The sequence below is a fragment of the Schistocerca americana genome, chromosome 6, assembly GCF_021461395.2.
Source record: "Schistocerca americana isolate TAMUIC-IGC-003095 chromosome 6, iqSchAmer2.1, whole genome shotgun sequence".
In the NCBI taxonomy this organism is placed as follows: Eukaryota; Metazoa; Arthropoda; class Insecta; order Orthoptera; family Acrididae; genus Schistocerca; species Schistocerca americana.
Window position 1 is genome coordinate 62,169,770 of NC_060124.1, and position 72,089 is coordinate 62,241,858.

Sequence of the window (72,089 nt, forward strand, 5' to 3'; positions counted from 1 at the left end):
GCAGAATTCCAGCAACAATTTTCCTTCTCTATTTCGGTTCCCCCAGCCCTCTGGTCCCATTATCTCCTCGAATCCTTTCCTGTCTGTGCCAACATGTGCATTGAGGTCCCCTATTATAATCTGATTACCTCCATTTAGCTGCTTTTGCATGTCATCTTCAAATTCCTCCTTCTCCTTTTTTGTACACCCCACCTGTGGGGCATATGCTTGGATGATTTCAATGCTTTTTCCTTTCACTCGTACTCTGGCTTTTATCATTCGATCATTGATACCTTCCACCTCCTCCTGCAGACCCTCTCTGACCACTATTGCCACTCCATTTCTTCCCCTCTCATTCCCTATCCAGTACAGTTTACATCCTTTACTTAGTGGTTTTTCACCAACTCCTCTCCACCTAGTCTCAGCAAGTCCCAAGATGTCCAATTTCCTCCTTTCCATCATTTCTACAATTTCTTCTAACTTCCCAGTTAGAGTCCTTACGTTTAAGGTGCCCAGTCGTAAACCATCTCGTAATCCTTTTCCATTGCTTCAGTAGTAGACTATGTACTAGTGGATAGGCAGATGATGAGCAGCCTCACAGATGTTAAGGTCATTCCATCTGAGGCCTTAGACAGTGACCATCGGCTGTTGGTAGCCACCCTGAGAGAGAAAAAAGATAGGCGGGCAACAGATATACAGGAGAAAAGGTTGAAGACATGGATGCTGAAAGAGGATGAACGGAGGACCCAGTACCAGACACTGATCAGGAAGAAGCTGCCAAAGGAAGATCAGAAAACAGTGGAAGAAGAATGGGGGGATTTTAAGAGGGCCCTAGTTGAGGCAGCTGAGACTGTGTGCGGAAGAACTAGCACAAAGAGGAGAAGTAAGGAAACCCCATGGTGGAACAACATATGTAAAGAAAGAACAAAGCCTTCAGAGAATGGTTCCAGACCCGAACAGAGGAAGCTAGGGTAAAATATAAGGAAAGCAAGAAAGCGGCACAGACCATAGTAAGGGCGGAGAAGAAGAAGTGGATGGAAAAATGGACAAGAATGTTAGAAGAGGACAGTGAAGGGAACAAAAAAGTACTTTACACCATGGTAAGAAATAAGAGGAACGACAGAAGCAAGTGCCTGAGGATCATGGATAATAATGGAAGAGTTGTGGAGGAAATGCATGAGCTCAAAAAGATTTGGAAGGAGTACTTTGAAGATCTGTTGAATGCCGCCAAGCGGGTAACTAATAGTGATGGAGAGCCTAAGGCAGCAGACGATGATAATAGTGGGGAAATTGATGATCTAACTTGGAATGAAGTGGAAGAAGCCATAAAGAGGATGAAAGGGGGCAAGGCACCAGGCTGGGACGAAGTAACAGTGGATATGATACGAGCAGCAGGAGAAGTAGGAACCCAGTGGCTATACAAAGTGCTGAGGGTGGTGTGGAAGGAGAACAGAATTCCTGAGGATTGGAAGAAGGGAATTATAGTCCCGATCTTCAAGAAAGGGGATAAAAGGAGATGTGAGAACTACAGAGGAATCACCCTGCTATGCCACTGTGGAAAAATCTATGAAAAGATCCTGGAGAAGAGAATAAGAAGCAGTATTGAAAGTAGACTGCAAGAGGAGCAGTACGGTTTCAGACCGGGAAGATCAACAACGGACCTCATATTTGCGGTAAGGCAACTGCAGGAAAGGCACTATGAGTACGGGAAGGACTTAATCATGGCCTTTTTAGATATTGAGAAGGCGTATGACAGTATCTGTAGGGACAAGCTCTGGGATGTGCTGAACGCAAAAGGGATAGATGAAGAGACAACATGAAAAGTCAGAAAAATGTATGAGGGAAGTGAGAGTTGTGTGAAAGTGGGGAGGGAACGTACTGCATGGTTCAAGCTGGAAAATGGGCTGCGACAAGGAAGTGCACTTTCGCCTTTATTGTTTATTATTGTTATGGATGAAATCCTACAGCAAGTGTCAGATGCAATTGGAGATCATAAAATGAAAGCAGTGCTTTTTGCCGATGACCTGATGTTATGGGGAAATTGCGAGAAGGAGGTGCAAGAGCAGTTAGATGCATGGGAGGCAACGGGAGCACAATATGGAATGCATTTCTCTGCAAAGAAAAGTGAAATAATTGTCACTACAAGGAAGACGAATAGGCCAAATGTGGATATAACTTGTGGAGGGGAAAAACTACAAGTGGTAGAGAACTTCAAGTACCTGGGAAGCGTGATTGAAAGTAAGGGGGGAAACGCAATGGAAATAAATGAAAGGTGCAGAAAAGCAGGGCAGTTCTACAAATGCATTAGGGGGCTTATTTGGAGCAAGGAGGTGCCACAGAAATCCAAGGGAATTATATACCGAACCTACTTTGTCCCCATATTGGCATACGGAAGTGAGACATGGGTAATGCACAAAAGCGACAAAAGTAGAATACAGGCTAGTGAAATGAAGTTCCAGAGGAGCAGGTTGGGTGTAACAAGACGAGACAGATTGCGAAATGTGTATGTGAGGGAAAGACTAAAGGAGGAACCAGTACAGGACAGGATAGAAAAATCAAGACTGCAGTGGTATGGACACATGAAGAGAATGGATGAGGGAAGAATTCCAAAGAGGATGTTTGATCTGCAACTGGAGGGGAAGAGGCCCAGAGGAAGACTAAGAGATAGATGGGTGAAGGGAGTGAAGGAATGTGTGACGAGAAGAGGAGAGAACTGGACGAAGGTGGAAGAGGGGGAATGGTGGAAAGACAGAACACGATGGAGAGGCTTCTGTTCCCGACAGACCCAGCCAGTGGCTGGAAACTGTCCAAGATGATGATGATGATGAACAAGATACTCAAAAAGCTTTTTTTTTTTTCATACCATCAACTGGGGTTACTTTGGGCCAGTTTTTCATGTTTTCACTTGCAATTAATAAAAAATATAATAAATGGATTTTCAACATCAAAATTGAATTTTAACTAATTAACAAAGTATAAAGAAGTAAACTGTATCAAATTTTTTAAATAAATTCTTTGTTTATTTTTTCACTATTTTTTAAATGTTGGAACAAAGTAGCTCCTGCTCAGGCCCACTTTCGTCCACTCACTTACTTTAACGCAAACTGAACACAAATCATATGTTAGACTATTGTAACACCTTGCACAACAATCAGGTAATGAAATGACAATACAAAGTATAAAAAAAAAATTACTTATTTAAATGCCTATGAAGAGAACAGAATTTTAGATTTGATTTCTAAAACATGAAAAACCTTTATTTTTGTTCTACACATTTTTTTAATGCTAATTTCTTATACGAATTCAAAATCAACCATCTCAGGAACATGAAAGTGTCCTTGGGAGGGTTGAATTTTTTATTCATGCCAGTCCACTCATAAACAAGAATATCCTTTTTGTCGGGCCGCTTCCAGGACTTTTTGGTCTTGCTCATACAGTCTACTTTAGGGCCTAACTCTCCCCCATTAGGCAGTTTTGTTATCAAACCTGAATAGTGCTTTCCTTCATACACACATCAAAATAAGTTTTACATCACCTCGGTTCCGAGAGTTCCGGAACCTGTACAGAAAATTGTAATAGAGATCAACATAAACTTATTGCTCATAAAAACCATATTGTACCACCATACAGTGAGACCAGATTGCTGTACACACTGGTAGCTCTAATACTGAGCAGCAAGTCCTCTTGCATTGACGCATGCCTGTATTCAACGTGGCATACTATCCATAAGTTCATCAAGGCACTGTTGGTCTAGATTGTCCCACTCTTCAACAGTGATTCGGTGTAGATCCTTCAGGGAGGGTGGTGGGTCACAGTGTCGATAAACAGCCCTTTTCAATCTATCCCAGGCATTTTTGATAGGGTTCATGTCTGGAGAACATGCTGGCCACTCTACTCGAGCGATGTCGTTATCCTGAGGGAAGTCATTCACAAGATGTGCACGGGGGCACGAATTGTCGTCTGTGAAGATGAATGCATCACCAATATGCAGTCGATATGGTTGCACTATCAGTCAGACGATGGCATTCATGTACTGTACAGCCGTTATCACGCCTTTCATGACTACCAGCGGTGCATGTCGGCCCCAAATTATGCCACTCCAAAACAGCAGGGAACCTCCACCTTGCTGCACTTGCTGGACAGTGTGTCTAAGGCGTTCAGCCTGACCAGGTGACTCCAAACATGTCTTTGACAATTGTCTGGTTGAAGAGAGTGTGATGCCAATCCTGAAAGGTCCATTCGGCATGTTGTTGGGCCCATCTGCACCACTCTGCCTGGTGTAGTGGTTGCAAAGGTGGACCTTGTCATTGACATCGGGAGTGAAGATGCGCATCATGCAGCCTATTGCGCACAGTTTGAGTCATAACACAACGTCCTGTGGCTGCACAAAAAGGATTATTCAACATGGTGATGTTGCTGTCAGGGTTCCTCTGAGCCATAAGCTGTAGGTAGAGGTCATCCACTGCAGTAGTAAACATCACTCCGAGAAGCCTGGACACTTCCTTTGTTGAGAGCCCTTCCTGGCACAAAGTAACAATGCAGACATGATCAAACTGTGGTATTGACTGCCTAGGCGTTGTTGAACTACAGACAACATGAGCCTTGTACCTCCTTACTGGTGAAATGACTTGAACTGATCAGCTGTCAGAGCCCCTCCGTCTAATAGGCACTGCCATGCATGGTTGTTTACTCATTGGGTGGTTTTAGTGACATCTCTTAACAGAGGGACTGTGTCTGTGATGTAATATCCACAGTCAACGTCTATCTTCAGGAGATCTGGGAACCAGGATGATGCAAAACGTCTTTTCATGTATGTATTTGACAATAACAAAGTCACCTTCTTTCAAGTTACGTTTTAATGATTCTAGGTCCAGTGCCAGTGATGTTTCCTTGATAGGCTTGATGGTATCAACTTCTTCATTGAAATCTTCAGATTCACTTCCAGTTAAAGGTGTGAGCCATCATCAGAAGCACTGTCATCGTGAAGACTGAAAGAACTAGAGTTATCTTATTCGCTTGCTAGTTCTGGCTTTCTATGCTGGGCCCCTTTTTTTGGTTTAGGTGTGAAGTTGATGCGCCATCAAAGTACATTTCATTTTCGCTTGACTCATCAAACAACTTTGAACAAAAACTTTTTCCACCTGGAACATCCAACTTCTTATGTTTCTGAGTTGGCCTAGTACTTTTTCTCACAGCCTTCCTTTTTTCTGCAAGGTGTTGCATGAAACTTTCTCCAGTTAGACTTTTCAGAGGGTTGTTTAAGTTACTTTGTTGAGGCAAGCGTTCCAGTACTCTGGTTCTGTCAAAAGGTATGATACCTGGTTTTTTTAAAAAAAAAAAAAAAAAAAAAAAAAAAAAAAAAAAAAAAAAAAAGCAGATATCACATTTTCCTTCTTCCCTACATACAACGAACCAGCTGTTTGAGCAGTTTAGGAAATTGATCCTTGGGCAAGGCTGTCATTGACATGCTTTTTTTTTTCTCCATGAAGTCAATATCTTACACCACTCCCTTTTCATATGGCCATAGTCAGCGATGTTCAACGGTTGGGTGACATGTATCGAGTTCAGTGATAGACACACAAACTTTACATCATTATCCTCATAAGCTTTTACAATTTCTAGGTTGATATGGGCACTTAAGATGTCCCCAATCATAACCTTGACACCAAGCAGCCTTTTCAACTGAAGAATTAAGGTGGTCATAAACCAATCTTCGAATGTCCCCAAATCAAACCACTCACTTTCTGTTCTGTTGTACCTGCATCCCACAGGATCACCTTCAGTCTGTGTAGACCATAAATGCTTAGACTTATACGCCATGTAGGGTGGTAACATCTCTCCACGGCCATTTCCACAAAACATTAAAGAAGTACAAGACTTTGTTGACTACATTATGCATTCAACATACTTCTGCCCCCTTTTACAAATGGTCTCAATTGCTCCAGGGTTATGTTGCAGGTTTGTCTCGTCATAATTCCATACGTTCTCATCTGGAACATTATTGAGAACAGTTTGTATGTTGCCAAAATAATCATGGACTACCGTTTCTTCAATAACCACCCTTACTCATTTAATGTTGCTAGCTGTACGCATCGTTAACTTAGGGTGATGTTTTCTAAATGGAGCTGCCCAATCAGAACATGGAAAGTTGTTTTTAAAACTCTTTAAAGTATGCCCCTGTTTGTCAAGATAGTATTTTATGGAGCATCTTAAATAAAGATCAGTGGTAGGAAATCCAAATGTAGCTTACTTGTCAATATGAACCTCATAGGCTTGATCTTCTTCTTGACTGACAACTGTAGGATGGCCATGTTCCTTTGCACGTAGGCCTACCGATACCAGTAACCCATAGGTTTTAAGCTTATTTATTATTGTGCTTCTAGGTGCATTGTGATACTGTCTTGCACTTCGTTGTGTTCTTACTCCACTTCGTATATCCCTCAAACAAACTTCCAAGGTGTCAGCATTATAATCAATGTACTTCCTTGAACCTGGCTTTCTCTTGCAGGTTCTTGTAATTCTGCGATCAGCAACAGGAACAAAAACAACAAAACTAATATTGCACAACAGTAACGTATACAACAATGTTAGTAAAAATATTTTTGTTTCAATTTCGAAACAAAAAATGTATTTGTGAATTGATGGGGCTGCTTTAGTCCAAATTAGGCCTGATACAAACTTAGGTGACATTTACAACAAGTTAAACATGTACTGTTTAAAAAAAAAAGAATAAGGAAAAACAATTATCACACATACCTAACAGATTACAGAAGATGATATTTAGACACTTACCTTATTTTTATCTTGTTACCGAATTTGTCCACAATGAAAAGTTTGGAGGTAAACAAATCACACATCAAAACAAAGGCTTACAAAAATTCCAGTGTTGCCAATGGTGAAAATTTTAAATTGCCCAAAACTATTAAAATACTCTCAAGTAGGTTATAAAATAGATTTTAAAACAAAAAATACCAATATATCTCGTTTTGTTTGTTAAGCACAAAAGTTTAAAACTTCTTTTTGGTGTTGGACCAAAGTAGCTCCCCAAGGACCAAAGAAGCCCCAGTGGACGGTACCTTTTCATAGGTATTACTATACCCCTCTTGATTTTCAAGGCATATGTGAATGTGGTATTCAAATTGTTCCCACACTGTAGTGGCCTCCGACTGGTCCTTTGGTGCAGAGCAGAGTGGAGGGTCTGAATCAGAGGCTCAGGCAGTTCTGTGACAGTATACGCTGCAGATTCCTTGACTTTCGCCATTGGGTGGTGGGTTTCTGGGTTCCACTTAATAGGTCAGGAGTCCACTACACACAGGAGGCAGCTGCACGCGTAGCAGGGGCTGTGTGGAAGGGACTGGGTGGTTTTTTAGGTTAGAGGGTGTCAGGGAACCGCAAAAGGGGCGTCCGTCCAAAAGTGGGCAGGTAAAACACAGTAAGGTCTGTGTGGAAGGGACTGAGCAGTTTTTTAGGTTAGAGGGTGTCAGGGAACCACAGAAGGGGCGTCCGTCCAAAAGTGGGCAGGTAAAATACAGTAAGGTAGTTGTAAAAACAATTGGTAGGTAGTTGTAAATTGTCATAGCTGTATTGGGAAAGAACCAGAGCTCCAAGCCCTAATAGAAAGCACTGAAGCTCAAATAGTTGTAGGTACAGAGAGCTGACTAAAGCCGGAAATAAGTTCAGCCAAAATTTTTTCAAACGATCTAACAGTGTTCGAAAAGGATAGATTAAATACAGTTGGTGGTGGAGTATTTATTGCAGTCAGAGGTAGTTTGGCTTGTAGCGAAACTGAAGAAGATAGTTCGTGTGAAATAGTATGGGTAGAGGTTATACCCCATAATCGGACTAAACTATTAATTGGATCATTTTACCAACCCCCAGACTCAGAAGATATAGTTGCTGAACAGTCAAAGAAAACTTGAGTCTCATTTCAAATAAGTAACTCGCTCATACAATTATAGTCAGTGGAGACTTCAATCTACCCTCGATATGCTGGAAAAATTATGCGTTTAAAGCCAGCTGCAGGCATAAAATGTCATCTGAAATTGTACTGAATGCTTTCTCAGAAAATTATTTTGAACAGTTAGTTCATGAGCCCACTCGAAGTGTAAATAGTTGCGAAAGCATACTTGACCTTTTAGCAGTAAATAATCCTGGACAAATAGTGAGTATTGTGACGAATACAGGGATTAGCGACCACAAGGCAGTTGCTGCTAGGCTGAATACTGTAACACCTACAACCAGCAAAAAGAAACACAAAGTATATGTATTTTAAAAAAGCTGATAAAAATGCTCTTAACACCTTTTTAAGAGACAGTCTTCACCCATTCAAGTGTAGAAGAGTTGTGGAATGTTTTCAAAGAGATAGTATCAACAGCAGTTGAGAGATACATACCACATAAATTAATAAGTGGTGGTACTGATCCCCCATGATACACAAAAGGGGTCAGATTGTTGCAGAAGCAACGAAAAAAGCATGCCAAATTTAAAAGAACACAAAATCCCCAAGATTGGCAAAGTTTTACAGAAGTACGAAATATAGCGCATACTTCAATGCGAGATGTGTTTAATAATTTCCACAATGAAATTCTGTCTCCAAATCTGGCAAAGAACCCAAAGAGACTCTTGTCATACATAAAGCACACCAGTGGCAAGATGCAATCAATACCTTCACTGCGCGATAACAACAGTGGAGTCACTGATAACAGTGCCACTAAAGCAGAGTAATTAAACACGGTTTTCCGAAACTCCTTCACCAAGGAAGACAAAGTAAATATTCCTGAATTCCAATTGAGAACAAGTGCCAAGATGAGAAACATAGAAGTAGATATCCTCGGTGTAACAAAGCAGCTTAAATCACTTAATAAAGGCAAGGCCACCGGTCCAGATTGTATACCAGTCAGATTCCTCTCAGAGTATGCTGATAAAATAGCTCCATATTTAGCAATTAAATACAACCACTCACTCACCTAAAGATCCGTACCTAAAAATTGGAAAATTGCTCAAGCCACACCAATACCCAAAAAAGTGAAGTAGGATTAATCCGCTGAATTACAGGCCTATATCACTAACGTCGATTTGCAGTAGGGTTTTAGAACGTATACTGTATTCCAACATTATGAAGTACCTCGAAGAAAACGATTTATTGACACATAGTCAGCACAGATTTAGAAAATATCGTTCTTGTGAAACACAAGTAGCTCTTTATACTCAGGAAGTAATAAATGTTATCGACAGGGGATGTCAAATTGATTCCATATTTTTAGATTTCCAGAAGGCTTTCGACACTGTTGTATTGTATTGTATTGTATTGTATTTATTGGTCCAGTAAATCTTACATGTACAGTACAGCACATCAGATATTGGACAGGTCAAAGTATATCTTATAATTAAAACACTTTAGAAACTAGAAAATTATGTTCACAAAATTTTACAGCACTTCATATACTGGGCAAGTCAATGTGTAAGTTATAATTAAACCACATTAGAAACTTGAAGTTTACAACTGAATACATGTATAAGCCAATATTAACGATTAAAGTATTTGCATGATCCTCACTTAAGCTCTAAGGATTTTTGAGGAACTCTTCTACACTATGAACTGACATGTACATTCACAGAATTTTGCTTCATATACTGGGCAAGTCGCTATACAACTTATACTTGAACCCCATTATAAACTTGAGAATTACATCTGAATGTATTTATAGGCCAATATTAATGGTTACAGTATTTGCATAATCATCACTTAGACTCTCGAGGATTTTGGAGGAACTCTTCCACACTATAAAAGCAATGTGTCAACAGATATTCTTTTAATGCTGCTTTAAAATTTTTTACATCTGTCATTACTTTAATTTCTCTTGGCAATTTATTGTAGATAATTTTTCCATGGTGTAATGTTCCTTTTTGGCACAAACTGGTTTTTGTATGGAGTACATGAAAGTCAGTTTTCTGTCTTGTATTATGATGATGAACATTTTCATTTTTGGGGAGGATACTAGGATTTGTTATTGTATATTTCTTTAGAAACATTGCACTTTCAAATAGGAAAATACACGGAAGGGGAAGAATCCCCATCCTTTTAAATAATGGTCTACATGGTTTGTTCCTTTTTATTCCAGCCATGATTCTCACTATTCTTTTTTGCATCCTGAAGAGTTTTAGGCAGGATGGCGAGTTACCCCAAAAAGTGATCCCATATTTTAGGACAGAATGTATATTAGAATAGTAAACTGTCATTAGACAGTCCTTATGACAGCAGTTTTCTAGCACTCTCATTAAATAACACATGGTACTTAGCTTCTTTAATATGTTGTCAATGTGAGTTTCCCGTCTAAGATTATCCTGTAGCCAGACCCCCAGAAATTTTGTATTAGGCACACTTGCAATATCCGTGTCTGACATCTGAATTTTTATATCCTCTTCAATGTTTCTCTTGATATTATGAAAATTTAATGCTACTGTTTTGCTTTTATTTATTATTAGTTTGTTTTGGTTGAACCAGTTTACAACATTTGTTAATGCTTCAGACAGTCTTGTCTGTAGTATCTCTGCAGTCTTCCCGCTGACTAATATGCTTGTGTCATCTGCAAACTGGATAGTGCTATGGTACTGGTTGGCTGATGTTAGGTCATTTATATATATCAAAAATAGGATAGGGCCCAGTACCGAGCCCTGCGGTACTCCATATTTTACTGCTTTATAATCAGAATAGTGTCTTGTTGATTTATTTTCTTTGTGAAAATGTATTTCTACTACTTGCTTGCGGTCAGTAAGATATGATCTAAGCCAGCTGTTAGGCATACCTCTGATACCAATTCTTTCAAACTTCTGCAGCAATAGAGTGTGGTCTATGATGTCAAAAGCCTTAGACAGATCAAGGCATATGCCAGTTACTTTTTGTCCACTATCAATTTTTTCGAGTACTTCACCCAGAAATTCATATATTGCTGTTTCTGTTGATCTGCCTTTCCGGAAGCCATGTTGGGTTGTGGATAATATTTTGCACTTTTCTAGAAAATCTAGCAACCTCTTATGAAAAAATTTTTCTAGTATTTTAGAAAATGTAGATAGCAAGGCAATAGGTCTATAATTGGCTATGTCTTCTTTCTTACCCTTTTTGAACAGTGGTTTTAGTTTCACTGTCTTTAAGCAGGAAGGAAAGACTCCATTTGTTAATGAACTGTTGAAAATGTGGGCTAATGGTATTGCAATGAGGTCCCCCACATTTTTAATGACATAATCTGGAATCTCATCCACACCTGTTGAAAATTTTGTTTTTAACTCTCTTATTGATAGTATAATTTCCTTAGGGTTGGTTGGAGTAAGAAATAGAGAGTTGCAGTTTCTATTTTGATTGGATGGTGTTGTAGCAGGATTTTTATTTGAAGATTTTATGTCAGATAGTAATTTTTCACTAATATTTGCAAAGTATGTATTAAAAGCATTGGCTACTTCTTCTGGATTTGTAATTTTTTTGCCATCTTGGATTACCTGGAGATTTACATTTTGGGAGGTCTCGTTTCCTACTTGTTCTCTGACTATCTTCCACATGGCTTTCATTTTGTTCCTGGCCATTTTTATATGGTGATCATTTGTTGTTTTTTTAGATTCTTTTATGACTTTGTGAAGCACTCTCTTATAATTCTTGAAATGCACCAGAAATTCTTCTGTAACATTTTGTGTTTTTGAGATTTCATAAAGTCTCCTCTTTTCAGCACATGATATTTTAATGCCTTTCGTCAGCCATGTAACATTTCTTTTTTTAGTTTTTAATGTTTGGTTTTAAACTGGAAAAGAAATATTGAAATAATGGGAGAATATTTCCATGAACATGTCAAACTTTTTACATGTGTCCTCATAGTTGTCTATATCATTCCATGTTTCTTTTTTCAGTAAGTGCCTTAAGTGTTCTAGGTTGTGCTTGCTAAAATTTCTACCTTTTCTTGTCATTTGTTGTTCAGTATTTCCTGCAGTGTCTACTGGGAATTCAATAAACTGTGCATAATGATCGCTGAAACCTGTATTCATATTTCCAGATTTGTATAAATATTTATCTGTATTTATTAGTATCTGATCTATAGCACTGCTTGACGATTTGGTGACTCTGGTGGGGGATTTGATAGTTGTATGTATGTTGTAGGTTTTTAATAAGGCCTCAAGGTTTAATCTGTCTTTTGAGTTCTTATTGAAATCTATATTAAAATCACCACATATGATGGTTGTTTTACTAACTATTTTTATACTGTTAAGTGCCTTCTCAAGATTTTCAATGAAAGTAGTTACGTTTCCATCTGGGCTTCTATATATGCAAATAACAATTATATTTAAATTTGTCAGTTCTGTAGCAGAAATTTCGAAGTTTTGCTCTTCCCCTAGCTGGTTAGTGAACTTTAAATTTTCGTGTTTGACGTCCTCTCTAACATATATGCATGTTCCTCCATGCATGGAGGTTTTCCTACAAAAAAAAGATGAAAGGGTAAAGCCCTCTATCCTTGTGTGATGTAACATATTTTCGGATAACCAGTGCTCACTAACACATATAACAGACACTTCTTTTAGCTCATCTTCTAACAATATTTCTATCTCACTAACTTTATTTGATAAGGATTGTACATTTTGGTGCAGGAGCATAAATTTCGACGATGACTTATTTACTAGGTTGTTTTGGCCTACCTTATGTTCGACAGCTGCACATGACATATCATTTTTAACACTTTTACAATTGAAGTTTTCTTTCCAGAGCGATGTTTTAGAAGATGAAATCAACATTTCTCTGGAACCACTTGCCATAAAAAAACGTTGTGGTTCTTTCCTGTTTCGTGTTGGGCGAGTTGACTTGTAGTGTGATGGCGTTTCTGCTGTACCTCACAAGCGTCTTCTAACTAAACTGTTTGCCTACGGAGTTTTGCCTCAGTAGTGCGACTGGATTCATGATTTCCTGTCAGAAAGGTCACAGTTCATAGTAATAGACAGAAAGGCATCGAGTAAAACAGAAGTAATATCCGGCGTTCCCCAAGGAAGTGTTATAGGCCCTCTGTTGTTCCTGATCTATATTAATGACTTAGGAAACAATCTGAGTAGCCGTCTTAGATTGTTTGCAGATGATGCTGTCATTTACCGTGTTGCAAAGTCATCAGATGATCAAAACGACTTGCAAAATGACTTAGATAAGATATCTGTATGGTGCGAAAAGTGGCAATTGACCCTGAATAAAGAAAAGTGTGAAGTTATTCACATGAGTACTAAAAGAAATCAGCTAAATTTCAATCACGCGACAAGTCACACAAACCTGAGGGCTGTAAATTCAACTAAATACTTAGGGATTACAATTACAAATAACCTAAATTGGAACGATCACACAGATAATATTGTGGGTAGAGCAAACCAAAGACTGATATTCATTGGCAGAACACTTATAAGGTGCAACAGGTCTACTAAGAAGACTGCTTACACCACGCTTGTCCGCCCTATCCTGGAGTATTGCTGTGCGGTTTGGGATCCGCATCAGGTGGGACTAACGGATGACATCGAAAAAGTACAAAGAAGGGCAGCTAGTTTCGTATTATCACGAAATAGGGGAGATAGTGTCACAGACATGACACGTGGATTGGAGTGGCAATCATTAAAACAAAGGTATTTTTTGTTGCGATGGGATCTTCTCATGATATTTCAGTCACCAGCTTTCTCCTCTGATTGTGAAAACTTTGTGTTGCCACCCACCTACATAGGGAGAAATGATCATCACAATAAAATAGGAGAAATCAGGGCTCACACAGAAAAATTTAAGTGCTCGTTTTTCCCGTGTGCCGTTCGAGAGTGGAACGGTAGAGAGAGAGCTTGAAGGTGTTTCATTGAACCCTCTGCCAGGCACTTTATTGTGAATAGCAAAGTAATGTAGATGTGCAGCTTTCACAGCTTCTGTTATGCAATGTCTCAGTTCATTCATTGTTGTTGGTGATGGGGGCACATAAACAGAGCCTATCCTAAACCCCCACAAGAAATAATCAGATGCAATCAGGTCCGGTGATGTTGGAGGCCAGTAACGTAAGGCTGAATAATTTGGTCCAGTGCAACCAATTCATTGTTCAGTAATCCTTTAATTTAAAAATTCCTGCACTTCCAGAAGCCAGTGCCCCATCCTGTTGATAAATGAAGTTGTTTCAATTAGTCTCCAACTGTGGGAAAGGAAAGCTCTCATGCATACTGACATGCACTGCACAAAACGTTGAACACAAAACACTTTCTATTGTCCGAATACCATTCTTACTAGAACTGAAGTGGGCACACACTGCTGCTGCCTAGCAGGAACCATGTAAATCTCGAGTGTTTGCCCTTTCCAACAGTACGTTGTTCATTCACATATCTCAAATAATTTAATATTTATGATTTTTTAAATCAGATGATTCTTCTTGATACACCCTGTATAATGATATAAGTGGAATATCAAAGTGCCTATCACATTATATAGATATGATAAAACAAGCAAAAAAGTAGCTCACGGTATAGGTATAAAATATATGTGCTCACTAGCACAAGGAAGGATATCAGTAATGTGAAATATACTAACAACTGGTACAGGATTACAGTGTTCAATTGATATAATATCAAACGAAGGGAACATATAATACTGTAACAGAAGTATGTAGTACAACACATGTAACATGGTGCTGGAGTTCAAAGTTTGGTGTAATAAGCATATAGTATCATACCAGCAATTACTTAATGAGTTGTTGTTGTTGTGGTCTTCAGTCCTGAGATTGGTTTGATGCAGCTCTCCATGCTACTCTATCCTGTGCAAGCTTATTCATCTTCCAGCACCTACTGCAGCCTACATCCTTCTGAATCTGCTTAGTGTATTCATCTCTTGGTCTCCCTCTACGATTTTTACCCTCCACGCTGCCCTCCAATACTAAATTGGTGATCCCTTGATGTCTCACATGTCCTACCAACCGATCCCTTCTTCTAGTCAAGTTGTGCCTCTTCTCCCCAATTCTATTCAATACCTCCTCATTAGTTATGTGATCTACCCATCTAACCTTCAGCATTCTTCTATAGCATCACATTTCGAAAGCTTCTATTCTCTTCTTGTCTAAACTATTTATCGTCCATGTTTCACTTCCATACATGGCTACACTCCATACAAATACTTTCAGAAACGACTTCCTGGCATTTAAATCTATACTCAAAGTTAACAAATTTTTCTTCTTCAGAAACGCTTTCCTTGTGAATGCCAGTCTACATTTTATATCCTCTCCACTTCGACCATCATCAGTTATTTTGCTCCCCAAATAGCAAAACTCATTTACTACTTTAAGTGACTCATTTCCTAATCTAATTCCCTCAGCATCACCCGACATAATTCGACTACATTCCATTATCCTCATTTTGCTTATGTTGATGTTCATCTTATACCCTCCTTTCAAGACACTGTCCATTCCGTTCAACTGCTCTTCCAAGTCCTTTGCCGCCTCTGACAGAGTTACAATGTCATCTGCGAACCTCGAAGTTTTTATTTCCTCTCCATCGATTTTAATACGTACTCCGAAGTTTTCTTTTGTTTCCTTTATTGCCTGCTCAATATACAGATAGAATAACATTGAGGATAGGCCACAACCCTGTCTCACTCCCTTCGCGACCACTACTTCCCTTTCATGCCCCTCGACTCTTATAACTGCCATCTGGTTTCTGTACAAATTGCAAATAGCCTTTCGCTCCCTGTATTTTACCCCTGCCACCTTCAGAATTTGAACGAGAGGTTTCCAATCAACATTGTCAAAAGCCTTCTCCAAGTCTACAAATGCTAGAAACATAGGTTTGCCTTTCCTTAATCTTTCTTCTAAGGTAAGTCGTAGGGTCAGTATCGCCTCACGTGTTCCAACATTTCTACGGAATCCAAACTGATCTTCCCCGAGGTCGGCTTCTATCAGTTTTTTCATTCGTCTGTAAAGAATTCGCGTTAGTATTATGCAGCTGTGACTTATTAAACTGATAGTTCGGTAATTTTCACATCTGTCAACACCTGCTTTCTTTGGGATTGGAATAATTATATTCTTCTTGAAGTCTGAGGGTATTTCACCTGTCTCATACATCTTGCTCACAAGATGGTAGAGTTTTGTCAGGACTGGCTCTCCCAAGGCTGTCAGTAGTTCTAATGGAATGTTGTCCATTCCGGGGGCCTTGTTTCCACTCAGGTCTTTCAGTGCTCTGTCAAACTCTTCACACAGTATCATATCTCCCATTTAATCTTCATCTACATCCTCTTCCATTTCCATAATATTGTCCTCAAGTGCATCGCCCTTGTATAAACCCTCTATATATACTCCTTCCACCTTTCTGCTTTCCCTTCTTTGTTTAGAACTGGGTTTCCATCAAAGCTCTTGATATTCATGCAAGTGGTTCTCCTTTCTCCAAAGGTCTCTTTAATTTTCCTGTAGGCAGTATCTATCTTACCCCTAGTGAGATAAGCCTCTACAACTTTACATTTGTCCTCTACCCATCCCTGCATTAGCCATTTTGCACTGTATGTCGATATCATTTTTGAGACAATTGTATTCCTTTTTGACTTAATGAGTTAGTGTATACAAATAATTTGCAGTATAGTGATATATGCAGGATACCAAAGTAACTTTTATTATATTATATACACATAGTACAACACAATCATAAAAGATCATCACAGTTTGAAGTGTAGATATCAATTATCACAAGGAAGGACAGCAGTAATGTGGAATATACTAACATCCACAGCATTACCGTGTTCAATTGGTGTAATACTTGAAAAGGGGGATACGTAATATAATTTCAAATGTATGTAATGTGACAGAAGGTGTCACTGCTAGTGTAAGATGGAGCTCTAAGTCTATGTTTGCTGTAATATGCATATGTTATTTATATTAAAAACAAGGAAGAATATCAATAATGTGAAGTATACTGATAACATGTACAATATTACAGTGTTCAATTGACTTAAAATTAAAAAAAAAAAAACATGCAGCCTCATAACAGGTGATCCATCATACAACACAAGGTCTAGCGGCCAACATAACATGGTGTTTGTGGTATAGGTTTTAATACAAGAAGCTTGTAGTACGAGAACAGACCATAAGTAATAAGTAGTGTACATAAATAAGTTATTTTGTTGTAGCTATAAATTCGTAGATTTTCTAGACTCTAATTTTTTACCTTTAGGAACATTAGGTAAAACTTTTGTGTTACAGTGAATATCTGTAATTCTATGTTTCCTGGCTCAGAGGAGCCTGCCATAAATGGTTGTATTCTTCATTCTTGTGTGCTCCTTGAATCTTGTAAAAAATGAATAACCCATCTGTACCACATAAAAACCACTGCACTCACCACAATTTAATTCGCAAACACCTGTTTTTGTTGTCATTCCGCTTTAGGTTTAGACTTTGGCATATTAGACGTATTAAAAGCAAGAATTACGTCTGATTTCTGAAAATGTCATTCACTCTTTTCAGACGCTTTCCCTCTGTAAGTCATGGATATGTGTTTTAATTTTGGTTTCAGGTTTTTATTCTGATTTGAAGAAATTTTTATTTAGCTTCATTTTCAGTTTTACATGTGTCTTCTCCTAACTCCTGGGAACAGCCATTTACAACAGTATTCTATGTAGTCAATTCCTGCTCTATACCGTACTTTTAACATCCAGCTGTAACTAAAATATTCTATACATCATTGTATTAAAATATGAAATCTTGCAGCACACTGGATGACAAGACGATGCTTAAATAATCATGTTAGTATTTGTGGGAGCCCTAAAAACACTAAAAGCATGCTCACCATTTTGCTTTTTAGGGCTATATCCAAGTAATTTATGGCATTGTCTTTCTATACTTTTTTTAACATCCAATTGTAACTTTAATATCCTATACAGCATTGTATTAAAACATGGAATCTCGTATTTATTTATTTAGTCCTTCAAATCCTATATGTATAGAATATATACAGGGATATTGGACATGGTTAGGTATTTACTAGATAGAGTACAGTTTGTGTTGCAATCCTAAGGACTAGATATTGAAGTAATTTAGCAAAGATTCATACATATAACAAACATTACAGGCAACATACAAAGTAGAATACTAATAATGCTTTTATATATTACAGGCAACATACAAAGTAGAATACTAATAATGCTTTTATATATTCTGTCAGACTGTAAAAGCAATGATCAATTAAATATGCCTTTACTTCAGCCTTAAAACTACAGAGTTTACCTATTGATTTAATATGGTTAGGTAGATTATTGAAAATCTTTATCCCAGTATGTAGTGTGCCTTTTTGGCACAGTGATGTTCTCACCTGTTTCATATGAAGGTCAGATTTTTGCCTTGTATTGTGTGCATGTATATCTTCATTTTTTAATAAGATATCTGGGTGTCTATCGATATATTGTTTGATGAAAACTGATGTTTCGTAGATAAAAATGCAAGGAAGAGGAAGAACTGACAGTTTTTTGAATATGGGTCTGCACGATTTGGTATTGTTTACCCCTTCAATAATTCTTAGTATTCTATTTTGCATCCTGAAAAGTTTAATATTTGTTGTTGTATTGCCCCAAAAGATTATACCATATTTAATTACCGAATGCACATAGGAGTAGTATACATTTAACAGGCTGGCTTTGCTGCAACAAGTTCTTAAGATCCGTATCATGTAACAGGTTTTGCTTAGTTTTCTTTGCAAATATTCAATGTGTACCTCCTATTCTGTGTTGTTCTGGAGCCAGAGTCCCAGAAATTTAGTGCTGTCAACACTTTCAAGAACTCTGTCCCTAAGTTCTATTTCTATGTTTGGGTGCTGTCTTCCTTTTACTTTATAGAAGTTCAGTGCTACTGTCTTTTCTTTGTTTATAATTAGCTTGTTGTAGCTGAACCACTGTTCTAAACTGTTCGTTGTTTGGATAGCGAAGTCTTTAAGTATTTCTTCTGTTTTATCACTGCAAATTGAAGGGTAGTTTGGCAATACTTGTTGTACATAAGATCATTGACACAGAGGAGAAACAGAATGGGCCCTAATACTGATCCTTGAGGGACGCCATATTTCACATTTTCATATCCTGAATAGTAGTAGCTGATTTTGTTATGGTCAGTATATTGTACTTCAACCACGTGTTTGTGACCACATAGGTATGCCCTGAGCCACTCATTGGATATACCTCTAATTCCTAATTGGTCAAGCTTCTGCAGTAGGGCATTATGGTCAATGACGTCAAAAGCTTTGATAAATCAAGACATATGCCTGTCACAAACACACTTGCATCCAGTTTAGTATAGATTTCATTAAGAAATTCAAATATTGCACTTTCAGTTGAATAGCCTTTCCTGAAGCCATGTTGTAGAGAGAGAATTTTATTTTTATTTAGGAAATCAGACAATCTCTTATAAAAAAAAAATTTTTCTAAAATTTTTGAAAATATAGACAGTATATAATTTGAAACACATTCTGGATTTCCATTTTTGAACAGTGGTTTCAGTTTTGTTGTTTTTAAGCATGAAGGGAAGGTTCCTGATGCCAGTGAGTTGTTGCACAAGTGTGTCAAGGGTTCAGCTAAGGCAAGACAGCATTTTTTAATAATTGCATCTGGTGTTCCATCAATTCCACATGAGTACCCTGTTTTCAAGGTTTTTATAACTGATAAAATTTCTTCAGTATTTGTGGGTGAAAGGAACAAAGATGTAGACATATTTCTCACACTATTGCATGATAGAGGTGATATTTTGTAGTGTTCTTCCAGTCCACTCACCAACTGTTCACTTATGTTTGCAAAATATTTGTTGAAGTTCCCTGCAATTTCTGTTGGGCAAGAAATCATTTGTCCTTCACAAGTTCATATTTTTATATTGTTTAGTTTCACTTGTTGTTTGATTTTTTATAACTTCCCATATAGCTTTAGATTTGTTTTTTGAATTTTCAATGTACTTGTCATTTGCCATTGTTTTAGCTTTCCTTACAACATTTTTGAGGATCCTCTTGTAATTCTTCAGGTACAAATGAAATTCGGGAGGCATGTTCTGTGTCTTTGCTATATCGTGTAATCTTCTTTTCTCTGCACAAGAGATTCTAATACCTGTTGTAATCCATTTGTTCTTTTTGAAGTTAGGTTGACGTTTTTGTTTTTTTAATGGAAATGCAGTTTCAAAGTATGACATGAAGATTTCCATGAATTTTTCAAACTTTTTGTTAGTATTTTCACAAGTATACACTTCGTACCAAGTTTCTTCACTTAGTCTCTGTACAAAAAGGTTTATTTGTATGTTAGTGAAATTCCTTGCTTCTTTTATAAGTTCCTCTTTCTCTGTTGTTTCACTTGGGGTGTGCAAAGCAATAAACTGTGCATAGTGATCACTGAAGCCAGTATTAAGATTTCCGGCACAGAAATTGTGATTTACATTTGTGTTTATTAATATCTGATCAAATGTTGAGCTAGTTGTTGGTGTAACTCTTGTAGGAGAGCCTATGGTGGCTTTTATGTTATATGTTTCCAGTAGGGTCATCAAGCTTTGCTGGTCTTTTGAGATTTCTTGAAAATCAATATTAAAATCTCCACATATGATCACTGTTTTGTTGAAGTTTTTTATAGTATTTAAAGCTGCTTCTAGTTGATGACAGAAATCATTTAAGTTCCCATCAGGGCTCCTATATACACAGATGATTATTAATTTTAATGCAGAGTTCAACTGCGGATACTTCAAAAACTTTCTCTTCAGCTAACAGTTCCATGGGTTTTATGTTATAATAATCAATGCCACTTTTAACAAATATACATGACCCTCCATGACTGGATGTAATTCCAGAAAATGATGATGAAAGATTGAAGTCTACAAGTTTGGTGACTGACATTGCATCTTTAGGCAGCCAGTGTTCAGTTATACACATTACAGAAGTGTTTTTTAGCTCATCAGTACATAAAATTTCAACTTCACTTAATTTGTTTAGCAGTGATTGGACATTTTGATGAATCAGCATGAAATTAAAGGATTTGTTAGGCTTTGGCATATTGTTAGACTTTGGCATATTTAACTGATCACTTACCTTTACCTTGTCAATAAAAAATCGTTGGGCATTTTGTATATGGTAACTGATTAAAGGTTTTGGTAGCAGCATTATTTAGTCTTTGCAGAGTCAATTTTAATGAAGAGTTGTGACGAAGCAGGTTGACACCCACCCCCCTATTTAAATTTCCACAAATATTCTTTTCAAAATTCCAGTATTACGTTCATACATTACGCACAAGTTGTGCATATAATCAGAATGGTAAAAACAAATTCTCCTCACAAAAGTTTATTATTCAGATATTGAGTTTGTTATCCTGGTTGCAATGAGCTACATAAATATGTCAGAAATGGTGGAAATCAAAAGTTATTGCAGTTATCTAGCAATATGGAAAATCTTATAAGTTAATAGGTAATTTTGGAATGAAAGACCACATCCAAATTAAACAGCTATTTTTCGTCTTTTCTCTCGACATGCTTTTAATCACCTGATTTTTATTATTACAATGACATCTATATCAATTAGTGCAAGGGTCCTTAATTAAGAATTACCAAATTTTAGCATACCTGATGGATGCCATGGTCATAAACCTGTGATTCCCATTGCATAGGCATAAATTAGTACTGCATACTTTATAGATGTTGCTCATGAGCAATAATATACAAACGAAATATGACAACAAAATAATGGCCAATAAAAGATTAATCTTCTGACCTACAGAATTTGCAAATTATTATAAATCAACAAAGTTCAGTGATATCCTGGAGTGAGTGTTGTTTATAAGGCTTGTGCCATTTTCAGTCAGACTGCACTCTTGGTCATTCTGTTCCATCTGCTCTTAAGTCTTCATCTGATGTAACTTCAGACTAGCTGGTCTGTTTTTTTTATCATTATTATTAGTATTAACCCACCCTCAGGAATCACTTGTGTTGACTCTCCATTTGTTTAATTCAAGACGAGTGAACATGTTTTATAGCTATGAACAATGGACATCAAATTGTGTTTTGGTTCACGGAGTAATATTTGCAGCTACAGTAACCATTCTATTTAATTGCGTGTGAAGCAATGTGGATCACTTCATCTACACTGTATGAAATTTTACTTTTTGAAGAAATAAGAATTATTACATTCCACTTACATCCGTACGAAGTACCTGTGTGTAAACATTAGAGAGACTGCAAAAAGACCTGGTAGAAAAAAGATTGGTAGCATCTTGAAGACACAATTAAAGATTCATAAACTTCCAATAGTAAACTTAAAAAGAAGCTTCTGGCTATCCATTTTAAGGGTAAATCCTACAGCAGAAAGTTTCAGGTGGTGATCCTGCAATACTGCGTAGCTACTAAGATTTCTTCCACAACAGGTAGGTTTCATTATATGACAAGTGTCTTTCTTCTGGTTTTATAATATACAAATAGATACTGAAAATAAAGCAAATTCCTTACAAAATTTGGTCTAAACAATCCAATACAGTTATGGAGATGTAATCGTGTCCATAAGTATTAACTTTTTTAAGACTGTGAAGATTACAGCTTCATTTTATCCATTGTGTTTTCAAACACATCAAATGTTAGTAAAGATGTTTCATATGTAACATTTGAATGCACTACTATGTAAACTGTTCTGTCTTAGTTTATAATATATGGTCTTGTACTTGAATTTAAGTAAACATATAACACACAATATCTAAAAAATGCTCTTGTGGGCAAGCACTTGCTTCCAACAACCCCATGGGTACTGCCATTGTCAACTTTTCATTGTGGACACAGTTATATGTGCATAACTATACTGGATTGTTTAGAACAAATTCCATAAGGAATTGTATGCTTTCCTTTGAAAACCCATTGCCTCTTAAATTACCTAAAATACGATTGTGGATGAACACACCGTATTATTCAAATTGCACACTTTTGTACAAATGAAACTTTCTTCCCATATGTTGAATTACTCCAAATATAGTTCCACAGACTATTATTGACTGAAAAGGAGTGTAGTATATAAACCTACGATTTTGTTTTTGTGCAAGACTTGAGGCTAGAGAATGTTTTCTTTCAATTTAAAATTCCATCACAGCGTAAACTCAACATCACTGAAGATTCTTTTTTATTTATTTATTCTTCACAATGTAATAAACTAATCATTGCTTTTTTACCCTTTGATATGGAAGATTGATTTTTTCCTGAACCAAGCCTAAATATTCAACATTGATCTGCAAAACATGATGTTCAAATAGATATCAGTACTTGTACATATTTTTTAAATTAAAAAATTAAACTTTGTTCTCGTGTGAATGGCAAATTCACTGCTACCTGACAAATTCTTATGCACACATGACATAATTACACAATAGGAAATGGACCTGCATTAGGAGAACCCATGTACAACAACAAACACTTCTGAGCTCTGCGAATGACCCACAATCAAACACCAAACAATGCAACAATTCGATACACTTCCTCACCTTTCCTCATGCGTCTCTACAATCATTTCCAAAGCAGTATCCCAAGAGAAAGTTGCAACAAAATTACTCAGTACACATCTTTCCATTACGAGACAGTTCAATTTTCCCCAGTCTCAGAATCCCTCAACTATTCCAGTAAATTCAATTTCTCTGGTATGTTCCAATTTTCTAGAAGTCCTCACTACATTTCAATTCCTATAAAGCTGTGTAAACATTTCCAGGTGGACAGGAAACATAGGAACTAGATAAAGAATGCATGGAATACAACAGTAGACAGATTTAGAAAATGTTATTCCTTTATTAGCATTTGTTTTTATTCATACATTACCTTTTTTTTTATATAAATAGAAAACACTGGAAATACTTCAACCCTCATTATCCTGTTTTCTCGACAAAGGAAATAATCGATATACTAACAACCATCATATACTAAACATCAAGTAATAAAGGATTAAAAATATTGCTATGACACTGCTGACACTTGCCAGTTATTAACAATTCATTGGATTTATGGAGCAATGGGTTTCCCATAATGGAGAAATATGTTTCCCACAGTGCCAATACACAACAAATTACTGTTGTGCAGTGTGATCAATTGAAACATGAAATAATTGCAGACATGAAACAGAGTTGTGGTTATAATACTGAAGGGCTGATAAGAATTTAACACAAAAGGTTTCACAAGATGTTCTAATTTAAGCAAGAAGTATCTAAAATGAGGAAGAAACTGCAGACTGGATTTCAACCAGAGCACTGGTATATAATCTTTATTTCACTTATGCAAAGACTGACTTTGATTACAATAGTTTTATTAATAAGTAAGCACAAATTCCATTGAAGACATTCAGTTTAATGTATTATCCATACAGAAATTCAAGATACTGCACTGTCTCACAAAGTAGTATAGAAACAGAACTATCATTACCATATCTGATGCAACCAACCAATGTTATAAAAAAACTATGATTCTGTGCTATAATGGTGTTCATACTCTGCACTGAATATTAACAAATGGTAAAGACACCAAAGCAATTAGTTATGTACTTAATATGTGACTTATTTACACAACTCATCAAATGTTCAATGAGAAGAATTTCATAAACTAAACCAAATTCACGTTTGAGCGAGGCATATTATGAATCCATCCTGGTGTTTAACTTCAGATACTCGAGAAAGACACCCTCTCTCAAAATAAATAAATAAAATAAAAAGAATTTAGTAGTCGAGAGTTAAAGTTAATTTTCATTACATGTGAATCAAAAGATAAGACATGAATACAAATTTCCACTTTGGTGCGCTGATAACCCCAGTGTTGAGTGCCCATACGTCTCTCTCTCTCACACACACACACACACACACACACACACACACACACACACACACAGCTTAAGTAACTTATATAAGCCAAAATGAGAACTCTGATGGAAGTGTTTCTCTATTTGGAAGGTGGAACCGACAGAGGAATAATAAAAAGGAAAATGCAAACATTAACAGCCACCTGCAGGAATTTTTAATGGGACACTCACACTAGGAACTGCAATGAAAGGTTCACAAGCAACACTAGTAAGTTTATGGCATGGAGGAATGCAACTTTTCAACCACATTAGAGCAATAAGTCCTGTATCAATAATTATAGACCAATTTCACTTGTGCCTATTCTCTCAAAAATAATAGAACATTGCATACTGCAGCAAATATGCGTACACCTATCAGACAATAATATATTAAATGATTCTCAGTATGGATTCGGGTCAAACTTATCAACAGTCAAAGCAGTTGAAAACCTTATCTCTTTTGTACTAAGCGCATTTGAGTCAGAATTATCTGCTGAAGCCATTCTAATTGACTTGAGTAAGGCTTTCGACTCAGTTAACCACAAATTATTATTAGATAAACTGTGTTGCTATGGAATCAAACACTTGGAACTCTCACTAATTGAATCATACCTCCCCAATAGAAAACAAATAGTAAAGCATAATGACCAACAGTCACAGACTTTAAGTATAAAACGAGGTGTTCCTCACGGCTCAGTGCTTGGCCCTCTACTATTTATATTGTTTGTAAATGACTTTCCGAATAACTTACCCGGTAAATCTATCCTCTATGCTGATGACACAACATTAGCTAATTCTGGAAAGGATATAAACATATTGAAAGAGGAAAGTGAAGAGTGTCTCAAAATATCTAATATCTGGTTTAAAGCTAATGACTTATCTATGAACCATGAAAAGACTGTCAAGATAATCTTCAGTTTATCAAACAGTAACATGGAGTTATCATCTGTTAAGCTACTAGGAATACACATTGACTCAAAATTAACTTGGGACACACATACAGATTATGTATGTCGAAAGCTATCACGAGTTATCTACCTACTAGCCAAACTACACACATGTGTTACACAAGATTTATTGCTTCAGTCATACTATGCCTTCTTTCATTGCCATCTACAATATGGCATTCTTTTATGGGGTAACTCTCCAGGAGCCAAAAAAATTTTCACTTGGCAGAAGAAAGCAATTAGACGTTTTTACGGAATCACTGACAACAAGACCTCACGTAGACCTTATTTTAAAGACTTAAAAATTCTCACAGTCCCATCTCTTTACATATATTGTTGCCTATTAAACATAAAAGAAAACTTAAACCACTACACTATAAGGAAATCAGTTCAACACAATACTCGACAAACAAATGTGACTGATATACCCACAACCAGGCTTAAGAAAACCCAATCTAGCTATGAATACATAGGCATTAAATTATTCAACACTTTACCCGTACAGGCTCAATTGGTTTCAATGGATATTTTCAAAACTAAAACCAAAGTGTAGATGAAGAAAAATATTTTCTACAGTGTAGAAGAATTTCAGAATAGTTGTAAAGATGATCTAATTTATTGATAAACTAAGGCTTACTGTTATGTATAGTTATGGATGTAGAGGCAGCTAGCTATAAGCTAATAGGGTACAACACTGTCTTTTTTTTCATGTAATATTTTTGTTATATGAAACATAATGTACAAATAGCTATAATACTTCTGACAACATTGATTGCATGTTAATGCTGATAAATTATGGCTTACTGTTATGTATGGATCTAGGTGTAGAGGCTGTTGTAAGCTAATAGTTGACAACATTGCTATATTTTTACCATGTAATATTTTGGTATGTAAAATATAATGTACAAATAGCTGTAACTCTTCTGACGACATCGATTGCATGTTAGTGCTGAAAGATGGATAAAATAAATAAATAAAATAACATCACTGATAATAGTTTTGTCACCAATCATAAGAACAAAGAATGTATGAAAAGTGTAGGACCTCCATTTGCTCTGGTATCATTCCTAAAGTAAATAAATGCTTTGTTTTCAATTTTTTAGTTTACTTTTGGATAACAATTACCTAGTAAATATTACAATTATTTCAGTTTTCCTGAGTATTATTATTCAGGCAATTTTTCTATAATGTACTGACAGATGTCGCATAGTTAGTTTTGTTGAGGAACATTTATTTTACAAAATAATTTGGTACATAAAACTTCATAGTATTAGGTGCTCTAAAATGTTGATCCTACTTTTAAAAATCTTGCTAGAAAATTGATCTGTACTGATTTAAAGTAGTAAGTTTCCTGATTATAGAGCAGTGCTTAAATTATTCTTCAAAAAATAAGGACCTGATTTATCACCATTTCCAAATCTATATGAATTACTGAGATGAACAAGGAAATAATATCACTAATAAAGATTACATTAACTGTGAAATAAGTATGTATTACAATATCAGTATAAACACACACACCAATGTAAGACTACATACAGGACCATAGCAAGTAATGCTCTATATATACTTGCCAATTGCTGCCTATTAACAATGACAGCAAATTAATATTTTGGTATCAACTATGTTTCAGTATGTTAGGTTTAGATTAATCATTCACAACTGCATTCTTTGTAAAACATATCTAGAATTCAACTGCTATTGAGTGATGACTTGTTATCCAGGAAGACCTTTCTCATGAACTGCGAAATTTAATGAAATGATGGAAGTCCAGTACTAATTGCACAGTCAATTGTGGAATTTAATTAGGTCATTTCATTACACGTGGGTGACTGCCCCCATATCTCTCTTAAGTGGAGTTTTCTTTATGAGAACCTGGTGACAGAACTGCATCACCCAAAGAAGTGATAAATAATCAAGGTAATGCAGCACTCAGTGAAAATTTTAGACTGACGATCACAATAAAAGACTGCATACAAATTTAGTGTGTGGGGGGGGGGGGGGCGGGGGGGGGGGGGGTGTCACACACACCTTGTTCCTGCAGTCATGTTGACAAGTAAGTATGTGATGCAGAATTGAGACCTGCTTCAAAGTAATACAGTGTGTGTACATAAATACATTTGAAAAGGAAGTTTATGTCTTTGGCATAAAAAATGTGCTGATTATCTGTGATGAGTCTGCTAACATCAATAAATAAATTTAAAAAAAAAATCCAACTGCACTTGTGTGCCAGAATGAACGGTTACTACCTATACCTCTCATCACTCTCACATCTCTTTGATTTCAGTGATACAGCCTCTGAATTTCTTAGGATACATCTGCTCTAATGAAGAAGTAGATAGGCCATAATGAAAAGAAATAATACTCAGATATATGCTGCAATTTTGTTCCATACAACCTCTTAAGAGCAGTCCAATATCAAGAGTTAAAGCCACAGCTTTACTGGGATATTTCTGCCAGTGTGCAGTCCAATATCAAGAGTTAAAGCCACAGCTTTACTGGGATATTTCTGCCAGTAAATGTAATTTGTATACAACAGGTGACTAAATCAACCAGCACAAAAATGGCAACACCAAATGTTAAGTATACATCATTAAATACCATACGTAGTCTTACCTGCTTTGAGCCAATTACACAAAACCAAATATTTCACTATTCACATTATGCACAACAGAAAATGCTAAAAAGAACTGAGACATCACTATGGCACACAAGCTAACCTTTGAATGCCAATGTTGTACCTTCACATGGATCAAGTTTTAATTTTTGAAAGGCAAGGTCTCAATTATGTCTCTAAAGCAGGAGACACCAGTTACATAAAAGCATATAACAGACTAGAATCACAAAAAATTCACAATTAATATGGGGACAGTCAATGAACATCTCCATAAGGAATAAGACAATAAACCATACTGGTTTGTAACTCAGGCAGCCAGCCATAAAAGTGAACATGATGCATGGTAATACGAACTATGGAAAAATTTATTGTACAAGCTGAACTGGACACTGTAATGTGTCAGCTGACAGGCGTCTATTTGGTCCCACATGCACCAAATCACTATCTCCTCCATGACGCACAAATAATACCATAGGAAGTTCCACGTGGTGTCCTTTCAGCTCGTCGTGCACCAGGGATATGCTATGACTTGTGACACATCTGATGCATGCCAAAAAAATGTTACAACACCTCTGTCAAGCATGTTAAGAAAATCTTAGGACACCACAATGATATGTAATTAGAAAAACCAAGGTCACTTTCACGATGAACGATGAGACGAAAGCAAGACCCCCCCCCCCTCCGCGACAAACGATGAGACGAAACCCGGACTCCTCCGCGACGAACGATGAGACGAAACCCGGACACCTCCGCGCCGAACGATGAGACGAAACCCGGACTCCTCCGCGCCGAACGATGAGACGAAACCCGGACACCTCCGCGATGAACGACGAGACGAAACCCGGACACCTCCGCGACGAACGATGCGACGAAACCCAGACACCTCCGCGATGAAACCCGGACACCTCCGTGACGAAACCTGCACACCTCCGCGACGAAACCCGGACACCTCCGCGACGAAACCCGGACACCTCCGCGACGAACGATGAAGCAAAACCCGGACACCTCCGCGTAGAGCGATGAGACGAAACCCGGACACCTCCACAACGAACGGTGAGACGGAACCGAGATACCTCTATACCTCTGCCAGTAAAACCGTGACACCTCTGTGATGAATTCTGCTGGACACTCCACGATGAATCCCGGATCGGACATTTCCACGACGAATCATGGACATCTCCATGACTCCTGGATACCTTCACGACGAATCCCAGACATCTCCGTGACGAATCCTGGATGTCTCCGCAACAAATCCCGGACACCTCCGCATTGAGTCCCGCGACGAATCCCGGACATCTTCGCATCGAGTCCTGGAGAACACCTCCACGACAAATCCCAGACACCTCCACAATGAGCAATGCAATGATTCCCGGCTGCCTCCACAATAAACAATGCAACAAATCCCAGACACCCCCACGATGAATCCGGGACACGTCTGCGACAAAACCAGGACAGCTCTGGGACAAATGCTGGACATCTCCAAAATGAACAGGACCCCTCTGTGATGAATGGTGCAATGAATCCTGGACACTTCCACGACAAACAAACAGATACCTCTGTGACAAATCCTGACACCTCTGTTATGAACGTGGCAGTGAAATCCAGCCACCTCGGCGACATATAGTGCGATGATCCCTGGATGTATCTTGGACACCTCCATGACAAATTTGACAAATCCTGGATACCTCCAGGCCAAATGAAAAAAAAAAAAAAAAAAAGCTGGGCACTTCTGCATTGAACGATATGGAGACAGGCCAGCTAATCATGGTACAACCAAAATATTAACAGGGTAAACATCCTAGAGTGCATGCACATAGCTTACAAAACATACTTGTCTGTGGTCTTGCTTGTGGTCCTGGTAAACTGAAACTTGAACACAGTAAATAGGTATGACCATATAAGGAACCCGTTCAGAGATGGACCAATCGAACGGATTGGTCTGGCTGAGTGGTCAGTCAGACTCAACTGTCTGTATCTGGTGAATTTTTGATAAATGGTTTGACATCCCCTGTTTAACAGTTCTATATGATTATCCAAAGAACCAATTACGGCGGTTTTTGTTTCCTGGAACTAAATTTGTATTAACTGGTCACTATCCTCGTCCCACAGTTGCTGAATTACTGCACATGCAAACCTATGACCTCTTGGATAAATGCACAAAAGAAATTATCTAAAAAAAAAAACAAGAGTACGTTTGACAACCAATGCAAATTTCACCACAGGAAACTGAAGTACCTGTAACTGTAGGAAACACCACAACACTACACAAACACTTAAAAAACAATGACTAACAATTTACTAACAAATATAACACTGGGACATGGGATGGTACGAGCAGTTGTTGCATCAATCAGACTGTGGTGATAACAGCCCCAGCCTAGCACATAGATTAAGAGACAACACACAGCATCTGATAAGAGATCCACAGCAGCCAAAACTGAAAAGCATATTAAACTGCAGCAAGGGGCCTAAACTTCAGTACACTCTTTTGTATAAAAAACGCCTGCAGAGCAGAGAGACTGAGGCATGTGGTTGCGAGTGGCTACAGCTGCTACAACCAAACACTGAATTAGCAGTGGTCCAACTGACCAATGATTGGAGACTAGTGGAGAATCAGCTGCATTCCACTTTGCACAATGTCAGCACCCAAGTTGATAGGCAAAGTTGCAAAGGACATCATAACGTGCTGAAACACTGTGTACAAGGCGCAAAATGCCCATGGTCTGCCAGACATTAAAACCAAGGTCTGAACTGTACCACGCAGTACACAATAGAGTAAATCTCCTACAATCAAGTTCTTCAGTGCATTGCACAACAAGAAATTCACATCCTAAATCCACAGTGAACTGCAAACTGCACCATACTTCCAGGGAGTGGAATGCAATACTGGCCTCACACTCAAACTCCTTAACACATAATGATGTCCAAAGTTCCACAACTAAGGTAACAACAAATTTAATGTTTTCAATCTCTTATGGCCTCAAACAAGTATGCTTTAAAAATACTCTATGCTTTTAAAACACTATATGGTGTCAGACCCAGCATTCTGGATCACATCAATCAAGTTGAATCTTAACACTCAGAAGCATTTTATGTTTTGGAAAGATCAAGTAGTGCAACTATGGAAAATGCAGTCAACAAGATCTACAGTTCAATATTGGTCCCCATATCTGAAAGGAAGTTGTTAATCATTGCAATGTTGTCAGTATTCTTGAGCAGCAATCACCATCAGAAATGGACCCATGAGTAGAATAGTCCCCAGCAAACTGCCACCACAAGTAGAACTGTAACCAGAATGACAACTACCACAAGATCATTGCTTGGACAACAGTACTGGTGTGTAGCGAAGTCACCTGTAAGATAGCCCTCACAAATGAAGCAGTCGATAGCCCCCACGAGTGGAGCATCAACCAGGAAGATGGATTCCATGGGCAGAACAGTTGATAGCGTCACAGCTCCCACGAGCAGAGCAGTTGCTAGCACCACGGCTCCCATGAGCGGAGCGGCCGACAGCACCACGGCTCCCACGATCGCAGCGGTCGACAGCACTATGGCTCCCACGAGCGGAGCAGCCAACAGCACCACGGCTCCCACGAGCGGAGCGGCCGACAGCACCACGGCTCCCACGAGCGGAGCGGCCGACAGCACCACGGCTCCCACGAGCGGAGCGGCCGACAGCACCACGGCCCCCACGAGCGGAGCGGCCGACAGCACCACGGCTCCCACGAGCGGAGCAGCCGACAGCACCACGGCTCCCACGAGCGGAGCGGCCGACAGCACCACGGCTCCCACGAGCGGAGCGGCTGACAGCACCACGGCTCCCACGAGCGGAGCGGCCGACAGTAACACAGCTCCCACGAGCGGAGCCGTCGACAGCACCACGGCTCCCACAAGTGGAGCGGTTGACAGCACCATAGCCCCCATGAGCGGAGTGGTCGACAGCACCATGGCTCCCCCGAGTAGAGCAGTCAGTAGTACCGTGGATGCCGGGAGTGGAGCAGTGATTCATGAGTCCTCTCCTAGCAGGATTGCCACCCATCACAGCTGTATCACATGAGTGGAGCTGCTGGTTTGGAGTCGAAAAACCACAAGAAGCCCAGCTTTAGGAACACTCCTTCCCATAAGGGGGATGCCCCAGCAACAATAGCCGATCAGGTGAAGAACTGCCATTGTGCTAACAGCATCCAACCAGCAATGCAGCAACTTAGATAACCACCACTGTCAGGAGACTGGTCGCTAAGGGCAATGGTTCTCCACAAGTAGGTGTCACCGTGTTGACCTGGACATAGAAACTTCCATACATCTTACAAGTTATATTTACCACAATATGTTTCAAGCTTATATATCCTGTTATCAAGAGTTTAACATTGCTATCCCATAGACACCATCAAACTAACACACTACAAGCAAACATGCCATATTAAACAAATAAAGCTCTTCTTTGAATATCTCATTTTCTCACATAACCATCTCACAAAGCACTGCTTGTAACTGACCTTCATGATAAGGTTATGCAAAAAAAAAGAAACATTCACGGAAGAGATTTAAATGTTTGACAAGGCTTGTTTGTTGCTGGATTTTTAGTTTTGATAGTTCCTAATGACATAGCTTTAACCATTTGATTATCTGATAACGCAGTCCCAAAACATGTTGTGGTAAATATATCATTCATTTTTGGCAACTTGGGCAACTGCTCCATATATCTGAATCCCATGAGTTTGGATTCCATCTGGGGCCCTCAAGCATGACATTAGGCAGCCCAACACTGCATGGCTTTAATTAATCCCAGTGATAGAAGAATCTTTAATTTCTTTAATTTCAATGCTCTTTATAATAATCTACATCGTTACAATAAAATTTCTAACTACTGCCCACAACTGAAAAAATTATTTTTTAAGGAAAATTTAAAAAACTGTTGGACTAATTGACTGGTGCCATTAAAATCAACAAACTACGCAATGAAGCCAAGACCTAGAAAAATCACACAATACTAAAAGATAATGTCACTAATGGGTCTCTAATTAAATGTGAATAGAGATTAACCATTAAACTGATAACTGCCCGAAATAAAGTGACTTACCAGGTCATTAACCTGCTTGCAGGGCAGATACAATATCTGACGGCAACATTCCAAGAGCAAGCTGATCAGTTGATATGGCGACCGAGTTGTCCAGCCATCATTCTCTGAGCAGAGCAGTTGTTGGCCTGACAAGCACCTACCGAACCCAAAATACCGCGGACTGAGCCGATGCCAGCAAGACAGCCTCCTGTGGAGATAAGCAGACACGACGACAATGGCCCCCAAGGAGCTGACCAGACATGCACAGTAGACCACACGAAGTTGAGCAGACAGAAGCATGACAGCTCCCCGCGAGTGGAGCTGTTGACAGGCCATGTGACGGGAGTAGATGCAAGTTCGGCAGTGTCTGCGAGCAGATCAGTCAGCAGCGCGGCGGTGTCTACGAGAGGATCAGTCGGCAGCGCGGCGGTGTCTACGAGAGGATCAGTCAGCAGAGCGGCGGTGCCCGCGAGCTGATCAGTCGGCAGCGCGGCGGTGCCCGCGAGCCGATCAGTCGGAAGCGCGGCGGTGTCCGCGAGCTGATCAGTCAGCAGCGCGGCGGTGTCCGCGAGCTGATCAGTTGGCAGCGCGACGGTGTCCGCGAGCTGATCAGTTGGCACCGAGGCGGTGAACGCAAGTGGATCAGTTGAATGTGCGGCAGAGGCCGCGACCAGAGCAGTCGGCAGCACAGCGGCAGCCGCAAGCGGAGCAGTCGGCAGCGCGGCATCCTCCAAAAGAGGAGAAGCCGGCAGCGCGACGGTATCCGCAGGCAGAGCAGCTAGCAGCATGGTGGCGCCCGCAGGCGGAGCAGTCGCCAGCACGGCAGCACCCGCGAGCGGAGCAGTCGCCAGCACGGCAGCACCCGCGAGCGGAGCAGTCGCCAGCACGGCAGCACCCGCGAGCGGAGCAGTCGCCAGCACGGCAGCACCCGCGAGCGGAGCAGTCGCCAGCACTGCAGCACCCGCGAGCGGAGCAGTCGCCAGCACTGCAGCACCCGCGAGCGGAGCAGTCGCCAGCACAGCAGCACCCGCGAGCGGAGCAGTCGCCAGCACAGCAGCACCCGCGAGCGGAGCAGTCGCCAGCACAGCAGCACCCGCGAGCGGAGCAGTCGCCAGCACAGCAGCACCCGCGAGCGGAGCAGTCGCCAGCACAGCAGCACCCGCAAGCGGAGCAGTCACCAGCACAGCAGCACCCACGAGTGGAGCAGTTGCCAGTTCGTCAGTGCCCGAGAGCGAAGCAGGCAATATTGACTGCTCCACTCAATATTGACTCACTCAGTATTGAGTAGTCAATAACGACTGACTCAATATTGACTCATTCAATATTGAGTAGTCAATATTGACTGAATCAATATTGGGTAGTCAATATTGAATGGCTTAACTGATCCCCAATGATATAAGAACGGACAAATTTTTCATTTTAATATACTCAATCACAGTAGTCCAATACATTACAATAAAATTTCAAACGAATGCTTACGAGAGATGTTTTGGTTGCCAAAAAGAGAGGAATTCTATTTCTTAAGGTACATTTTAAAAACTCTGAATAACTTGTACTGTTAAAATCAACAAACCACGCAGTCCTACAATACATATAGAAAAAAAATTTCAACAATACTGGGACCTATTATTAAATAAGAATGAGGGTTACTGATTGAAAGATTATTGTCTAAAATAAAAGTGGGTTACAAATTACACTCTACAAGGTAAGAAAGGCAGGACATTAACCTGCTTGCAGGGCAGCTACAATACCAGATGGCTCCCAAGGGTGAGCAGATCAGTTGATATGGCCAACAAGTTGGGCAGCTGTCCAGCCTCTCAACACAGTTGATGTTCGCCTGACGAGCACCTACCAAACTCAAGAACCACGAGTGGAGTCGACGACAGCATGAGTGCACCCGTGGAGAGGAGCAGTTGCCTGGATGACAGTGTTGGTGTGTAGGGAAGTAACCTGCAAGACAGCACAACCCTCCCCCCTTTACACCCAAGTAGGACAGCTGAACCGTTAACAGGGCCAAGACAGCATACAGCTGCCAAGAAGCGGAGCAGATGCCAATATGACACCCTGCATTGGGTACAGCAGCCAACAGCCCATATGTTGTGAGTAAATATTACCACTCATTTTAAATAACTGGAGTGTAACATTCACATTATTGCTCCACATGTCTGCAACCTATGAGTTGGGTTTCCAACTTGGGCTCTCAAGAGCAACTTCATGCATTCCAACATCACATAACTTAATTGAATGACAGAAGAACAGGTACAATTTTAAAATTAAGTTCCAATAAAAATATAAACTGCCCTCCCAAAAAACAAAAAAACTACTTTTAAAGAAAAATTCGTGCATGTCTATCAGGTACGGAACAACACTGGATCACTTACTCAATGTGAATAGGTGTCAACCATTAACAAGACTGCTACCTAAAATAAATGTGGCAGCACGACAGCGCCTGTGAGTGGAGCAGTCGCCAACACGGCAGCGCCCGCGAGCCGAGCAGTCACCAGCACGGCAGTGCGAGCAAGCCGAGCAGCCGCCAGACAGGCAGCGCCCGCGAGCGGAGTAGTCGTCGCCAGCATGGCAGGGCCCGCGAGCTGAGCAGCCGCCAGCACGGCAGGGCCCGCGAGCCGAGCAGTTGCCAGCACGGCAGGGACCGCGAGCCGAGCAGTCGCCAGCACGGCAGGGCCCGCGAGCCGAGCAGTCGCCAGCACGGCAGGGCCCGCGAGCCGAGCAGTCGCCAGCACGGCAGGGCCCGCGAGCCGAGCAGTCGCCAGCACGGCAGGGCCCGGGAGTGGAGCAGTTGCCTGCACGGCAGGGCCCATGAGTGGAGCAGTCGTCGGCATGTCAGGCCCCACGAGCGGAGCAGTCGCCAGCACGGCAGGGTGCGTAAACGAAGCAGTGGCCAGAACGGCAGCACCCACAAACGGAGCAGTGTCCAGGATGGCAGCGCATCACAATCTGCGCAGTCGCCAGCACGGCAGTGTCCTGAGGGCTCTTGCAGCAAAATTGCTGCCCCGTAGTCATCAAGATCCTCAAGCAGAGACACTATCTTCGACATCGAACATCATAAGAAGAGTAGTCTCCAGAATGGGCCAACCTATCATGAATGGTGCCGCAGCAACAGTGTGTCAGGTAACAGCAGCGAACTGGCTATGCAGCTGCTTAGTCAGCATCCACTAGAAGCACACTGCTCGGTGAAGCCTACCATTCTCCATGAGTAGCTGTCACCTTGTCGACCTAAACAGAGGAACCTACATACATCTGCATCCCACAACCTGGGCTTCATGCTGTGCCCCTCATGAATGACTGCCTGTTCCCCAACATCGCATTGCTCAACTGAACCCCTCCGCCCAATGCCCTTAATGGCATAATATTCCAACATATTAAATAAAATTACAAACAGTTCTTTCAAATAAGAACTATTTTTTACGGAAATTCAAAAAATTTGGATTGATTGAGGGGTCCTTACTGGTAACAAACCATTACTGAAGCCACTATTTAGAACAACACTACCATATTCACATCTCATTAAAAGATTAAGCATAACAAATGGTCTCTCACCAAATGCCAATAGGTGTATACCATTAAAGAAGTCATTGCCCACAATCAAGGTGTGTTAGCTATCATGCTCTACAAGCTAACAACTTACAGCAAAAAAGAACACAATAACTAGCATAGTTGTATTCAGGGCAGCTAAAATACCAAATGGCTCCATCCCACAACTGAGTGGATCAGTTGATGACGGCCAAAGCGCAGGGCAGCTGCCACCTTCTGAGTGGTACAAATGTTGGCCTCACAAGCCCGCACCAAACCCGCAAACTGCGAGCCGAGCAGTCGCCAACACGGCAGCACCCCCGAGGCGAGCAGCAGCCAGCACGGCAGCGCTCGCGAGCCGAGCAGTCGCCTACACGGCAGCACCCGCGAGCCGAGCGGTCGCCAGCACAGCAGCACCCACAAGACGAGCAGTCGCCAGCACGGCTGCGCCCGCGAGCCGAGCAGTCGCCAGCACGGCAGTGCCCACAAGCAGAGCAGCCGCCAGCACAGCAGGGTTCGCGAGCGGAGCAGTCACCAGCACGGCAGAGCCCATGAACCAAGCAGTCACCAGCACGGCAGAGCCCGTGAACCGAGCAGTCACCGTCACCCAAGAGATGAGCAATCAGCACAGCAGTGCCCGTGAGACACACAGTGGCCAGCACAGCGGTCCAAAAGCCATAGTTCTTAGCATGGCACTGCTCACAAGCCGGGCAGTCACCAGTGCCAGTGACTGGAGCAGCTGCCAACACAGCACTGCCCGTGAGTGGAGCATACACCAGCACAACAGCCTCCACGAGCGGAACAGTCACTGAGGTGAGCGGTCTTGTAGCAAGCTTGTCACACCATCGTTGCCAGGACCCGAGCAGTGATGCTATCTTGGATCTCGAACACCACAAGAAGGGCAGCCTCCGGAATGGACCATCCCATCAGGCGGGATGCCACCGCGATGACAGTGCATCCGGTGAAGCACTGGCACTATGTTAACAGCATCCCACTAGCTATGCAGCTAACCTCTACCAGCAGCAGACCAATCACTGAGGCTAATCATTCACCTGAAGTAGCTGTCACCACGTTGATCTGGACATAAGAACCTACATACATCTGCATCCCATGACCTAGGCTTCGTGCTGGGCCCTTCAAACATGACTGAAGGTATATCTTAACTTTTCATTGCCTAACTGATCCCCAATAACAAAATGGATACACTTTTAATTTTATACACTTAATGACATACTCCAAGATATTTCAATACATTTTGAAACAGTAGTCTAAAACAAAAAAATATTTTTAAGGAAAATCCAAAAAACCAGACTGTTTCAAGGATAAGTTAAAAAAGACCTTAATGAAGTCACAATTCATAAAAATTCTGAAATAAGGTACAACACTTGGACTCTCACAAATTCGAAATAGGATCTACCAAGAAGGAAGTCACTGCTTAAAACAGAGGGTACATTATTACCTGCCACACACTACAAACAACTCACCACCAAAAAGTACATGGATCAACCACAGTTATATGCAGGACAGCTAAAATACCAGATGGCACCCTCACAAGAGTGAGCAGATTAGCTGATGGTGGCGAATCAGCTGAGCAGCCACAATCTTCTAAGTTTTGCAGATGTTGGCCTTACGAGCTCCTACCAAACCCACAAACAGCACATGCGTGGGTCAAGCGGTCGCCAGCATGGCAACTGTTACAAGGGGAGCAGTCACTGGCCATGTGCTGCTGCAGCAGAATTTCCACACAGGTTGTTGTGACCCCAAGCAGAACTGCTGCGTTGGAATTCAAACTTAACAGGAAGGGCAGCCTCTGGAATGGCCCGCCACAAGAAGAGATGCCACAGTGATGACAGTGCATCACGTGAAGAATTGCCACTTTGCTAACAGCACCTAGTTAGCTATGTAGCTATTTAGCCAAACTCCGCAACAGGCAGACTGGTCACTGAGGGTGATCACTCAACACGAGTACCTGTGTTGGCCTGGACATAAGAACCTCCATATATCTCTACCCCAGGAGCTGGGCTTCCAGATGGGCCCTTCAAGCATGACTGCAGGCAGACCATTGCATGGCTCAATAGAACCCAAATGACAAGAGGATGGGATACTTTTTAGTTTTAATGCACTCAATGAAACAGCAATCCACAAAATCACAACAAAAATTTGAAATAGCTGTCTAGGAAACTAAGAAAATTCAGATTGATCAGAGGATAAGTGCCATTAAAATGAACTATAAGGAAATGCAGCACACTTAAAAAATATCTACACAATCCATGCAATGTAGCCATGATTTAGAAAAACCCTACTATATATACACCTTACTAAGAAATGAGGTACAACACTGGATCCCTTATAAAATGTTTAGATGTTCACCATTAACAAGATAATTGCCTAAAATAATGGGGTTACCTGCCAAGCTCCAAAAGCTGAGAACTCACCACAGAAAGTACTCTGGTACTATGATCGTGTACACAAATACAATTCTAGATGACACCATTCCACGAGTGAGCCGATCCGATGATGGTGGCCACTGAGCTGCTACCAAACCCACCACACCTTGCATCCAAGATCGATGATCGGGCCCCGAAGTGAGCTGCCACACACCACTGCACCACACCACATTAGCTAAGATGTCACCCACACGGCCTTGTACAGCATGTCACCACAAATAGGTGTGCCACCACACGACCTGGACACAGGAACTTCCAAACATGTGTGTCCTACAAGTAGGACACTGATACAAGCTCTACATGTAGGATTACAGGCAGCCCAAAACCGCACTGCAAATAATGATACTGCTTCTAGACACTACCTCATTAACAGGTCATCATAGTGAATGAGTTACAACAATAAATGGATGAATCAATTTTCATTTGTATTCACTAACGATATGGTGAATGAATACCTTGTACTGTATGTAAAATACCTGCAATACCACAAAATATATTCCTACAGAAGTCAGTAAAAATGATGAGGCTGAAGAAAAGAGATGTAAAAATAAATCTCATCGGCAAGTAGAATAGTTAAAAATATCGGAATAGTCTACACAATGTTGTCAATTTCTTTTTGCTCAGCTGCAAAAGATAAATGTTGGCTTTTCCTTATAGTTTAGGTACAATTTCGGTTCTCTCAAAAATTGTGAATAACTGCTAACACTAATATCATTGGTAATAATCCTTAAATTTAAACATACAAGGTGATTAATAACCTAAATTTATAATAAACAGAATTTCATTAACTCCTGAGCAGATACTAGGGAAACAGCCATGTAAATGCACTATCAGTCTCACAGCATCTCTTGGGTATGCCAATCAGCTTATGGCATCCCACAACCTTAGCAGCAAAATGTACCCCCTGAGCAGGGCAGATGTTATTCTAATGAGCTCCTGACAAATCCACTGTGCCTCACATTAAGAGCAGCTACAATGATCTGATTCCCTGAAAGCTACCATGCAGCAGACAGAACCATACAACCAGAATTTAGCTGTCACCAAATTGACACAAGCATAAGAATTTCATCCAGTATGCAGTCACCTGTCTCCCACAAGCAGGATTACAGGTAACCCAATATTGCATTGCAAACAATACTGGTTGCAGAACAGCCTCAATAGTGTAACTGCTACTGGCTTAACTGAACACCAAATAATAAAAGAACCCACATATTTTTAATTGTAATGCTCTCAGTGGCATAATAATCTGAGAAATTATGACAATACTTAATAATATTGAAAATGGCTGTGTCTAAAATCAGAATGTTCTAAAGGAAAATAGCAAAAACTATCAACTGAAGGGTATTTGCTATCAAAATACACTGTACTGGGATATAATGTAGTTAACTAGTTTCTAAGCTATCCAAGCACTGTAGCCACAATTTTTTAAAAGTTCTACAATAGGGCTTGCATACACGTTACTAAGAGATGTACAACACAAGTCCCTCACAACATGAGAATAAAGTGTTTACCTGATGGGATCATTGCATAAAATGAAGACGTGTAACAGACTGATGCTCTATACCAAGGACATGCACTGCATTCCATTAAATGTTGCTTTCTGATTTCAGCATGCTACAAAACTGGCCCCTATGAGCTGAGAACAGAATAAAAATAAAATAACTAAGTCTCGAATAGTCGTATCTAATTCCAGAGCAATAAATAGGCAGTCAGTTATACAGCTACAATACCGGATTAGCACAATCCCACATTGAGCAGATCAGTTGCTTGTGCCCAATGAGTAGCCACTGCCACCCTCTGAGCACAGCAGATGTTGGCCCGACGAACTTCTACTAAACCCAACAGGCCTCAGGTTCAGAGCAGCAACCAAGACGGTAACAGCATTTAACAGCAAACAGTACCACACGATCAGGGTTGGAGCCTGGCTGCCTGTTCTCAGATGTAGAGCAGGTGCTAGACGGAAAGCTGCAGTATCCCTCTCTGCGGCCCATGAACAGAGTTGTCGCCTTGCTATTTACTGCCACTGGAATGCAGCCTCTGGAATGGCTGCATCCCTAGATGAGACATGCTACCAAAATGACAGTTCTGCAGCACAACTGCCAATGCATTGATTGCACTCCACTTGCTTGGACCACCTTGTCCCACACGTAGAGGTCACTGGGCTTCTCAATCACCGCGAGCAGATCTGCTACTATATGACCTAGACAAAGGAATTTTTAAACATCTTTGTCCTACGAGCAGGGCATCCAAATGAGCCCTGCACGTAGGACTACAAACAGCCCAAGCTCCAACGCAAATAATGATACTACTTTCGTGACAGTACATCTGTTATAGTGACAATACATCGGTTATAGTCTTAATGTATCAAAACCACAGCAATAGCACCTGACTGAAGAATTAGTGGTACAAAAAAAAAAAACCTTACTTGAATGTAGTAAAATATATGTAAACAGCTCATGCTATATTGTAGCTTTTCTCTTAAATTTCCTACAAAAATACTATGCTTGCTTTCCTAAGAGTTTAAATCCAACATTGGGTCAATCATGGAATGTGAGTAGCCACTAACATTAATATTATAATAACCTGTATTCGGAACACAGACAGCATTTCATAAAACACAGAGTAGCAACTAGGCAGACAACCATGCCAATACACTACCAGTCTAACGACATCCCACGAAGAAGCTTGTGACACCCGACGAGCTGAACTGCTATCACCACCCTCTGAACAGTGCAGGTGTTGAGCCAACAAGCTTCTGTCAAATCCACTATGCCTCGCGTGAAGAGCAGCTATGAGGTAAATCTCACTCCCTGAGGCAAGCTGCAAACAGCGGGCAGCACCTTACAACTAGGACTACTGCCAGGCTGCCATTACCATGCATTGTACAAATGAAGGATGGACAGTACACTGTCAATAAAGCCGAAATCGACCCAACTGCTCCCCTAGCAAAAACAAAGCTACCCTTGTTGTGATCCATAAGCTGAGAAGCCCTCTTGCAGTTTAATCAACACAAGATGGGCAGAAACTGGAATAGTGGTCCCCAAAAGAAGAGACGTCACTGTGATGGCACTGCCACAGGAGCACACTTGTCATTGAGCTAGTGGCACCTAACTATTAAGATAGCTGATTAGCCAACCTTCATCACGAACAGGTGGGTCGCTGAGGTTAATAATTCATCATGCAGTGAAGTATCTATTGGCTTAACTAAATCCCAGTGTTAGAAGTCTAAATACATTATCAATTTTAATGCACTCAAAGACATAGATATCTAAGGAATTATTATTATATTAAAAATTGATCTTTTTTAAAACTGAAACATTTTATAGCTTTATAGATAATAGTAAAAAAGATAAACTAAGGGTTAAGTGCTATTACAATATATATTCCTACATGTACCGCTGCACATGGTCGTTGCAAGGCTGCCTGTGCCAGAACGGAGTGCAGATGCCGGCTGGTCAGCAGTCACCATTCTCATTCTGACCCACGCGCAGAAAGTTCAAACACCACGAGAAGAGCAGCCTCTGGAGCGTCTGTGCCCAAAGAGACATGCCACCAAGACGTTGATGAGCAAGACATGAGCCATCATAGGGTTAACGATACGCCGTTAGCAAAGAGGCCGCCTAGATGATCTTGCACCGTGAGTAGATCGGCAGCTGGAGGCCAATTTTTCATGACGAGTAGATCTGCCACTGTCAACCTGGACATATGAACTTCCATCCATCCAAGTTCCACCAGCAGGGCAGAACTGCAGGTAGCCGAACATTGCATTGCAAATAAAGATACCGCTTGTGCGACAGAGCCACGGTATTTAAACAGTCAAAATGTTTAGCTGAGCGCCAATGATATAAAAATGAATATGGTTCTAATTTAATTGCCTCAATGTCATACTTTCTCAGGACATAAAATGAATGTTTTATGGCTCTGTTGTGAAAATGGAAAACTCTTAGAGAAAAGCAATAAGAATAACGGATTGAAGAGAAAGTGGTACAGAGCTACATTATACTGAATGTAAAGTTCTAGATATCTAAAAACTCATTGGAATGTATTACTTTTTCAAAGGTTATGAAATATGTCAGTACAGAGAGACTAGTTACACCATACGTTATCTCACTGAATCCATTGACTAGTTAAATGCGTAAAATGAAATTAGATTTTCTGCCAAAAGTACTGATATCTTACAGTCAGTTTTCAAACAGCTTTTAAACAAATACAGCTTCCTATTAGCAGCTTACTTGCTCCCCAAAAACCAAGCACTCATCACAAAAAGAAGTGCCTACCCTCTGGTGCGCTGTACGCTGAGCAGCCTCCAGCACCATATTAGTAAAGAGGCCACCAACCTAATCCTGCAGCATGAGCACAGCTGCCGTTGGGTTGCTCTTCCTCTCAGTGTCCCAGGAACAAGATACGCCTGTGCCCTGTGAGCAGGACTGTAGGTAGCCCAACATTGCATTGTAAATAAAGATATTAGGTACAGTAGTGCCTCGCCACTGAAGTAGTAGTCAGCTTAAATGTACCCAATAATAGAAAAATGGGTAAATTTTAATTTTATGCGTATTCAAGAACATAGTGATCAGTGACTTTCTAATAACATTCAACTACCTCAAAAAAAAATTAAAAATTTTATCTTTCAACATGAGCTTTAAAAATGATAGGTTGAAGGATAGGTACAAAAAAAATATTGTACTGGAACGTAGAATAGTTATAGTCTGACAGTGTTCTAACATCATGCAGTTCAATTGCTTACACCCTGAGAGCAGACCGACATGGCAGAAGTTTGTCTGGAAAACCGAAGGTGCCAGATGTACAGAACAGCCACCAGGATGGTAAGATGTGCTGTCTATGGGCTGATAGCACTGAACGATCCAGGTTGCTGCCACCCACAAGAATAACAGCTATCGGTCCCCCCAGCAAATCTTGCACCACGCGTAGAACAGCAGCTGGGGTTAACGAATCGCCATCACGCTGCCATGTCGACAGTACTACCTGGACATAAAGAGCCTCCATCCATCTGTGACCCATATGCAGGGCAGCTGCCTTTGCCCTGGGATTTCATTATAAAGCTACTGCTTGCACAACAGCACATTACTAGTTGAACAGTCATTGGTTAACTGTACCCCAATGATAAAGAGCCCCTTTAATAACACTTAAAATGGATGTGTCCACAACTTGCCAGGAACATATTTTAAAGGCAAATAGTAAAAACTGTAAGAGTAGAGAATAAGTGGTATAAAAATATACTATTCTGTACTGCAGAACAGTAATAGATATTTAAACTATCCCTGCAGTGATGTCAAGTTTCTTTAAATCAAGTACGGCCCACTTTACATTTACTTAGTAAAGAGTATTAAGTATGAGAATATTTTCAACTTTTGTGGTCCCGTCCTCATCAGTTGCGCGTAATACTACGGTATATTGATAATTTTCACTTATGGACCGTCTGACAGCAACTGAATAAAACACAATTTTAGTGCCATACACGTTTCGCCTTTATTTTTCTGCAAGGCATCATCAGTGGCCTGGAATATGTACATATGTTAGCTATTTTATTTACATTTGCCTTGCAGAAAATAAAGGCGAAACGCGTATGGCACTAAAATTGTGTTTTATTCAGTTGCTGTCAGACGGTCCATAAGTGAAAATTATCAATATACCGTAGTATGAGAATAGTTCTCTCACAAAAAATGTGACTCTGACAAGTTATTTGCCCAGAATGATGGCTGGGTTCATTACCAAATGAACTGATGCTCTGTACTCAGTATACTACATTCCATAAAATGTAAATTACTCTGGTACTCTGGCATAATCCGAGTCCCATGATCTGAATAGTTGCTAATCTGACAACACCCATATTGGCTCTTGTATGTCCCATTAAGAAGGCTCTCAGGCTATCTACAGCCTGGACATATACTGAGGCCAGAGCACCTGCACACTGAATGCACCCTTACGGAAAAGTTATCATGGGTGCGAAGGCATCCCGCAAATAGGCTGTCAGGATATTTTAAAGGCCCTGGTTGCAGAGGAGTTGGCAGTGTCACCAAGTTCTCTTTGAAGAGCAGCTGCTGGATGGATTTAACCCCAAGTGTGGCACAGGGTTTCCGTTGTCCTTGCTGTACCCCAAATCGGAATGACAGACAGTTCAGGTGGGTCCCTCGAACTGGTCTGCTGTCCACTGACAGCGCCTCATAGGTAGCTGCAGGCACTACTGCATCCCCAGAAGAGATGTACTGGCGTATCCATTCTGACCATTCGACATCCAATAGGCAGACTGCACTCCATAAGCAGCCACGGGCTAATAGCAGCACTCGATATGCCACCAGTCCACTGCACCAAACAAACAGTTGTTGACGCACAAGATTCATATTAACTGACAACAGTTAACTCCACTATTAATAAACCAAAAAATGTTAACACGGAAATCTAAAAACAATATGACAGCTGATGTACGACAAGTGAACCATATGTGTAGTTCATTGTATGGAGCAACATTGTTCCATTAAGAAAAGTACATCAACCAATCAAAAAGTGTAGGAGATGTAATGAATGATATGCATGCTGTACTTAACAAGAGGCAATTTCCAGTACCTACTAGCAGCCTGCCAATACACACATCACCATAAGTGGAAAGACATTACATAGAGGACAAACCCATAAATGCACTTAAATGCAATATCATGCTTGCCTTCCAACTCTATACTACCAAGTAGTGACAAACTGCATCAGCTAACATACAGAACCTTTTTGTAACTGCATGCTAAGAATTAATATTGAAGCCAACCAATGGTCTGCTGCAACCAATATATCTTTGCTTCTCTAACATTGTGCCATAAACCCAGAGTTTTGCTAACTTTACTAATAGATCTACAATATCTCACGTACAAATTCTATACACACCACATAGTCCTGTAAAGGAACAGCACACAACCCGATAAAGTATGACAACAGCAATTACTACGGTGTGCAGACAACTGACTACTCTTTCAATAGAAGACAAAACAATCCAGCATTATATCTGCCTGTGCTTTAGTATATGTAATTGGCGATTATTAACATGCACAAAAAAGAGAAAGCTTCCATCACATGTGTTGGTATCAAGCCTAAGCCTCAGCTATGCTGCTTCTATCTGCCTCTCCCTTGGGGTAGATAAATAGGTATTATTATCTGGTAGAAAACAGAGAGCTTTCACAACTTGTACTGATATTATGCCCAAATATCAGCTGTGCCAAGAAGCACAGCTACCAGTACTTTATGAGAACACTGCTAATGACAATGCTGTAAGAAAGCAGTTTTCACCCAATGTCTACAAGTGATAACCTTAAAACCAAGATACTGCAAATGAAATACTCAAAAAATGCTTTTTTTTATTTGAGCAAAAGTAAATTTGCAAGTGATACGCAGCAGTCATATAAATGGAAATCAATTTTTAAAGGCAACCATCATAATATGGTCTAACATTGGTTCAAAGTTGATGTGTTCTACATCTCTATTCAAACTGAACTACTGCTTTGAACGATACATCTATTACATGCAAAAAGAATTAAACTCGGTTTTATACATGCAGTGACAAAATAAGACCCATCTCAGTTGAGGACATGTAGTCTACTGGTTGCTGGACTACCAGTTTTGATCAAATCCTAAACATAGCTGACACAACAGCCACCCACTCATTAATATCAACAGGAAGGTACCTTAGTGAAATAGTTCTAAACTTCACAGTTTTCATCCACAGAAACTAACCTATTAGATTCAAAATATAAATCAAGATTCAGACTAAAATCTTAACAAGCTGACTGATAGTCTTCTCGACAAGAGTTAATATTCCAATGGAAGAGAACAAAATACAATCATTGTGAACATTATTTAATAAGTAAATCATAGCAGCATAATGGCCTAGCCCATATACAATTTTAATTTCAATAAAGTCCCTTCATTTTCCACCATCTTCATGGTACAATATGGCACCATAAATGTGATTAAATCATAATGGTTGCCTTTTCACACCCTCAACATAAAATTGTGAGACCACACAATTTCAGATCTGTAACATATCTGTCAATCTGATGTAAGCAAAATTTATGTATTGCTCAAGCTGCACATGAGAACATCCAATAGAACAAATATATTAAAACTGGCACTACAAATGGATAGCTTTTACTAAAAACTAGCTTGAACAAGTGTACGATATTTATTTCGCATATGTACCTTTTAACTCAGATGTCAAGTAAATGAGAATAAAAGCTGATGTTCTAGCTCGAAAGTCTTGAGAAGCCTGGGTACCGCCATCAGAAAATTTGAAGAATTATCATGGTAACAGGGCTGACACGATGTAGTTAGAAGGGAAACCTGGTGACGAAGTGACAAGACAATATTATAATAAACATTGCAAATTAGGCCTCAATGTGGAGGATCAGGATAGGAAAGTAAATGAACAGCATTGAAATCAAAGTAAACAGATTGATCAAATTTTTCTTGTTTATTTCCCGAATACAGTTGTCTTACATATGATCTAGTACTATGTTTTAATCAATTTTCTTTTACAAAACAAGTGAGTTTCATCACAAGTTAAGGTTAATTTACATTACTCTAATTAATACAGACCTGACTTGAGAAAACCATCTGAACCTTCAACCAACACCATCCTTCTGCCATCTCAGTATTCCACACTGTAAAATACAACACAGAATATTGTATCTCTTTGTTATATGCTAAGTCTTTCTAAATAAGACACTTCCAGTTATTTTTTTTAGTAGAACAGAAATGCCTTAACACAGTGATACTGGAATGTTCTGTATACTGTAGGGAGGGGTAGATATCTTTAGTATAAAAAAACCTACATTCTCAAGTTTTCAAGAACATCCAGAATTTCAGAATGCACTTATGTGAGATCATTATTTCTGTCCGTCTGGCTCACAGTAATTTGGATAATATGACCGGAAGAGGGAAAAAAAACATAGATCTATCCAAAGTAAGAAAATGTGAGCTAGTCTATTTCACAATACCCCCAAAACTCATTCCATGTGGACACATGGAATACGACCAAGTAGCACTTGTAACACTGTTGAAAATTTAGGCTGAGTGCAGCAGACTGCAAAGACTCAAAGTTGACAAACAAAATCAGGTTTAATGATGGACAGAGGCAACTTTACATTCCCAAAAATTTTAGACTATGTATCAAGCATAACTACTAAACTATATTACATATCAGTGAACAAATAATCCATGGAAAAAAACATGAAAGTAAAATCAACTATAGCTTGTAAGTAAAAAAAATTATTAAACCCAATAAGATTGAAAAGTATATGAAAAACACACAGGACTATGGAAATAATTATCATTGCGGTATCACAATTCCAACAGTTTGAAGGAAACCACATATATTTATTGCAACAACCCCGAGCAGTAAGCTTGATGGCAGTGAACAGGGTGGGGGAGGGGTGGGGGAGGTGAGAGAGAAAGATGTACTTGAACAGTTATAGTTGTTGGAAATGTCTATAAAGTGGGAAGAAAATATAATACAATCAAAAACTTTTAGAGGACCAGTATAAATGACAAACTCCAAAAATGACAGAACTTTTCAATGAGAGACGACAACAAAATTGTTGAATTGAGAACAAACAACACTAAGGCTATGAAGATTGAGTGCAGCAAAATAATAAACCTTAGAAAAATTGGGAAGAAAATACTGGTAAAAATCAGAAAGAAGAGCACGCAACATCGTCAAAGCAAGAGTACACAAGATGGCCGGAAAAAAAGTAAGATGGCGGATGCATGGGGTACTAGCTGCCATTTGGTGCAGACTGTAGAAGGTGAAGTATCTCTTTAACAGCACAAATTTACTAAACTGAAGGTTTTCCTGGCATTCAAACAGAACACACTCACACTAAAAAGTAAAGCATGAGGCAGATTTCTGTTCACTGGCAGAATTCTGAGAAAATACGTCTACAAAGGAGACTCCTTACAAAACAATTTAGTATCCCACCTTAAAATATTCATCAAGTGAGTTTGGGTGTGTGGTGCATGTGTTCGTAACAGGGTGGAGGCACAAGAACCAGCACTAACAATGGATACTGAACAAAGGATAGCATAAATTGTCACACGTATGGTTGATTCATGGAGGAGTACAATGAAATTGTTGAAAAACCTGAATTCGTAGATGCTTGAAAATATTCACAAACTATCCATAAAACCCGTTTCACAACGTGCATCAAGTGAGGAATCTAGGTATATACTATAGCTCCTATATATCATTCCCATAGGAATCAAGAGCACAAGAATTAAGACTAATTGCAACGTCCACAGGGGTATTTCAGTAATCATTCTTCCCAAAGCCCCTATACGAATGGGATAGGAAGCAGCCCTAGTAAATCGTATATTGGGAAGTACACAATGCCATATACTTCACGGTTTGCATAGCGTGCATGGAGATAGACAAAACATTGACATTGCTGACAAAACATTGATATTGCTACTGACCATTCGTAAGAGCTTAATACAAAGCACAAAAACAGGTTTTGCATCAGCATCTGTCTGTAGATCTTCCGCTTGCAACAGTTTATATCGGGGAGCAGGCTTGCTTCTTCCACTCCCCACGCATCATCTCCAATTTACTACAGACAAAACGAATGTGAATGAAGGTACAGTACGGTTTATGCATGCTATTTTTACGGCAGCATCAGTCTATGAATGTATTTTTTATATTTTATATCCACCCACTACGCCCTCTTTCGGAGGAAGTTAGTCTCCAGTGTTACTGCGCTCACATTTGTATAAAAAGCGCGCGCACACACACACACACACACACACACACACACACACACACACACAAAAAGAAATGAAAAAATCGTATGGAATTGTTGGCCGGGAGGCCCCCATTCGAGGGAGTTCCGTATACACTCCAATCCTTTAAGGGCTTGTCGTAATTTTTGTCTTTACATCCGCCGATTTCACATCTGTGAGTGCGGCTGCAGACGATAAAACATAGCGAGGAAGTCGCGATGTATTCCCAATACGAGTATTAAAGATCGAAAAGAATAAATTACAATGTACAGAATTTCTCTTGACAAAATTGCGCGATACCCAAAAAATGTTGATGACCTTTTAAGGCAATTGATACTTTTTATAGTAAAAATCTGCACTCTGAAATTTATAACGCACTGTTATCTGACTTTCTTATGCACTTCAGAATTTATCCCTCCGTGTAAACTCTCACTAAAACAAAGGAAGGCAAGAAGCAATGTTAAATGAAGAATTCGCCTAGGAACGGATTTAAACTTCTCGTTGGCGATGGTCGGACTACGGTTAGATTTGGGTGATAGAATCGTAGAATCCACTTACCTTCATCGCCGCACAATTCGCGCCCGCACATCCGCAGTCCTCCATCTTCTCGCAACTCCCGTTGCCTACGCCCTTGTTCGAGTCTTTTATCTCGCGCTACTGTAGTTCGCTACTGTACTACTCCGCGTGCCGCATACAAAGTAGTTCCCTATTTTAACGTACAATCACTAGCTTTCAGCAAACAGTGACACTTTCTTTGGGTTTTCCAACCGACACCACCAAAATGTTGCTCAATAATTTGTAACAACAGCACTTTATTGAACCAAAAAATGGATTTCCGCTTTTCGCTAGAAGATTCGCTGGCGCAGGCACACTGGGTGCGTGGGCCAAGCGGTTGCGCTATTGACGTCATACTGTAGCACACAGAGTGTGAGAGAGAGAGAGAGAGAGAGAGAGAGAGAGAGAGAGAGAATCTGTTTGTGGACAGCAGCTTCTCATAATTCGTTTTTATGTGATTCCAGTTTTTGTTATAATTTGTCGAAAAAAATATTGCAAAATTTGGCGATTATAGTATTTTATTATTTAAACACGAGATTTTCTTTCCGTCCGCAACTTTTATAAGATTATTCTATTGCTGCTGCAGTCTCCCGTTACGAACCACACCTCCATACGATTTCTATGTGCATTTACAGTGTGAAGAACCGTTGTTACAGCCAGACATAGTAATCCTCTTGATTGTACTGCCGTCTTCATTGAAACAATTCAACTCAAAACCAAAATGGAAGGAAATAATTTTTCAATCCCAGACAAATTCGTCTCCGTAAAAAATGCAAAAATCTACAAACGAATATTCTCGAAAATCGTATCACTTTCGCCTTTCGTATCTGTGAACTGTGCACAAAGAAAGTGTTTGGATTTAATTACCGCAAGAAAACTGCCGCATTTCTTGATTTCCCTTGGAAAAAATAAGAACGGTTTTCTATCCAATCTGCAGTCAATTAAACTGCACGTACGTAAACGAGGTTAATCCTGGAAATCCGCTAGACCACACTGTAATACAACAGAGGCGTTTTGTCCACAAATACTACAAAATTACGTCAGTCACAGTTTGGTACCCATTTCAGCCCAACTGTGTCCGCTTTCTGTCGTCTGCCGCTTTCAGTGTTCAGTTTAGCTATGCAGGAGGTTTATTTAAAAATGATACAGTCGAAGAGCTATAGAAGCGTGAGATTTCACTCGTTTTCAAGAAGCAAATATCTTACCAAGTTAAGAGCATCAGTATAGTGTATGTATTTTCATTTCGTGAACGATGTCCGTTTTCTGGTCCGCGAGAGAACAGAATATGAATTGTTATCAGTATTGCCCATTTTTTGCTTTGCTAGCTTTTCTTAGAAGAAAGATTAAGGAAAGGCAAACCTACGTTTCTAGCATTTGTAGACTTAGAGAAAGCTTTTGACAATGTTGACTGGAATACTCTCTTTCAAATTCTAAAGGTGGCAGGGGTAAAATACAGGGAACGAAAGACTATTTACAATTTGTACAGAAACCAGATGGCAGTTATAAGAGTCGAGGGACATGAAAGGGAAGCAGTGGTTGGGAAGGGAGTAAGACAGGGTTGTAGCCTCTCCCCGATGTTGTTCAATCTGTATATTGAGCAAGCAGTAAAGGAAACAAAAGAAAAATTCGGAATAGGTATTAGAATTCATGGAGAAGAAATAAAAACTTTGAGGTTCGCCGATGACATTGTAATTCTGTCAGAGACAGCAAAGGACTTGGAAGAGCAGTTGAATGGAATGGACAGTGTCTTGAAAGGAGGATATAAGATGAACATCAACAAAAGCAAAACAAGGATAATGGAATGTAGTCTAATTAAGTCGGGTGATGCTGAGGGAATTAGATTAGGAAATGAGGCACTTAAAGTAGTAAAGGAGTTTTGCTATTTGGGGAGCAAAATAACTGATGATGGTCGAAGTAGAGAGGATATAAAATGTAGGCTGGCAATGGCAAGGAAAGCGTTTCTGAAGAAGAGAAATTTGTTAACATCGAGTATAGATTTAAGTGTCAGGAAGTCATTTCTGAAAGTATTCGTATGGAGTGTAGCCATGTATGGAAGTGAAACATGGACGATAAATAGTTTGGACAAGAAGAGAATAGAAGCTTTTGAAATGTGGTGCTACAGAAGAATGCTGAAGATTAGATGGGTAGATCACATAACTAATGAGGAAGTATTGAATAGAATTGGGGAGAAGAGAAGTTTGTGGCACAACTTGACCAGAAGAAGGGATCGGTTGGTAGGACATGTTCTGAGGCATCAAGGGATCACCAATTTAGTATTGGAGGGCAGCGTGGAGGGTAAAAATCGTAGAGGGAGACCAAGAGATGAATACACTAAGCAGATTCAGAAGGATGTAGGTTGCAGTAGGTACTGGGAGATGAAAAAGCTTGCACAGGATAGAGTAGCATGGAGAGCTGCATCAAACCAGTCTCAGGACTGAAGACCACAACAACAACAACAGCTTTTCATTTCAGGCGGTCCATACATACAACAGAGGCGTTTTGTCCACAAATACTACAAAATTACGTCAGTCACAGTTTGGTACCCATTTCAGCCCAACTGTGTCCGCTTTCTGTCGTCTGCCGCTTTCAGTGTTCAGTTTAGCTATGCAGGAGGTTTATTTAAAAATGATACAGTCGAAGAGCTATAGAAGCGTGAGATTTCACTCGTTTTCAAGAAGCAAATATCTTACCAAGTTAAGAGTATCAGTATAGTGTATGTATTTTCATTTCGTGAACGATGTCCGTTTTCTGGTCCGCGAGAGAACAGAATATGAATTGTTATCAGTATTGCCAATTTTTTGCTTTGCTAGCTTTTCTTAGAAGAAAGATTAAGGAAAGGCAAACCTACGTTTCTAGCATTTGTAGACTTAGAGAAAGCTTTTGACAATGTTGACTGGAATACTCTCTTTCAAATTCTAAAGGTGGCAGGGGTAAAATACAGGGAACGAAAGACTATTTACAATTTGTACAGAAACCAGATGGCAGTTATAAGAGTCGAGGGACATGAAAGGGAAGCAGTGGTTGGGAAGGGAGTAAGACAGGGTTGTAGCCTCTCCCCGATGTTGTTCAATCTGTATATTGAGCAAGCAGTAAAGGAAACAAAAGAAAAATTCGGAGTAGGTATTAGAATTCATGGAGAAGAAATAAAAACTTTGAGGTTCGCCGATGACATTGTAATTCTGTCAGAGACAGCAAAGGACTTGGAAGAGCAGTTGAATGGAATGGACAGTGTCTTGAAAGGAGGATATAAGATGAACATCAACAAAAGCAAAACAAGGATAATGGAATGTAGTCTAATTAAGTCGGGTGATGCTGAGGGAATTAGATTAGGAAATGAGGCACTTAAAGTAGTAAAGGAGTTTTGCTATTTGGGGAGCAAAATAACTGATGATGGTCGAAGTAGAGAGGATATAAAATGTAGGCTGGCAATGGCAAGGAAAGCGTTTCTGAAGAAGAGAAATTTGTTAACATCGAGTATAGATTTAAGTGTCAGGAAGTCATTTCTGAAAGTATTCGTATGGAGTGTAGCCATGTATGGAAGTGAAACATGGACGATAAATAGTTTGGACAAGAAGAGAATAGAAGCTTTTGAAATGTGGTGCTACAGAAGAATGCTGAAGATTAGATGGGTAGATCACATAACTAATGAGGAAGTATTGAATAGAATTGGGGAGAAGAGAAGTTTGTGGCACAACTTGACCAGAAGAAGGGATCGGTTGGTAGGACATGTTCTGAGGCATCAAGGGATCACCAATTTAGTATTGGAGGGCAGCGTGGAGGGTAAAAATCGTAGAGGGAGACCAAGAGATGAATACACTAAGCAGATTCAGAAGGATGTAGGTTGCAGTAGGTACTGGGAGATGAAAAAGCTTGCACAGGATAGAGTAGCATGGAGAGCTGCATCAAACCAGTCTCAGGACTGAAGACCACAACAACAACAACAGCTTTTCATTTCAGGCGGTCCATACTTTTCTGTTTCTATAAGACCATAGTCTTTCTTAATACATGTCCTATCGTGTGTCTCTTCCTTCTTGCTATTAGACACCGCAATTGTCTCTACTCTCCTACACTTCTTACTATATCCTCATGTTTCACCCTGCAGATTCAACTTATTCTTTCGATACTTTCCCTCATCCACATCATAAATGCTAACACCCTTGCTCTATTTTTGTTCCTCATTCCCTACGTTTCAGTATCATATATACAAAAAAAAAAAAAAAAATTCACTTAAAATCTATAGCTAACTAATATATAGAATACAGGGGGGTCAGAAGTGTATGAAAAGATTGTAAAGGTTTTGCAGGGAAGGCTCTGCTGTGAAATAGTTCTCATGGAAAAATATTCGATGCGTCACACCGAGTTAATTAGAACTGAAATAGTCAACCAGACCACTGCGTGTTCAAATTCAAGCTGCTTGCCAGATGCGGTTTATTAGTGTCGGTTGTTTTCAGAGCCTAAATGATAGCACACGAGACTGCTTAGCCTTTGGCTCGTGTTAGATTCTCACTACCGTCCCATGTTTTTGTATCGCTCTCTTGTTCGGTTTTGGGAAAGCAGACGAAGCACACTTTTGGCGACACTATCTCTGACAGGCCGCTGTAATTTGCGTGCTGTACAGCCTGATTGGCTAACATCAACGCAAATTAAATCGGAAACTGCGCAACGTATCAATTTTGTCTTAACAATTATTTCTCAGCACAACCTATTCTGCAACACATTTACAAGCTTTACGCATCAATTTTGTCTTAACAATTATTTCTCAGCACAACCTATTCTGCAACACATTTACACGCTTTTCAAACTTTCTGACCGTCCTGTACAAGCAAATTTTGAAAATTCTACGCTCTGCTTGTCACTGAAGTTCCTTGATGTGATACAAACTGTAGTTGGAAGTGAATACATTTTTAGAACTGGACGCAGATAGTGGAACATACCCTGGAGAACCAAAGTGTTAACTTAAGTACCGATAATGCCACACAATTTAATAAACACACTTTACGGATCTGCATAACATAAAATAAGACATTCAGGGAGACTGGGGTAACTGCATTTACGTTGGTATTTTCTTCTGCAACTATTGCTATCAACCTTTCCACAAGATGACAAATACTAACCAAACTTCTACAAAACGCTCACCTGACTAGTTACTCTCTAGTCTCTACGTTATAAACTGCCTAGAGCACCACAAAACAAGATTTGAACAAGTCGCCGGTGTTTGAAAGGAAGGTCCTTCGTAAAATCTGCAAGTCCGTTGTCTATGCAGAAACCGGAGAATGAAGAGTCCGTACAATGCGCGAGTCTACCATCTACACCAAGAACCTAGGGTCGGTATTGAAAATACAGTGTCTGCAGACGGCCGGTGGGCAAATATAGTATTAAATGCTGAAATGACTGTTACCAGACCCTTTGGAAAATCCCAAACATGGTGGGTGAACTACAGTTCGAAAGATCTAGAGCAAATAATACTACTGGATGGATGTTAGCAAAGAGCATTGGACTAAAAGACTTGGAGGCCATCTCGCAATGAAGCTCGTGATCCTGTGGGCCTGATGGCGGCAGCTAAATAACTAACGAAATTGACAAATTCATGGCACACTATGTGACACAGAACATTAGATGCACAAGATGCACAAGAAAAATCGTAAAATGTTTCATGCGATCGGAGCTACATAAATATTTTGTGAAGTTGACAATCTGTCAGTATGCCTCCGACACGCGCGTCTGGCCATCCTGATTTAGGTTTTCCGTGATTTCCCTAAATCGCTCCAGGCAAATGCCGGGATGGACCCTTTGAAAGGGCACGGCCGACTTCCTTCCCCATCCTTCCCTAATCCGATGAGACCGATGACCTCGTTTTCTGGTCTCCTCCCCCAAAACAACCCAACCCCTCCGACACGATTCTCACGCGGTTCATGTTAGGTTTTGTTTTTTCTTCTGTACGCTGATATAAAGGATATTCGCCTATAGACCGGATGCCAGTAACTGATGCAGAATACCGATTTGTTCACGCTAATGTTGGAGCGTATGGGAACGACTGTGATTCTAATGTTTTTCAATACTGTTAATTATGGAGATCTATCATCAACGGCACCATGGATCTAACAGCGGACAAGTGTCTTCCAGGCACACAGAATCCCAAAATGCCTTAGTATCTCTTAGAGATGACGCTTTCGGCTGACACAAGCCTCTCCTCAAACCGTACAGTGGACATACTTCGACAGTGGACAGAAGGATCTACGACTATCGTGTGTGTGGAGCTCGCAGGTACGTCGAATGCACTTTTGGAGTACTTAGGAACAAATGGAGAATCTTCCACCGCTTAATTAACTTGGATCATGACTGTCCTAGAGGTACAGTGAAAGATTGTGTAGTTTTGCACAATTTAGTACGAGACCGAGATGACGCTGAAATGGAAAACACGTTTTTCATCTCGGGTTTTGAAGATGTCCCCTGAGGTGAAATGAGGAGAAATCAGGCAACTACTTTAGCCAATAATGTAAGAGATGTGTTGAAAAGTTACTCCATGAACTGACTGTTTTCTAAAATCTGATTAATCTTAATACTTATCTCAAAAATGGAGTACTGTATTATAATTTGATATGTATTTTAAAAATGTCATTGGTGATTTTCGAAGTTTTCAAATCATTTCCTTTTAAATTTCCTCAAATTCGCAGGAGTTTACCAACTGCCCTAACGCCTTATTCGACAAAAATGAATTTCTCAATACTTATCCAATTCCATTTTTTAGTGACGTAAAATTCATCAAAGTAGTTGAAAATTTCAACACAAACGTCTTTCTACGCTTCGCGCGCCTTAAATTTATCCTTATATTTTTCACATGTTTTGCCCCGCATCACTTCTTTATACTGCACTGCAGAAATCAGCCAATCCATGTCAGCTTATGGGAAACCGATCATTTTATCAGGAAAACTGCGACAACAACTGTCGGAAAACAGTAATAAGAGACAGTTTTTGAAGAGATTCATTCTCTGCGGGGTTAAAACAAAAACTGAACCGTGCGCGCATGAACGCCTTGATAGTTTTCTGCTCCCTGGAACGGAGTTCGCACCTCTCAGATACCTGATGAAACCTCTTCGTGTCGAAGGAGTGATCGGTGTTCTGCTGTTTCTATTGGGCACCAAATAGAAACCGATGCACCGCTTCACATTTGTCGTCGTCGGCACCGACCGAAAAATAACCAAAAACGAACCGAACCGAACGGATACGTGTTAAACAGACCTACAGGGATATAGCAATATAATGTAATAAAGACGGTATACAAGTCCCGCTCTATAAAAGTAACACATTTTACCATTTTCGCTTACATCAACTTATGTGCACAGTATCTTAGTATCGGACTGTATGTAATCAAACACTAATATTAGGTTCAAATTGTGAGTGAAACACAAAGAAAATTGTTAATTTGCTTTCTGAAGAAAAAGTAACAAATCAGTATCCTGAACACAGTGCGTGTCACTAAAAATTTAAAACAGTAACATGCAACGAGTAATCTGAATTAATAAAACTAAAAATTTATAGGCTGTAAATTAATGACTGGTCCGTTGACAAAAATTGCAAATGAACCGTAAAATTGATTGGTATCCATAGCATTTAGCATGTTCTCATTTTCCACAACCGACTCATCTATACCGTAGTTCGGACCCACCAAACTCACAACGTTAAACATATTTATATTTCGTTAGGAAACTGATGAGAAGTGTCACATTTCTCGATAATTTTCCAGATTTTTCTTTCGTCAGTATCTACTCACAACTTGTCTTCAAAAATTATTAGTCTTCTGCTTGCCTCCTTTGGCTTATTGGGCCTGCTTTTCTGTGTCTTAAATGTATATTCCTTTTTAATCTTGTGTGAAAACCCTCCTCTCTTTTCCTGCTGCTTAGACTCTTTCGATTTACTATTCATTCTTTCTTCTATTTAGCGTTCTTTTCATACCCACTTCCATCAATGTTGCTTTCATAGTGTTTCTCTGCAAAAAATTGTAAAATACTGTTTTGGCTCTTGAAGCTTTCGATTTTTCGTTGCAACATATTCCCAGACGAGGAGAAATTGACAAAAAAGTTCAATACAAAACGGACGCAGGAGGCTGCGCCATTTCTTCATTGCAACCTCCATGCGTGGTTCATGGAGTTAATTTGATGTAAGCCCAGAGTAGCAGTTCAGAGTTGATTGTCCTTTGGAATGCCTTTCAGCCTTTCCCCTGATTTTAAGGTTTCTTTTTCTTTCTTTCTTGTAGTCATCTTTGCTGACTGGTTCACAGCGAGGTAATGCAGGTTCATCGTGAGCAAAATCCCTACAACGGTTTTCAGTTTCATCATATATATATTGGAAGACAAAATCCGTATTGTCTTGAAACCAGGCGCAGCCATGTCCACACATAGGACTTCCAGATGCGGTTAATTAAAAAAAAAAAAACAGATTTATGTCATAGATAGTTATTTTGTGGAACGAGGTCTGTTCAAAACCTTCCGGGACATTCGTAATTTCACGCCAATGGTACGTTGGAGAGAAGTGCGGTTGGCATCCCTGCACACACCCGTGTTTAACGTGTAACTTCTGGAAATTTCATTGTTGCATGGCTGTTAAGTTATTGTTCAGTGCTGTACTGAGTAGAACGTTGTGTCGCACAGTTTGCGAATTTCGAGATGGTAGAGTTAAGAGGGATAATGTGTCTGCATTAAATTTTTCAGGAAACTCAAGAAAAGCTTTACAGAAACACATCAAATGATGTATGAAGCCTACGGTGATGAGTGTTTAAGCCGTACTCGGTGTTACGAATGGTTCACTCGGTTTAAAGATGGCCGGACGAAAGTTAAAGATGACCCTCGTTCAGAGCGCCCTGCGACGTCTACCGACGACGTTCATGTCAGGAATGTTAACGAACTTGTGCGTGCCAATTGAAGACTGACTGCCCGAGAGATTGCAGAATAATGCAACATTTGAATTGTATCATGTCATGAAATCCTGACCAGCATCTTGGAATGCATTGTGTTGTCGCCAAGTTCGTCCCACGGCTCATGAGTCAAGACCACAAAGACCTTCGCCTCGCAGTCTGTTTAGAACTTTTGGATCGCACAAATGAGAACGAGATGTTCCACGAGAGAATCATAACTGACGACGAGACGTGGGTCTACGGTTATGATGTTGAGACCAATGTTCAGTCTTCACAATAGATCGAGAAAGGTTCCCTAAGACCAAAAAAAGCTTGTTAGGTCAGGTCAAATGTCAAAGCCGTGCTGATAGACAACAGTGTCACTTCCTTTTATGGACAACTTAGCTGTCTCTCTTGCGGCCGTTCTGGAAGGACAACTCTGGGACATCAAGCTGCCATGCACTGGCATCTTCTGTGGGTCAACTTCGTCTTACAGATGCATTTCTTCACGTGAAAACGTTTCAAGTTCTCACAACGTATTAAAAGAAATCGCCATCTTGAGCACTGCTAGTAACCTTTTAACCCTCCGTCGCTCGCGCGGATGAAACTCGTCATCCACATGACTTTCCTGCTCAATTTTGTCTGACAGGGCAGGATTGAGATCGCGCCATTTTCAGTACCTTTCTGTTAACTCTCCAGCAGATAGCTCCAGTCATTGTTGGCTTTCAGTTACGAAAGATACATTGTTTATGAAACATTATTATAGTCTGGAGGACATCAGTCACCCGCGCGAGCTCTGTTGCCACAATCTGGAACAAAGTAAGTCTGTATTACTTTATTGCTTTCCTAGATTCAATCGATCTTTCATGTGCGTAAATTTGGACGTATAGAAACTGACTACAGTTACCTTCCGTGTTACCTAGTATTCTCTTGATTTTTAGATTGTGGGAGAAATGTCAAAAGCAAAAAAACCTCGGGCAGAGTTTAGTAGAGATCCTAATGTATAGTTGGAATGGTTCAATGAGCTGAGTAATGAAGTTGCTCACAGTGCTAGCGCTGACTCAGAGACTGAGGACTGTGTTCATGAAAGCGGCCATGATTCAGGAACAGAACAGGAAGTGCCAGAGTATGATGAATATGAGTCACAGGAAGAAGTAACTCAAGAGGATGCATTTCTTTTAGGGAAAGATGGAATAACTAAACGAAGGAAAAATAAATATCCTACCATTGTTAGAAGCAGATCTTGTAATATTACTACGCATTTGTCTAGACCAAAAAATCAAGCTCGTATAAAAAATACAGAAATAGAAATTCTGAATTTGTTCTTGGATGAAAACATAATAAGCATTATCGCAACATGCACTAATTTATCCATCAGTGAAGTTCGTGGTAACTTCTCTAGGGAAAGGGATGCTAAAGAAACAGATGCGATACTTATCAGAGCTTTCATTGGTTTTTTATATCTGTGTGGATCTTTGAGATGTTCTAGGAAGAGTATATCGAAATTGTGGGATAACTCAAAGGGAAACGGGCTTGGATCTTGTTATTTATGCATAAGTGAAAACCGATTCAGGTTTCTTTTCAGATGTCTTAGGTTTGATAATATCCGTGATAGAGGTGTTCGCAGAGAGACTGACAAGTTGGCTCCTATCATAGAGGTACTTGAACTATTCACGAACAATTGCCAAAAATGTTTTTCACCTAATGAATATCTTACTGTTGATGAACAGCTTTTGGCACATTTAGAGGAAACTACCCATTTCATTCAGGCAATATATCCCTAGCAAAGTTAAAAGTGTTTACTTTGGTTGATGTAAAAACAACTTACACTCTGAATTTAGAATCGTATGTCGGTAAGCAACCAGAGGGACCATGTAATGCCAGTAATTCAGCTGAAGATATTGTTCTCCGAATGGTCGAACTGTTTCAAACGTTAGAATATGTTATACTGTGTAGAAATATTAAATGTATTATATTTAGATTTAATTAAAAATCATAAAATCAGTCATGTAGACCGCTTGCTTTGTGGATGACACCTGTCATCCGCGCGAGTGACCATGTCACGAATTTTCGCACGGGTAACGGAGGGTTAAAACAATTAGATGTCAAGGTGCAAAAATCGGGGAACAATAGCTCTATACCTATCTGTCATCACTTGTTATTTATCATCTCTCTGGCACACTCGCATCACACACAAAATTTATATGCAATTTTTCCCACTCATCATTTACCGAAGTTTCTAAATTGATTTTTAGCCTAAAATTCTTAATTTTCTTTAGTCTAATCACTACTGAAGTCATCACCAGCCCTCGAGAGTATGGGCATGGCTCCAGGTCCTCTATACGGTACTGTTTCTTCAGTAACTTGCCATATAGTCTGCAGATTTCTTAAATTTCAAACATCGATTGTATACAAATGCAGAGTTTTACAGATAAATTAAGTTGCAGTACTCCCTTGTAGGATGGCAAATAACATCCTCCCCCTTTTCTTTTAATACATTGCAAGGTACGCACAGACGCAAAATTATACATTTTAAATTGCTAATGCAGCCATTTTACAGTGTTGGTTACATATTCATCTGTTTAAACCCAGATGAAATCCGTAATTCAAATTGTCATGAAAAAAGTAAATGGAACCATGAAAGACAAGAAAGTAAGTTCAAAGTTTTCCAGTTTTAATCGTCCATCTCAGAAACAGTTATGTGACTTGTCTAACAGTTCAGCGAAAATTTGAAAATCAGTTGTAGCAAGAAGGAAGTTATCCAAGCGCTTACAGCAGCGCTCAGTTTCTAAAATTTTTGGTACCGGAATGCACATCTTCAACCATACAATCCCCCTCCCTCCTCCTGACCATAAACAACACAAATTTTAATTTTTGAAAACTTGTGATAGAACTTACGATGCGAAACTGTTGCATACATAGTTCCGCGTCGTCAGCGCATACACAACTTTCCCACTAGAGCGCGCCCCGCTAAGCACAACAGCGCAGGCGCAGCGCTCGTCCATCTCTGCACTACGAGATGGCGCTGCCTAAGAGACGGACCAAATTCTGCTTCCGCCGATCCGCGTATAAATATGTAACGCAGCAAATGAGATTGCTGCTAACGCAGAAGCTTTTCTCCTCGCGGATCACTCTCGGGCAGTGATACATGAACGCACAAGGTATTATAACGAGTGTACAGACCTTTGATCAGTCAGTCTGCATTAGTCTGTACCAGTCTGGATTTGTCTGCACCAGTCTGTACAAGTCTGCATTAGTCTGTACCAGTCATTAGTCAAGTTTCAGTCTGCACCTAATAAGATTACCATCTTCCTGTACATAGCCATGAAGATAAATGGATAGACACTTTGTCAAGTATCAGAGATACGTGAGAATAAGATTAACGTACCAAGACCAAAGGAACTTCAGATTTTCAATTGTAAACAGCATCCAGAATCAAGTTACGTAATGTCTATGCTTTTTATTATTTTAATAAATGTGTGTGAAAATTAATCAAGTTCTGTTTAAAGTTGGTCACCATCAATCTGCTACCCTAAGCATGCAAGTGGCATTTCTACCATCTGACTTAATGGCAGAAGATAAACACGCCACGATAAGACCACGAGACATATTGCTGACACTCGCCTACTTCGTTAGAGTGACAAATCAAATAATCTGATGGTGTGTGTACCGAAGGTCTTACAGGGCGCACACCACAGAAATCATTTTTTATAAATTGCTGTTCTTAAATCTAGGTTTTTAAAACATAATTTGTCACAATCAACACAGTAAAACTACAGGTTTTAATGTAAACAACAGGTGCTATAGCCTATCCCGTAGCATTGTCACTTTGCTCCCTAGTTCTGCTTGATGTATATCGCACTAGCAGGTAGTCTTCTTGGCTATGACATGTTTTCAACTGCTGCCAGGCGCTATGCTCAAACAGTTGCATAATAGCTGCTCGATGAACGTGTGTCGAGTATTAATCAAGCATGACGTTGGTCACACATAGGTTCACTGATACTGACGTAACGGCAAATTACAGTTAAGGCTGCAATTTAATACAAGTGTACTATTTTAAATCTCCGGTGCCGACTTGTTCCAGTGAGTTCAGAACCAATTCTCTGGGAGGTGCCGGAACGTCTTTCCGGCGAGACCTCGCCTTAACTAAGCGCTGATATACAGCCCAGCTAAAAGCGTATGCCGTGTATTAAACACATAGACAGAACTTATTATAACACTTGACTCTGACAGTAAGTATCAAAACACATATTCCGTGTGAACACCACACCAGAAGCACTGAACATCGGAGCGTAAATGTTATATATTTCTCAACAACAGCAACTTGAAAAAAAAAAAAACTACTAGCAGCAAACTTGTTTGTAGAAATATCAGTAAGTTGCGTAAACACGGCTTTTGCGGAAACGTAATAACAATATACCTTTTGTTCAAACGACGGCAGCTGCAGGTGGGTACGGGAGATAATCTTAATTACCTTTGTGCTCTCTGTTTTATTGCTAACGCAATGTCGCTGCAATTTAGCTGTCAACGTTATAGTGCTGTTCTCAGTTGTGTATGGGATGTACGTGTCATGCATTTTAAAAACTTCAAATACCAACTCTTACAATAGTCCAAGGTCGTTTTCATTTGATCGCTTGACGAAGAAGCAAGAAGTGAATCAGAAGTACTGGAGCATTTTGCCTAGACGTAGGCGTAAGTTACCTTCGTTGTATGTAAAAGTATATTCCGCGCTTGAGACACGATTTAATAAACATAGCTACACAATAAGCTAAAGTTCATCTATTTATCAATCTGGGTGTTTTGATCATAACGCGGTTGAGGACAAAACACGCAGTAGTTAGAAGGGGTGTTCTAAAAGAAACGAGCTGGAGGCATAAATACAATGCAAAGCCTCATACGCCCAACACAGTCGCGGCACTCCTTCAGAAATTCAAATTGGAGGTTCTCGGCCACCTTCCATACAGCCCGGACATCTCTCTTTGTGATTACGCCATTTTTGGTCCCCTTAAAAAGGCTCTGAGGGGCAAACGATTCACTTCGGACGACGACGACGACGTACGTGCGGAACTGGTTAACATCGCAGCCCCGGGAATTTTATGAGACAGCCATTCACCGCCTTCTGTCACAGTGGAACAAGTGTCTCAACAGCCAGGGTCAATACTTTTAACATACAGGTACTGGTTTCTATACTTATGCCTCCGGCACATTTCTTTTTGAACGCCCCTTATATATTTCACGCAGGTATTCAACTACATACATGAAATCCATCCTTTGTGTTTTGTAGTTTACACCGCCCATCAAATATATGTACGATAAGGTTCCGCTATACACACAATCTTCTGACAAAGCCTCATTTGAATTGATGTCGTTACGAATAGCTGTCGAACAAAATTATAATGTCTTGTAAAATTTATTTATGTATTCCAAGCATGTTTTTACAGAATGTCTACCGGAAGCAGCACAGCACATTTTTTAAGAGTCAAAAGAAAGTGTACTTTTTATATTTTCTTACAGTCCTTAGGGCGGATGTCAAATCTACTTTTGGTGTGTTGGGTACGAAGGACTGCTATACAACGAAGCAGCGCAAATGAAAGAGAGATGTGATCACTGTGCAGCCTTGAGGAACTTCTTAAACGACGACACTCGTGACTTCATTGGAATGTCTACTTGAAGGTTACGTATGAATGTCATACCTGTTTGTACCGGTGGATTATGCGCACAGAGGCAGCTGGCTTACTGTTCCTGGCAGTGTCACTCTGGTGTGACTGTAAATTAGTTAGTTGCGTACACCGTTTGAAACAGCTAGGTCCGGTGCATGAATTACGTTCAGCGATTTCGAAATAATCGTAGCACAGGATTTAACTCAGGTAACGAATATAGAAGTTCTGCAGCAAATTAACAAGAAACGAAATTTATGGCACAGATTTATTAAAAGATGGAGTCATCCGGAAATATCAAAGAACAGTTAATGTGGAAATGACGGGAAGAGCTGGGAAAAACGTAGAGGGAGACCAAGACTTGATTCCAGCAAGCAGGTTCAAGTGGGTGTGGGATGCAATAAATAGACGGGATCAACCAGTATGGAGAACTGCTTCACACCAGCTGAAGACCACGGCGACGACAACAATGATTTCATTCGCAATTTCAGCAAAGCAGACTGCGATGTTTATGTGGTGGAAGGTATCCATATCAATCGAGTTCTTTGTAATACTGGAAACACTGATAACACTATCGCACAGGAAGCAGAAATTACTGGCTGAAATGTTGCTGGTGGAACAAATTTTAGTTGGCGTTTCCTAATGGCACTAAGTGCGCACCAGAGTCCTCTATTAATTTCTAAACGTTTAATTAAAAAATTATATAAGGTTCTTCCATAACGGACTTTGAGTAGCGTGGTGACATGCCAAAACATTCCATATAGCATATGTATTTCAAATGAATTCACATCAAGTAAACAAAATGGTAGAGAACGTCAGCTTTCTGCCACGTCAAGAATTCTTTGTGAGAATGTTCTGACGCCAAGTAGTCTACACACAACTGTAGAGCCACTGGATAAAAAGTGGTTAATAGCGCGTTCAACGTGTTTTGGTACAGCTTGTGATTTTTTTTTCCTCTTAATTTTTGCTTTACTAAGTGCTTTATTCACGATCACTTGCGAAGATTGGATGAGGAGTTTATAAATTAACAACGAATGCTTTCTAGCAAAACAAAAGTACTCTTTTGCAGCAGACAGAAGCGAGAAATTGTTAGAAAAATATGTGGCTCCGCATAAGGAAATGAAATTTGGATGAAGATGAGGAATCTGCCTTCTACACGCAAATAGGTAACATTTGTAACACCTTGCGCTAGAAACACTTGAAATTCACGGCCATATTCAAAGAATTGGCAAAAACAGACTCACCAATAGGCACTTCAACATTATTGATTCAAAGAAGGCCAAAATTAGTTGGTTAGGAGAAACTAAGGAAAATTTGCAAGGCAGGAACATAACGGCAGAACTCATAACAAATCGTCTATCCTTTGGAACTTTAGTAACGAGAGAAGAGAAGATTAAAAAGAAAAACTGTCAAGAAGCGGTCAGAAGAACGGAATAAAACCATATCGGTAATAAATTCGTGCAGAGATTCTAGTAACAAAACTAAAAGCCCAGGGCTGAATTGCTTCGATGTGTTCCTTTAATCCAACCTGGTACGGATCCCAAACACTGGAGCAATAATCAAAAATAGATCGCACTAGCGTCCTATGTGCCGTCTCCTTTACAGATGAACCACACTTTTCCAAAACTCACCAATAAACCGAAGTCGCCCATTCACCTTCCTCACCACAATCCTCACATGTTCGTTCCATTTCATATCGCTTTGCAGCTTTACGCCCAGATATTTAAACGACATGTCTGTGTCAAGTAGGACATAGAAAGAAGGATCCTTTATTGTATGAGTATATGATAGCGGAACAAACACTGGTAGCAGTTACTTCTGTAAAATATCTGGGAGTATGCGTGCGGAACGATTTGAAGTGGAATGATCATATAAAATTAATTGTTGGTAAGGCGGGTACCAGGTTGAGATTCATTGGGAGGGTCCTTAGAAAATGTAGTCCATCAACAAAGGAGGTGGCTTACAAATCACTCTTTCGACCTATACTTGAGTATTGCTCATCAGTGTGGGATCCGTACCAGATCGGGTTGACGGAGGAGATAGAGAAGATCCAAAGAAGAGCGGCGCGTTTCGTCACAGGGTTATTTGGTAACCGTGATAGCGTTACGGAGATGTTTAACAAACTCAAGTGGCAGACTCTGCAAGAGAGGCGCTCTGCATCGCGGTGTAGCTTGCTCGCCAAGTTTCGAGAGGGTGCGTTCCTGGATGAGGTATCGAATATATTGCTTCCCCCTACATACACCTCCCGAGGAGATCACGAATGTAAAATTAGAGAGATTAGAGCGCGCACGGAGGGTTTCAGACAGTCGTTCTTCCCGCGAACCATACGCGACTGGAACAGGAAAGGGAGGTAATGACAGTGGCACGTAAAGTGCCCTCCGCCACACACCGTTGGGTGGCTTGCGGAGTATAAACGTAGGTGTAGATGTAGATGTAGACACTATTAATGCTGCATCCGAACATTACAGGTTCGTTTCCCTACTCATCCGAATAAACTTACGTTTTTCTACATTTACAGCTGTCTGCCATTCATCACGCCATCTAGAAATTTTGTTTAACAGAATGAGATTTTCACTCTGCAGCGGAGTGTGCGCTGATATGAAACTTACTGGCAGATTAAAACTGTGTGCCCGACCGAGACTCGAACTCGGGACGGTGCCTAAGCCATGTCTCCGCAATATCCTTTCTTTCAGGGGTGCTAGTTCTGCAGAGTTCGCAGGAGAACTTCTGTAAAGTTTGGAAGGTAGGAGACGAGATACTGGCAGAAGTAAAGCTCTGAGGACGGGGCGTGAGTCGTGCTTGGGTAGCTGAGTTGGTAGAGCACTTGCCCGCGGAAGGCAAAGGTCCTAAGTTCGAGTCTCGGTCCGGCACACAGTTTTAACCTGCCAAGAAGTTTCAATTTTGTGTAAGTCATCTTCTATTCTCCTACAGTCACTCAACTTCGACACCTTACCGCACACCACAGCATCGTTAGCAGACAACCGCATATTGCTGCCCAACCTGACCGTCAAATCATTTACGTATTCAGAGAATAACAGAGGTCCTGTCACACTTCCCTGGTGCACTCGTGACGATTCCTTTGTCTCAGATGAACACTCGCCGTCGAGGACAACATACTGTGTCCTTTTACTTAAGAAGTCTTCGAAACACTCACGTATCTGTGGACCTGTTCCATATGCTCGTAACTTCTTCAACGGCCTGCAGTGGGACACCGTGACAAACGTTTTCCGGAAATATGGAATTTGCCTGTTGCCCTTCATCCACAGTTCTCAGTATATCAGGTGAGAAAAGGGCAAGCTGAGTTTCAGATGAGCGATTATTTCTAAAAACATGCTGATTCGTGGATATAAGATTGTCGGTCTCAAGAAAATTTATTTTATTCGAGCTGAGAATGTGTTCAAGGATTCCGCAACAAACCGAAGTTAGGGATATTGGTCTGTAATTTTGCGGGTCCGTTCGTTTACCCTTGTTATTTACCGGAGTCACCTGCGCCTTTTTCCAGTCGTTAGGGCCTTTGCGCTAGGCGAGAGATTCGCGATAAATGAGAGCTAGGTAAGGGGCCAACGCTGTAGAATACTCCTTGAAAAACCGAATTGGGATTTCATCCGGACCTGGTAACTTCCTTGTTTTCACCTCATTCAGTTGTTTTTCTGCGCCACGAGTGGTTATTACCATGTGCTTCATGCGGGAATCTGTTCAGTATTTGTCTCCCCTGTCGTAGCTAACTCTACCGGTTCCTTTAGGGGGTACTGATAAATCAAAAACAAAAGAATAACTCAAACATATTTCAACATAGCCAGCGAAAACTTTTTTTGATTTACGCACTTGGAGCTTCGCGTTGCAGAGCTTTATAGTGCACTTCGTAAGATCCTCTAACATAATAGTCTTCAACAAGAAATCTTTGGTTGCTCGAAGGTCAGCCTAATACGCCTACCAAGAAAGAAATCTCCACACCCTCGTTTTCCAGAGAATCCACGACCTCGCTACAACACAGACGAAACAAAAGTTTGTGAATATTGTAGGAACAATCTACAGGTGTGACAGGCCGTGTGCATATTCTATCGCTTTTACGGATGCACGATCAAAGTACTGCTCTTGAAGAAACCAGAAAAATGCAGTGGGATGTGCGCGTGGCGGCAACTGCGCAGTATTCTCCGGGCGCTGAGTCAATACGGGTTGCGGAACAGCCGTGAATAGCCACGACGAAATTCGCGAAGCACGTCTACCGCTAAGAAAACATGCGGGAGACTTCTGGGTTGTAAGACTCACATCGCTATGGGAGGCGCTAATCACTTCCAGCATATTTATGTATATTTTACTGATGGTGCACAGCAACTAGTCACAAACTGGTTTTAGGTTACTTCATTCAAAAAGTATCGTTACCGGTTTCGAATTTATACAGTTCATCATCAAGCAACTTTAGTGCTTTCGTCAAAAGATGTGATGCATAGGTTTACTGGTGGCTTGCACCACGACAAATAATTATTCACAGTTACAAGGATGTAAAGGGGTTTCATAATCCAACTTAATCGAAATATCCTTCTGGAACATTTACTGTCACAGTTTATCTCCAACGAATCGTATTCGTAATGATGGCTGTATTTGCACAATCACACACGTCGGTCTGCATTATTATGACCAACGTTACGATTATAATTCGGAGAAGGAACTCTGTGACAACAAATGTTCCAGACGGCATTTCATGAAGGTTGCATTCTAACACAAGTAGTGCAGCTACCTTTATTATAGGCTACGCTTGTAACTGTGAATAATTACTTGTCCTAGGGCAACTCACTACTAAACCAATGCATCGTATACTTTGACGAAAGCGTGAAAGTTGTCTGATAACGAATTGTATAAATTTGAAACCGGTAACGACACTTTTTGAATAAAGTAAACGGTAATTTTAGAATAAAGTACAATCTATTTCGCACAACAGCCACAGTCTCGAACTATGTATTCATTTAACAAAATTACATTTATATAGGTTTGACTAGTGGTAAAAAATAATAGTGCAAATTTGAAAAGCAGTAGACGTCATCGGCATTCTAACAAAAAGATAATTTTTTTAGTATAAATATTCTGTTACGAGATGTAACTTTCAGTTGAAAAAGACGGAAAATTTTTACACTCATCTATACGATAAACATAAAACAAGACATGAAGGATAAGTCAAGACAGGAATTACAAGGAAAGACAGAATAATAAACAAATTAATCAGGCGAACAGAATACAGTTATTTTGGATGGGGGCGTCATCGACACATGTAGAAGTAACTTCGGGTGTGCCCCAGAGAAATGTGTTGGGACTCTTGCCGTTCATATTGAATATTAATAACCTTGCGGACGACAGTAATAGTAATTTTGGACTTTTCACAGATGATGCAGTTACCTGTAATGAAGTACTGTCTGAAAGAAACTGCATAAATAAGCAGTCAGAAGTTGATAAGATTTCAAAGTGGTGCAAAGACTGGCAATTTACTTTAAATGTTCATAAACGTAAAGTTGAGCACTACACAAAGTGAAAAAACTTAGTAACCTATGACTACAACATCAATGAGTCACAGTTGTAATCGGCCAACTCATACAAATACTTGTGTGCTACACTTTGTAGAGACATGCCAAACTTGAAATGGAATTATCATATAGGTTCAATCGTGGGTAAAGCAGGTGGTAGACTTTGGTTTATCAGTAGAATACTGAGGAAGGCAATCAGTCTACATATTCGTTATCAATCAATCGCGCGACCCATGCTAGAATTTGCTCAAGTGTGTGGGACCCGGGCCAAACAGGACTAACAAGGAATATTGAACGTATACAGAGAAGACAAGCACAAATATTTGCAGGTTTACAAAATTGTTAAGGCTTTCGTGGCCCCTTGTTGACAAACTGCCTATTGGCTTCTGTCTCGGCTTCTTCGGCCGACGATCGTCTAATGATTTTTCTGACGTTTTGCCAGCACGAGTGGCTGGCATTGTCAAAGCTTCACCCTCCATTGCCTCACCCTCCATTGCCGGCAATGAAGGGTGAAGCTTTGACAATGCCAGCCACTCGTGCTGGCGAAACGTCAGAAAAATCATTAGATGAACGTCGGCCAAAGAACCCGAGACAGAAGCCAATAGTTTACAGGTTTGCTCAGACGTAGGCTATCCCGACAAAAGGCTGCTTACAAAGTTCAAGAACCGACTTTAAATTATGAGTCTAGAAATGTACTAGGATCCCCTACGTATCCCTTCCGTAAGGATCGTGAGGAAAAGATTAGGTCAATTACAGCACGCACAGTGGCGTTTAAACAATCATTCTTCCCGCACTCCGTATGTGAATGGAACGGGAAAAACCCTAATAACTGGTAAAATGGGAGGTACCATTTGCCATGCACTTTACAGTGTCTTGCATAGTATAGATGTAGTTTTAGAGTGAAGAGACAATAATGAAAATGAAATGGAGGTTGGTAGAACGTGCAGCTAGAATTTGACTCAATGCAGGAGATAAGAAAATATCTTGGCAACGCCATAATGGAAGATGGGAAGCTGACATTAGCAAACATGCATCAGCAACATGTACATATATACTGGGTGATTTAACTAAGATGTTCACTTCAAATATTTCAGGAAACATCATTCTGTTTTCAAACAGATGAATTGTGGGAAGTCCTCACTGAGCGAATGTAGTATCTCTTTATATGGTATTTGTTTATTTATAAAGTTCCGTGGGACCATGAGAGAAAAAGAAGAAATAATTCACTACAGAGAAAAGTACTCAACTCCTGTACGGAACAGAAGCAGTGTGATTCAAGTAAAACGCTTCAACTCAAGAGTTGAA

At 40.2% G+C, this 72,089-nt stretch overlaps 3 protein-coding genes and 2 long non-coding RNA genes across 5 annotated transcripts; 1 reads left to right on the top strand and 4 right to left on the bottom strand.

The window, feature by feature from the left end:
* Window positions 1-27,726: 27,726 nt before the first annotated feature.
* LOC124619542 lies at window positions 27,727-29,359 on the bottom strand. The gene is made up of 2 exons (XR_006980092.1): window positions 28,239-29,359; window positions 27,727-28,181 (listed from the first exon to the last, which is right to left on the bottom strand). It is a non-coding gene; the product is annotated as an uncharacterized LOC124619542 (long non-coding RNA).
* Window positions 29,360-31,762: 2,403 nt separating this feature from the next.
* LOC124619959 (guanyl-specific ribonuclease pgl-1-like) lies at window positions 31,763-32,395 on the bottom strand. Its single transcript, XM_047146622.1, has one exon. It carries the CDS (start codon window positions 32,393-32,395, stop codon window positions 31,763-31,765), a length of 633 nt encoding a protein of 210 aa, XP_047002578.1.
* A 3,164-nt stretch (window positions 32,396-35,559) lies between these two features.
* LOC124619960 lies at window positions 35,560-36,255 on the bottom strand. The gene is made up of 2 exons (XM_047146623.1): window positions 35,888-36,255; window positions 35,560-35,650 (listed from the first exon to the last, which is right to left on the bottom strand). Exons 1-2 carry the CDS (start codon window positions 36,253-36,255, stop codon window positions 35,560-35,562), a joined length of 459 nt encoding a protein of 152 aa, XP_047002579.1.
* On the top strand, window positions 36,254-37,758 carry LOC124619962 (mucin-19-like). Its single transcript, XM_047146624.1, has 3 exons — window positions 36,254-36,544; window positions 36,987-37,023; window positions 37,064-37,758. The coding sequence occupies exons 1-3, from the start codon at window positions 36,254-36,256 to the stop codon at window positions 37,756-37,758; spliced, it is 1,023 nt and encodes a 340-aa protein (XP_047002580.1).
* A 7,174-nt stretch (window positions 37,759-44,932) lies between these two features.
* On the bottom strand, window positions 44,933-50,915 carry LOC124619543. Its single transcript, XR_006980093.1, has 4 exons — window positions 50,725-50,915; window positions 47,989-48,053; window positions 47,593-47,733; window positions 44,933-45,714 (listed from the first exon to the last, which is right to left on the bottom strand). It is a non-coding gene; the product is annotated as an uncharacterized LOC124619543 (long non-coding RNA).
* Window positions 50,916-72,089: the final 21,174 nt, after the last annotated feature.

Coding starts and splice junctions, on each gene's coding strand:
- LOC124619959 (XM_047146622.1), bottom strand. CDS start 32,395: ATGGGTGGCAATCCTGCTAGGAGAGGACTCATGAATCACTGCTCCACT.
- LOC124619962 (XM_047146624.1), top strand. CDS start 36,254: ATGTCAGGCCCCACGAGCGGAGCAGTCGCCAGCACGGCAGGGTGCGTA. Junction 36,545..36,986: donor CCGCAGCAACAGTGTGTCAG/GTAACAGCAGCG, acceptor AAATGCCAATAG/GTGTATACCATTAAAGAAGT. Junction 37,024..37,063: donor AGTCATTGCCCACAATCAAG/GTGTGTTAGCTA, acceptor AACAACTTACAG/CAAAAAAGAACACAATAACT.
- LOC124619960 (XM_047146623.1), bottom strand. CDS start 36,255: ATGCCGACGACTGCTCCACTCATGGGCCCTGCCGTGCAGGCAACTGCT. Junction 35,651..35,887: donor CGGCTCGCGGGCGCTGCCGT/GTTGGCGACTGC, acceptor CATTCAATTAAG/TTATGTGATGTTGGAATGCA.